Consider the following 72,089-nt stretch of genomic DNA (forward strand, 5'->3'; position numbering starts at 1 on the left):
CATTTTCACTTAAATTGGTGGGAATCAGCTTCCAGCAGAAAAAAACTGCAAACAACCCAGTGAATCAATAAACTATGGTACATTCATGCATTGAGTTACTATAGAGCAATAAACAGAAAGGATTACTGATATACTCAACAACATGAATGGACTTCACGTACAAAACCAAAAACAGTAGTACATACTATTTGGTCCCAGTTATATGAAGTTCAAGAACAGTTAGAACTAACCAATGGTGATGGAAGTAGTGTAAGTTTACTTCTGGTAGAGGGAGTGGTTTGGGGACAATGGAAAACTTCCAAATCTTGATCTGGGTGGTGGTGGTCACACGGGTGTGTGTGTAAAATGCATCCACCTATGACAAATTTGAGCACTTAGCACACATCACTACAAGTACCCTGTGCCTCCACATGAAATAAATTTTAATGGGAAGAATCAATTGGCCAAAGAAAAGGTGGCCTTTTTAGATGGGTTGTCATCCACCCATACCCAACAGTTGGGTCATTCCATGATCTGCTTGGCAAATTGGATTTGATGCTTCTTGCTCTAGACAACACCAGTGATGCCTTGAATAGCAGTATCTGCCTCACCTAGGAGCATGTTAGAAATACAGAACCTACCCCAGACCTCCTGAATCAGAATCTGTTTTAGCAAGCCCGCCTGGCATTCTACAGTTCATGGGGTCGCAAAGAATCAGACATGACTGAGTGACTAACACACACACACACACACACACATTCACGCACACCAGGTGATTATAATACATTCTCCAGCTTGAGAAGCACTTCTGTAGGGTACCATATACGTTAAACACACAAGAAAAGCAGGTTGGCCTATATTAAACTATTCATTCCCTATTATCCCTTCACTCAAAATATTTTAAGAAACTCAGAAACAGAAAGATCAATTGTCTTCCTTAAAGAACCTCTTTCAAGCTCAAGTGAGAAAATCCCCAGAAGTGGATATGCACCAAACACCCCCTCTTCCTGTGTCAGACATCACACACCTTTGGTTTTAGCACTGTTAGAACAGGATCAGAGACACTCAAGATAATGTAAAAACGACTCTGTATCTTTCTGATTATGGAAACAACACACATCATAACATTCAGTCTTATCACAACTCTGAAGAAAAAAATGGGGATCTATGTTCAAGGAGGTAGCGTGGCTCTGAGGGTCATCAAAGTGTCTAGAAATTCACAAAGACCATTCATCCCTATTCTCATAAGACTTACTTAAAAAGCACCATGTGTGGATCTTCATTTGCTGAGATAGTTAAGTTTTTAACAACCTGCTGTTTGAAGCCTACTATGATGTAGGTTTCCCAGGTGGGTCAGTAGCAAAGAGTCCACCTGCAATGCAGGAGACGCGAGTTCAATCCCTGGGTCAGGAAGATGGCAACCCACTCCAGTATTCTTGCCTGGACATCCCATGGACAGAGGAATTTGGTGGGCAACAGTCCGCGTGGTCGCAAAATGTTGGACACGACTTGGCAACTAAATAACAGCAACAACAAACCATGATGAAGCCAAAGTGGACATTCTTTGCCAACAGCAAAGACATTTCCAAATCAGTTGGCGGGATCAAAGAGGTGCTTATTATAGATCTATCATTTTATCAACACTAACTGGAAACACAAAACAGTTATGTGATGTGACAGTCAAATTTTTTCTTGGTATCTGGAGAATAACTTAAGGAATAATTTTCATCACTTTAAATGGCTTGTTTTTTACCTTGTATTATTTATTTATTTGGCTGCATCATGTGGCATGGGGGTTCCCTGACCAGAGTCTAACCTGGGCCTCCAGCAGTGGAAGCACAGAGTCGTAACCACTGGGCAACCAGGGAAGTCCCTAAATGATTCTTTTTTATCAGACCCAGATGTAATTTCAAAAAGAAAGATCTATGTTTGTGTCCATCAGAGTATTTACGAACATTCCAGCATTTAAAGGAAAAGAGAGGAGGAAGGAAGAAGAGAGAAAGACAGAATGACAGAGAGAGGGAGAAAGAGACAATGAGAGATCTGAGAATAATAAAGCATCATAATAAAACAACGAAATATAGCATCACCATCATATATTAAGGTAGTGATTCTCTAAATTGTTCCATTCAATACTTCACAGTAAGTGAATAACCAGGGAGATGGTGAAAAGAAATTTCAAACTCTCTTTGGTTACCAGCTTAACCTACAATCTGTCAAAAATCTGGCTAGGGAATAAATGTGATGCTCATATGACCAGGGCTTCATGGACAGGCAACCAGTGCAGTCACACAGGACTCCATGCTCCAAAGGGGGCCTCATGTTTGAGTTTAATGTTCTTACTGACTTAAAATGGTTAATAATCTTATCTTTGAGTTTGTGTAAAGGATTAGGGGATCATGAAACATGTGCTGCAGCCTAGGAGCCTAGAATGATAACACTGTACCTCCTCCAACTCATCCACCCCCTGCTACCTCCCCAAGTCCCTTGAGTGAGTCCTTGGCTGCTGGCTCATCCAGCCCCAATGACAGCATCACCATCAGCCCCCTTCACAGTCCTGGGCACAGAGGAGTCAGGATAGATCACAGGGCAGTGTCCAGGCACCCATGAGGATTCCCTGCCCAAGGAAACATGATTAAATAGAAAGAAAAGATTCTATGACAAGTTCAGAGAAAAATCTTGATAGAAAGCCTTATTCCTGCTTTTCTGAACAGGGGGCCCACATCGTCACTTGGCATGGCCTTCATAAATCATGAAGCTGGCCTTACATGTGACTGTGAGTGGGCAAGAAGCAAATGAATGAAGGAGAATGAGGTGTAAGAGAATAAACGAGTATGCACAGGAGGAACAGAGAGGTATTTGGGTTCTGAGATTAAAACAATTGAATTCCATATTGTTACACATGAGCCAGATAGCTTCTTTTCAGAAAATGCTTTATTTCTCTCTGATTAAGAAGCAGTCTGAAAAAATAAAAAAAGAAGCAGTCTATATCATAAAATACTCAGATATATTCAGATACTGAAGATGTGAATGGAAATCTACATTCAAAGAAGTCAGATAGCCCAGAGTGTTAAAAGGTATCTAGAAAATCACTTTTATCCCAGTTCTATCAAGTGCTATCTCCTTAGAGTTGTGAATCCAAATCTCCTGTTTCTCCAGGCACATCCAGCCTTCTAAGGTTGTCCTTAGACTTTAAGAACACAGTTTTAGGGATATCCAAATATAGTGAAGGTTTATAAACAGGGAGATCATTATCTTTTGACCTCAGCACTAGCTACCTCCAATTTTACCCAGGAATATCTTTTGTTTGTAGCACGTGAGGCTGCCAGGGGATGACGTTGTCTAAAACCATTTTCAATGTTTTCTTTTTAACAGTTAATATATTTCCAGGATGCAAGTCCATTTCTTTCTAAAAGGTTCCTAGGACACTCATTGAAAAGTCAAAAGCAATGAACTTAAAATAGCAAGGGATTGCTATTTTGCTGGAGAAGAATGACACCCTTTGTATCGAAGTGGGGAATTACAGCCTGTGGTCACTCTCTGCACAGTGTCTCTTTGTCAAGTAACACATGCCAAAAAAAAAAAAAAATACAGATGGGAAAATATTGTGCACTGTCAGATCTTGGAAACAGCCAAAGGATTTTTCCTCACCAATGTCTTGTCGATGACTTTCACATTCTGGCACCCTGAAAAAATAATGCATACATTTAATATGAAATGAATGCAATAATAATCAGGCAGGTAATCGTTTTCCCAAGGAATGTAAAACTTGACAAATGTAAGGTTTATGATTCAAGGTAAGCTTGCCAAATCTTATGTGGCATGAGACCATTTTTATTACCTAAACAGTCCTTAACACAAAATGACTGGCACATATTTTTATTAACACAAAGAGTATATTCTTTTCTGCCACATTTAATACAGAGTCAGTGGCTAAAAGTTCTCTTTTAGGATATGTCTGTAGCAAATTAAAAGGCAGAGTGAGGATTCAAAGAATGGCATTCTTCTCAGGGATGCTGTGTCTACCCAGCCTTAGCTCAGAAGTACATAAACCACTGAGCTCTGGAATTCTATCTGTGGGGATGGTCTGGGTGATACAGATCACAGAAAAGGAAGCCCTTGCTACCTTCAAAAGTAGGGGAGGGGATGATTGACTCAAGATGATTCATTGCATCTAGAGGTCCATTCTGAGTCAAATTTGAAACAGTCACTAGGAATAATGATTATTTATTTGTTCATTCATTCAGCAAATATTTATTATTTACATGCTGTGTTCTAATCCAGGCACTAGAGATACTGCAGTGAAGACAACAAAGATCCCTGCCTCGTGTTTCTTAACATTCCAGAGAGGAAACAGACAATGCACCATGTGTGCCATTTAAGAAAAATAATGTGATAGATAATCTACAGAAGGTGTTAGGTGCCAAGGAAAATAATGAAATTAGAAGGTGTTAGCTGCTATGGAAAAAAATGAAACAGTAACAGAGAAAAGAACTGGAAGTTGGGTGAGTGGAAGACAAATTGCCATTTTAAATATGGTGGTCAACATGGGATCCTATGAGACAGTAAGATGTAAAAGTGTGGCTTGAAAGACACAGGGGAGTTTGCCACATAGATTTTTGGGGAAAGAGCATCCAGCAAGCAGGAAGAGCAAGGCTAAAGCCTTTAGGCTGAAACGTGCCTGTTGTCATCAGGGATCAGCAAGAAGGCAAATAAGGCCTGGGTGGGCATATTTGTCACTCAAATATGGCCTGAGTAACAATGGGAGGAGCTGAAGTCAGAGAGGTGACAGAGGTCAAACCACATAGAACCTCATAGACCATCATGAGGACTTTGGTATTTATTCTGAATAAGTTGGGAGCAATTGAAATGTGCCGATAGAAGAGTGATAGGATCTAAGTTAATGTCTAAAAGGATAGTTCTAATGCTGTGATCAGAATAAACTGGAACAGAGAAGGAAGACAGGATAGACAGGACTCAAAATACCCAAGGAAAGAGACAATGACAGGAAGCATACACAAGGAAGCCATTACAATATCCAAGAAGAAGGGAGATAATGTAGGTTCCAATCAGGTTTCTTTTACAGAAAGCACCTCTGTGGATGGATGTGAGGCTATGAGAGAGAAAAGGAGTCAAGAGTGACAAGATCTGAGCAAGCGAGATAAAGGTATTAACATGAACTGAGACTGAAAAACCTGCAGGTAGAGCAGAGTTAATGTAGAAATTGAGCAGCTTAGTTTTGGACAGGTAGATTTTGAGATGCCACGTAGACATCTGGGTGGAGCTGGTGGCTAGCCCATTAGATTTATTGTTCATGTGTTAAGAGAGGAGAAAGAATATGATGTAGCATTACCCTTAAGGTACTAATAAGACTTGCCAAAGCATCCCGGAAAAGGCTGTCCAAGCAGAGGCTAAGAGACCACTACAGGCAGACATGCTGTGGAGTTCCTCCCTTTGAGAGCTCTCTGCACTATAGCCAACTTTATATTAATTTAATTACACTCCAAATGGTTCCATCCTCTTCCCCCTCAAATTCACTTTTTTCCCACCAAGGAACCTGGCCTAAAGACACCCAGAAGAAATGAAATAGTAAATGATAACACCAAGTCTTACCACTCAGAGCCATGGCCAACCAGAATTCCTCCTTCAGTATCTCAAGGACATCCTGAACACCTTTCTCTCCCTAAGCAAGAAGACATAGATCTTTTGAGTAAGTCTGTATGACTGGTTTCCTGAATTTATTTCACAGTTGAGTGACTCTGTTTTATATTATTTATTGTTTTGTCCTCCAATTACCTGGGAAGCCAAGCCCCAAATGATTGGTCTCCCCACAAACACAGCCTTGGCTCCCAGGGCCAGAGCTTTCAGAACGTCAGTTCCCTTCCGCACACCGCCATCCAGGAAGACCTCCACCTTCCCTTCCACAGCCTCCACTATTTCTGGCAGAGCATCAATCTGTGGAGAGAAGAGGTCGGTGAAGTGATACTGCGCATGTTGAATTGTTCCCCAACTCAACTTCCACAGGCCACCAAGCATCCAACTAGCACTGAGAGTAGGAAAGGCTAGGCTTAGAATCAACAGTAAAATCATTCTCTCCTAAAATAAAAGAAGTGCAAATGCTAGCAACCAAAGACCAGCTAAATTTGGAACTGAGTGGCTTATTTTTCTGTTGAAGTCCAAGATTATTTTTTTTATTCCTGATGTGTGTACATGTATGCTAAGTCGCTTCAGTCCTGTCTGACTCTGTGCGATCCTATGGACTGTAGCCTGCCAGGCTCCTCTATCCCTAGGATTCGCCAGGCAAGAATACAGGAGTGGGTTGCCATGCCCTTCTCCTGGGGATCTTCCCAACTCAGGGATCAAACCCGTGTCTCTTAAGTCTCCTCCAATGGTAGTCAGGAGACGTATAGTAGGTAGGTAGCATTACTACCACCTGGGAAGTCCTTATTCCTGATATACGGATTCCAATATCATGATCCAAATATGTATATATATGTATACATACAGAACTAAAAATACATAATCAGCTTAAAAGACACAGAGCTACTCTTTATTAAATACATAATTACAAATGAAGTATCTTCCTCATATAAATTATTCTGAACATTAATTTACTCATTGAAAATCAGTTGTTAAAATTCATACCCAGATTGTGGTAGAAGCAATGGTATCTAAAAATGCAAACACTGTCAGTCACAAAACAATTTAGTCTCTGATTTTCCCACCCAAAATATGAGAAAATACATAATATAGCAAATATATATAACAATACAGCAAACATCCAGTTATACATTAGAGAACTCTTCCTGAAAATATTTGTTCTTGCTTTTAAGGAAGAGGACTACATGTACTTTGAAAATCCTCATCTTGATTAGCAGTTGATGATGGGCTTATTATATCAGCTCTAGAGAATATAAGAGCCTCATTGAGGTCCATCTGCTAGACTGTATTATTGTTCGTAATTCTTTACACCACTCTGAACCCACTCTTTTTCCAAGGTCACTTGGCAGTGTTTCCCAATTTAAAACACACACACACACACACACACACACACACACAGTGCACTTATCAATCCTTGACAGTGGCCTTGGCCTTGCAACCTACTTTGCCCAATGACATGTGAACAGAGGTGGAACAGTGCCATTTCAGGGCATGGGCCTTGAAAGACCTCATACATTTCAACTGTCTCTTGCAGCTGTGCCATTTGCCATGCGAGGAAACTCCCCCCCCCCCACCCCACCCCCCCACAGAGCTGAGACCTCCGGAGAAGAAGGAGAGTTGTCCCATCCAAGCCCAGCTGGACCTGAAACTTGGAGAACAGCCACCCAGCCAGTACCAAATCTAGGTCAGCAGACCCCCAGTTGACAAAAAGTTTCATGGAAATAATGGTTTAAATCACTGAGTTTGGAATCTTTTGTTTTTAAGCATCATGTGGTAATAGCTCATAAAGTTGATTAATAGCCAATACAGTTATAGATAGTAACTGACACAAATAGCTACTTTGGTGTAAATCTTTGCATCTGAGCGTGGAAACAATTCTCATAGCGACCTACTATAGTGACCATAGTAGGTCAAAATCTGCAGAAATTATCCACACTTATCCCCAAGTACTTAAATATAAAATGAAATCCATACATTCAAGTGCAGTTTTTCTAGAAATAATTGTGCTGAAATCACTCAAAACTTTCCTGCTTCTCCCCCAAAATTTGAGAGGCTCAATGTAAAAAGAGTTTTATGTAAAAGACTGAAGACCAAACCCAACTACAGATTTGGAGGAAGTGAAGGCAACAGTTGGAGCACAGCCCCCTAAATGTTTGGCAAGTAACGTGATTTTCCTCTTTTCCTTTCGGCTTTTCTGCCTGGCCAAACATGCTTTGGATCCATTTACATATGTCCCTCTACCTATACATAGTCCTCCTTTTAAAGTCAGGCAAGTTACATCAACATATAAATGCTACAATTTCCAAGTGATGATGCAAGCTATAATTAAGTGTATTTCCCCATTTGAAACCAAAACCAAAGAAAAATATTAGCTAGTTTCAGTTCAATACATGTTTTCAAAGTCACGCAAATCAAGTCTTTTAGGATATTTCCAATGCCCAATCTGGCCTAAAAAATAAATTAATAAGGATACTTAAAGTGTGAATCCTGGGTTATAAAATGAAGCCTAGATTGGTGTTTTCCTGTCCGTGGACAAGGAAGTTCTATCCATCACAGAGCATTTCTATCCTCCCTTTCTTCTTCCTGGAGCTGCAGTTTTACTGGGTATATGTTATGCAGAATAATTCTGACCAGAGCAGACAAAATAAGTAAATATAGGGAACAAGTCCACTATTTTATGACTTTTCTGTTTCTTTTCAGCTTGCTTCACATCTAAAAGACCATTCATTTCAGCTTTTCTTTTCTTAGTGGTTCCTTAGACAACTAATTGCCGGCTTAGCTCCAGCAAAGTTAATCTACAGGAAAATATGGTAAGATTCCAATGTACTACTGTTCACTCATCCATCCATTCACTGATTTATCAAACAGTTTGTTGATGACTTGGTAGATTCCAGGCACCATGCCAGGCAGTTTATGGAATCCAAAAAGAATCCCGCAGGGACATGACTCTGGAAGAGCCCCCCTCTTTCCTGTTCCTGCTCAAGGTCCTCCCTGTCCACAAAACTTCCACTCACAGGGTGCTCCCATCTTTCTACCTTCTTAAAGCATCCAGTCCTACACTCGTGATTTCTGGCATTTTAGGCATTAAAACACTTCAAAGGTTCCAAACCAGATCAGTTGAGCACAAACAAACAGATAAAGCCAGAGGTGCTTTAGCTAACAATGAAGAAGACAGATTCCAGGCCACTGCCCGCAAGTCCTCCTCCGACTCCCTACCCACCATGCTTCAGGCAGCCCTGGCTGGAAGTGGTGGTGTGAGTTCTAATAAGCAGTGTGAGTTCTACTAAGCACGTTTAGAAAACCCCTGGTCCATATATGTCTGGCTGATGGTTTGCCATTGCAGAAATGGCTGCGGCCATCTCCCACCCTATCTTCATTTCCTTGCAGTGCAACATTTCTGCTCCTCCCATCATGAGGGAGAAATGAAGTCAGAAAAGTCTATTTCCTCACCCCTTGAATCTGAAGTGGCCGTATGACTAGCTTCCACCAACAGAAGAAGAAAGAAGTGACAGTCTGCCTGTTCTAAGCAAAGAGCTCAAGAGGCTTAGATATTTCCACTTGCTCTCCTTGTGAGACCCAGCCCATCTAACATTCTAGATGTGAGAGACAATGCAGAGCCATCCCTGCTGAGGTCATCCTACACCAGTCTGCCCTTGTAGACTCAGCAGCTGACCACAGACATGTATAAGTGAGCCCAGCCAGGAACACAAAACCTCTCTGAGGATCTCAGGTCAAATGGACAGTTCACAAAGTTATGACATGAATCAATGGCTATTGAATTTTAGCCAGTAGATTTCAGAGTGGTTTGTTACACAGCAAAAGCTAACTTTTGATAAATCAAATGGTTCTCAAATGAAGAATATAATGAATCCTTTTCAGAAGGAAAAAATGAAATTTCTGATGTCATAGAATATACCCAAGGACTCAATTTTAGAAACACTGATTTAACAACCCAAAGTTTATTTTATGAAAATGTTTCGAAGTTGAAAATTTTCACTGGAAAAGAATGTCATATTTTTAAGTTTAAGGGCTTTCCTGGTGGCTCAGTTGGTAAAGAATCCACCTGCATGTGGGAGACCTGGGTTTGATCCCTGGGTTGGGAAGATCCTCTGGAGGAGGACATGGCACCCCACTCCATTAATCTTGCCTGGAGAATCCCCATGGACAGAGGAGCCTTTGTGGGCTACAGTCCATGGGGTCACAAAGAGTCAGACACGACTGAGTGACCAAGTACAAGTTTGGATCCAGTTAGCTTCAAAAAAAAATTTTTTTTTTTTTTTTCATAAAAAAGGAAAAAACAAAAAAAAGTTCCTAGGGTTCAAACACTCCGCATAATCTGTCTTTAGACCCCAGTTTGAAATGATCTAGTATTGTGGATTTTGGAAATATACTGATTCTGCCATATCATTCTCTAATTACCTCAGGACTAGTCGTTGGCACATTATTACCTTCAGAGTAAGGATCTTAATGTGAACTTATTTTTTTAAGGCAGATGTTAAATTATTTATAAAAGCATACACTACTGAATTATCAAAGTTCTTAGAAGGAAATATGTTATTCTTTTCTTTTATTGGAGTATAGTTGTTTTACAATGTTGTGTTAGTTTCTGCTATATAGCAAAGTGAATCAGCTATGTGTTTCCATATATCCCCTCTTTTTTGGATTTCCTTGCCATCTAGGTGACAACAGAGCATTGAGTAGAGTTCCCTGTGCTATACAGTCAGCTCTAATTAGTTATCTATTTTACATATAGTAGTGTATATATGTCAATCCCAAACAAACATTGACACCAAGGTGGGAGGGAGGGTGGGATATATCCCACCTCCCACCTTGGTATCAATATGTTTGTTCTCTATGTCTGTGTCTCTACTTCTGCTTTGCAAATAATGTGAACTTATTTTTAAACTCTTTGCTGGAACAGGCCATGGTTCTCAACAGCACTGTATTACTATGGACTGCAGTCAAACTCCTGATCCGGGACTCTTAGTGATAAGTATTTCTCCATACAAGGAAAGTCTGTGATTTATAGAAATGCAGAAATCATACAATCCAGACATTTAATTTTTGCAACTAACACAACATTATGCAGAGACTGGAAAGCTGAAAAGCTTGCTCACCCAGCTCTCACCCCTCTAGAGGCAAGAAAAGGACTTGAACCCAAGACTCTGGGCTCATTTCAATGCTCTTCCAGTAAAATCTCACTGCCTCTTTGGCTCTGAGTTATGATGTCACAGAGTGTGCAGGAGAGTAAGTCCTTCTGTGTATCTACTGAGAAGTTTTATATCACAGCCTCCTCCAAGTCTTTTGCCAAATGCCTGAAAACCAACACACTGAGAGAAAAACACCTTCACTATGAGCTTAATCCTGCTTCTCATTTCTCTCATCATCATGCACCTTAAATTTGCTCTAAAGTAGGAGGCAAACTCAAGCAAGTATCTCCTCTCAGGCACACATCATTCAAAGGGGAGGGTCATTGTTTATCTTAAAACAGTCTCTGAGACCACAACTCAAAAAGCCCTTTTAGATAAGTTTCCATATCCCCTCGGCCAAAAGGAAATAAACCACACCATTCAGATATTTTTCCCTTAAAATCTAGTTAGATTTGATTTCACTAGATTTAGATTTTATTTTTAGAAAACAAACTTAATTTGGCCTGCCCACTAAGTCCACATCTTCATACACAAGAGAGGCATAAATCAGCAGAAAAGCCTTGAACTGTGACCAACTTCTCCTGCCTGCCCAGAGGAGCTCTTCACTCTCCACTACAGGCAATGTTTAATATCACCTAAAAAGATGGGTCTTTATAAGTAATGCTGAATTGGAAAGAGCTAACAACTTCCAGTTTTATGATTTTAATTACTGATTCTATGCAAAGTCTTGATTTGTTCCTACCATTAACCCATTAGTCAAGAAAAACTCTTGAGTGGCAAATGCATGTGCCCAGTAGCCCCCAACCTCATTCAATCTGTCCTAAGACCTGCACAACATCCATGGATTTAGCTAAATCAACCTGATATCTTAATGAAACAGTAGTCCACTATGACTTGACTAAATTATTTGAATAAATTCAGATGTTTGCCCCAACTAAAACCGTCCCATAATAACTATGACTAAATGGTTCTGACAAAAAGGGGAAATGGATATGGTGGTCCAGCTCAGGAATGATGAACTAAAGAGTCTATCCACATTATTTCATAGATATATATTTATTTAAGTTTTGTTATATGTTGTTAGCTTACTTTGCCTATGATAAATGAGATTATGGAATACTAAAGTTTAAAGGCACAAAAGAAACAATCTAATCAATTTTTTTTAACTTTAAAAATGAAAAAGCTGAGATTTGGAGGGGTTATCCCTCTGCCTCATAGCAGGTCAGACCCTTCTCTCTTTCCTTGGCTCTCATAATTATCCAGGCCACCTTATTGGTCTTCCTGCTCCCTGTCATGCCACAGTCCAATTTGTGGTACTTGTGTTGCTGCTAAATCAAGGCTTTTCTATTGCATATCTAATGACTCATGATATTTAATATTCAAAGACCCCCTCCCTGACCTGTCCTAGCTGGCATATTTCTCAGGCTCCCAACACCCACCAGATACTGCAAACAAAATGGATTCCTTGGTATTCCCCAAGAATATCTCAGTCTTTCCCATTCCACTTTTACACTCACACTAGTGAAAAAAAAGCAGGAGTCCATATGGGAACAAAGCAGAAGTGAAAGGCAGCTGAAATCCCACTGCCTCATCTAAAGAAATCCTGGACACATTCTCACAATGGACAGCATATAAGGGACCCCCACACCACCCCACCTACAGCTTCTGGCCTTCATTCTCGATCAGGGATCCATGAAGTACACCCCTGGATATATGTCTGTCTCCATGACTTTTGATCCATTTCTGGGCTCTGCAATACTTTATCTAAAGTCAGTCCATGTCTGGGCCCTTCACTCCTGGCCTTGGGAGCCGATTGCTCACTTTTACTGTTTTAACTCTATCCCACACCATTCCAGCCAGTTAGTTTACTTCTGTATCTGGATTCTGACTCTGATTTGTCCGGCACAGGGTATATAGTGCATATAAATTCACATTGGATTTTCTCAGTAGCTGTCAAAAATACTAGTGCTTCAGTTTCCCTGGTCCCACAAGATTCTAATGGATGGATTCAGGATGCAGACTGGGAATTAGGATTCTTTAAAGTTCCCAAGAGATTCCAATGTGCAGCCAAGGTAGTTCAAGCTCCAACAGGAAACCTCTCCCAGGCCACAGGATTTCTGCCTCCTTTCCCCACCTGCCCTCACTCTGCAGCTCTTCAATCCCCACCTCCAAGAAACTCGTGGGATAATCTTTTCTTTCCTACCCCAATTTACAATATTCCTCTCAGTATATCTAAGAATATAGGAATAATCCCTGCCTACAAATGGCTACTTACTTAACACAGACGACTTTACAAATAGACTTTACAAACAAATAGTTTACAAACAACTAGAATAATAATCTAATTTAGATAGATACCCATGTGCTTGTGCACATGCTGAGTCACTAAGTCGTGTTGGAGTCTTTGCAACCCCATGGACTGAAGCCCACCAGCCTCCTCTGTCCATGGGATTTTCCAGGCAAGAACACTGGGGTGGGTTGTCATTTCCTTCTCCAGGGCATCTTCCCAACCCAAAGATTGGACCCACTTCTCCTGCATTGGCAGACAGATTCTTTACCACTGAGCCACCTGGGAAGCCCAATTTAGGTAGCTCTGTGTGTGTGTGTGTGTGTGTGTGTGTGCTAAGTTGTGTCTGACTTTTTGCAACCCCATGGACTTTAGCCTGCCAGGCTCTTCATGGGATTTTCCAGGCAAGAATACTGGAGTGGGTTGCCATTTCCTAGTTAGGGGATCTTCCAGACCCAGGGAGCAAACCACTAAACTTAAAATATGAGATCTTACATATATTCCTACATATTCTGAGTATTCATACAAAAATATATACACAAAGAGGGGTAGTCACAGAGATGGTCAAAACTGAGGTAGAAATGGGAATTCCAATGGAGGCATTTGCCAAAACTCACAGTGGCTGGCACCCCGTCAAGCTGTCGAGCCCCATGATTTGACACCAAGATCCCATCCAAACCGTGTTTAACTGCCGTCTTGGCATCATCACCTAAAAAGAGTAATACAACCGCGGTATGGAAAAGGCAACTTGATAAAAGGCTTGAATTTTGAAGCCAAAGCATCCCCATCAAAGGGGCCCCGACCTGATACATATGTATCTTGCTCAGAAATTTTAGCACAGACATACACCCAAGGGTTAAATCTAGAATTATATTGATGATTTCTTTGGCCAAAAAAGGTTAACATTTGAAACAGCTTAATGATGAAATAAAACTATCAATAGATGGAAAATTGACATGCAGTTAAAATGTATTTATCCTCATAAGGAAATACCCTTGCTAAGTGTTTTTTATTATTAATAACAAGATTAAATTATTTAGCATTCAACATAATTACTCCTCCAAAATTTGAATAACATAAAAGAACATATAAGTAGCAAGCAGTTTATGTGATGAACAAGTCTATTTCAAAAATATTCTTTAATACAAAGCTTTAGCTTCAGTAATTATTTTAAGTAATAGCATTCTATAATTAAACTTATTTTGTCCATTGAAGCATATAAAAATGTAACAGTCAAACGATATGCTACATCTTTAACCTTTCTTCAAAATATATCGATTTTTGAAAATGTGGTTTTAAATTTGACTAACATACTCTGAAATCAATTTCAAATCTTTTAAAAATATTTTACATCTTTAAACTATTATTTTCAGGATTCTCCCAATAAAAGCTATTTGCTAACAGAATCATGAAAAGAACACTGCTTCTCAAGTTTAACACTCAAAAATAGCCCAAGGTTGTAGTGAAATCAGATTGTGGAAACTTAAGCTGATAGATACAGAACATTGCATATATTTATAAATTCAGCCATGGAAATCAAGGGAAGACCTGACTAAGGATAATAAAAAAGAGATTTACAGGAGAATTTGTAATTTGGGTTATTTGAAAATTTGATTCTTTAAACCACCATTTTTCAAACTGTGTTTAATGGAATTTTAAAATATTCCCACTTTTCAAAATAAAGCTAGAAATATTTTTGTTCTAAAATTATAGGCATATGAAAATGTTAAACCCATGTGGCATAGACAATGTCTATATCCTTAAAAATTCATAGGTTGAAGTTTTAACCCTTAATGGGATCGAATTTGGAGATGAATACTTTGAGAAGTAATAAGGGTTAGATGAGGTCCCAGGTAGTGCTAGTAATAAAGATCATGAGGGTAAGGCCCTCATCATGGCATTAGTGCCCTTACAAGATTACACCAGAGAGCCTGCCCCTCTCCCTCTCCACGCTCACAAGGGAGAGGTCATGTGGGCACACAGCATCACGGTGACCTCTGCAACTCAAGGGAAGAGCCTTCACAAAAACCAACCCTGCTGGCAACCTTATCTCAGACTTCTAGCCTCCAGAAGAATGAGAAAATAAATTTCTGCTTCAAAACACTCCCTATCTCAGGCTATTACATTTTGTTATAGCAACTTGAGCCGACTAAGACATTGTGTCATCATGATATTATTATTACTAGCAGAGAATAGTATATATAAGGAATATATACTACACAGTGTGCATGCTAAGTCGCTTCAGTTGTGTCTGATTCTTTGTGACCCCATGAACTGTGCCCTGTCAGGTTCCTCTGTCCATTGGCTTCTCCAGGCAAGATACTGGAGTGTGTTGCCACGCCCTTCTCCAGGGGATGGTTCCAACCCAGGGATCGAACCCACATCTATTCCATCTAACATGCATTGGCAGGCTAATTATTTACCACTAGCACCACATGAGAAGTCCATATACTATATATACTATACTATATACATGTTAGGCTTCACAGATGGTGCTAGTGATAAAGAACTCTCCTGCAATACTGGAGACGTAAGAGATGTGGGTCCTATATAAGAAATGTATAGTGTGTGTGTGATGCCCTTCAGTTCAGTTCAGTTGAGTTGCTCAGTCATGTCTGATTCTTTGCAACCCCATGGACTGCAGCATGCCAGGCCTCCCTGGACATCCCCAACTCCCAGGGCTTGCTCAAACTCAGGTCTATCAAGTCAGTGATGCTGCCCAGCCATCTCATCCTCTGTTATCCCCTTCTCTTCCTGCCTTTATCTTTCACAGTATCAGGGTCTTTTCCAATGAGTCAGTTCTTCGCATCAGGTGGCCAAAGTATTAGAGCTTCAGCTTCAGCATCAGTTCTTCCAATGAGTATTCAGGGTTGATTTCCTTTAGGATTGACTGGTTTGATCTCCTTGCTGTCCAAAAGACTCTCAAGAGTCTTCTCCAACACCACAACTCTAAAGCATCAGTTCTTCGGTACTCAGCTTTATTTATGGTCCAACTCTCACCTCCATACTTGACTACAGAAGAAAACATAGCTTTGACTAGATGGACTTTTTCAGCAAAGGAATGTCTCTGCATATTAAGTAATGTCTCTGATTTTTAATACACTGTGTAGGTTGGTCATAGCTTTTCTTCCAAGGAGCAAGCGCCTTAATTTCATAGCCACAGTCACCATCTGCGGTGATTTTGGAGTCCAAAAAGATAAACTCTTTCATTGTTTCCATTGTTCCCCCATCTATTTGCCATGAAGTGATGGGACCAGAAGCCATGGTATTAGTTTTTTGAATGTTGAATTTTAAGCCAACTTTTTCACTTTCCTCTTTCACCTTCATCAAGAGGCTCTTTGGTTCCTCTTCACTTACTGTGATAATGGTGGTGTCATCTGCATATCTGAGGTTACTGATATTTCTTGCAACTTGTGCTTCATCCATCCTGGCATTTTGCACAATGTACTATGCATAGAAGTTAAGTAATCAGGGTGACAATATACAACCTTGATGTACTCTTTTCCCAATTTGAAACCAGTCCATTGTTCCAATTCTGATTCTAACTGTTGCTTCTTGACCTGCATACAGATTTCTCAAGAGGCAGGTAAGGTGATCTGGTATTCCCATCTTTTTAAGAATTTTCCAGTTTTTTGTGATCCACACAGTCAAAGTATTTGGTGTAGTCAATAAAGCAGAATAAGATGTTTTCCTGGAATGCTCTTGCTTTTTCGATGATCCAATGGATGTTGGCAATTTGATTTCTGGTCCCTCTGTCTTTTCTAAATCCAGCTTGAACATCTGGAAGTTCTCAGTTCAAATACTGTTGAAGATTGGCTTGGAGAATTTTGAGCATTACTTTGCTAGCATGTGAGATGAGTGCAGTTGTGTGGTAGTTTGAGCATTCTTTGGCATTGCCTTTCTTTGGGACTGGAATGAAAAGTGACCTTTTCCAGTCCTGTGACCACTGCTGAGTTTTCCAAATTTGCTGACATATTGAGTGCAGCATTTTCACAGCATCATCTTCTAGGATTTGAAATAACTCAACTGGAATTCCATCACTTCCACTAGCTTTGTTCGTAGTGATGCTTCCTAAGGCCTACTTGGCTTCGGACTCCAGGATGTCTGGCTCTAGGTAAGTGATAACACCATCATGGTTATCTGGGTCATGGAGATCTTCTTTGTATAGTTCTTCTGTGTATTCTTGCCACCTCTTGTTAATATCTTCTGCTTCTGTTAGGTCCATATCATTTCTGTCCTTTATTGCGCCCATCTCCACATGAAATGTTCCCTTGATCTCTCTAATTTTCCTGAAGCCCTTATCATTTGGATACTAGACATGGAACAACAGACTGGTTCCAAATAGGAAAGGAGTACATCAAGGCTGTATATTGTCACCCTGCTAATTTAACTTATATGCAGAGTACATCAAGAGAAACACTGGGCTGGAGGAAGCACAAGCTGGAATCAAGATTGCTGGGAGAAATGTGAATAACCTCACATATGCAGATGACACCACCCTTATGGCAGAGAGTGAAGAAGAACTAAAGAGCCTCTTGATGAAAGTAAAAGAGGAGAGTGAAAAAGTTGGCTTAAAGCTCAATATTCAGAAAACTAAGATCATGGCATCTGGTCCCATCACTTCATGGCAAATAGATGGGGAAACAGGGGAAACAGTGGCTGACTTTATTTTTTGGGGCTCCAAAATCACTGCAGATGGTGATTGCAGCCATGAAATTAAAAGACTCTTACTCCTTGGAAGGAAGGTTATGACCAACCTAGACAGCTTATTAAAAATCAGAGACATTACATTGCCAACAAAGGTCCGTCTAGTCAAGGCTATGGTTTCTCCAGTGGTCATGTCTGGATGTGAGTGTTGGACTGTGAAGAAAGCTGAGTGCCGAAGAATTGATGTTTTTGAACTGTGGTGTTGGAGAAGACTCTTGAGAGTCCCTTGGACTCCAAGGAGAGCCAACCAGTCCATCCTAAAGGAGATCAGTCCTGGGTGTTCAATGGAAGGACTGATGCTGAAGCTGAAACTCCAATACTTTGGCCACCTTATACATAGAGTTGACTCACTGGAAAAGACCCTGATGCTGGAAGGGATTGGGGGCAGGAGGAGAAGGGGACGACAGAAGATGAGATGGCTGGATGGCATCACCGACTCGATGGATATGAGTTTGAGTAAACTCTGGGAGTTGGTGATGGACAGGGAGGCCTGGCGTGCTGTGATTCATGGAGTCACAAACAGTCGGACACGACGGAGCGACTGAACTGAACTGAACCATCGTCTTTTATGTTTTGAAATTTCTGAAGTGCCTCGTGATGCTAAAGGCTGAGTCTCCCCTGGGCTGGAGCACAAACCCCTGGGAGACCCCGTGGCTCCCCCAGCTCCTCACCACCCTGCACCCCTCCAAGGCACCACCAGGAGGCAGAGACCAGTCCCCTGGAGACCCCGGGACCCCAGCAGACCTTACCCATCTTCAGCGGAGTCTCCCCTGGGCTAGTGGGTGAGTGTCACAAACAGAACTCCAGTGATTCCTCTGGCTTTCAGCTTCCACTTTTCATCCCTCATCTCTGTCACACTTACACTCTAGACACTAGAACCCCTCAAGCACCCTATGATATGACTTGCTCCTGCCTTCAGGGTTCTCACAAAGACTATCTACAGGGGCAGTTTTCTTTTCATTTTCCTGCTGTCAATATGCTCAATATGTCAATATGCTTTACATTTTGTTTCTTTCACAAATGTCTTGAAGTTTCTCTGCTGTTTGTGCCTTCCTTTCCTTTGCTGTCATAAGTGTTATGCATACTTGGATTTCTGTACTTTAATTTCAGTAGGGTCTTAAATTTGATAAAAGGGTACATATGTGCTCAATCTATCATTTTGAACTAGAAGCCCAATATGCTATCACACTATCATTTAAAACATGTTTAGGAAATGGTTCTCTAAAGACACAGACTTGTATGCTATCCAGGAGAACTTTCTATAATGATGGAAATGTTCTACATCTGTGTGGTTCCATACAGTAATACAAATAGCCATAGAGAAATAGAAGTGTGGCAGTGTAAATGAGAAACTGAATTTTACTTTTGTTTAATTTTAATTGACTTGAATAGCCACACTTGGCTAATGACTGCCATATTGGCTAACTGAGTGTTAATGTTTGCATGCGTTTACCCACTCTAATAAAGAGATGTACCATGGTATTTTTTTATGTCTAGATGTATCAATACCTATAAGTAACCTTAACAAACAATGTAAAATGTAATTGGAATTGCTCTGGTTATCTAATTGCATGTGTGATATGAAACATAAAACTCAAAAATTAAAATATTTGAAATATATTTTATGAACCTCATGATCGAAGATATATGCAATCCTCTGATTTATAATGCGAATACTTGCCACCAGGTAGCTATAACCTGTGTCTTAAGATATTGAATACTGTCAATATACTGATCCTACACAGTATGAAAAAGAGATTAACCCCTTACGTTTGGTAGTAAGACCACCTAGATTTGAATCCCATATCTGCTACATGCTTGCCATGTAAGTGGCAAATTACTTAACTTGTTTGGTGCATCAGTATATTAAACTACAAAATGGGGATAAAGATTCAAATATGATTGGTTTGTGGATTAAATAAGTTGAATGAGCTCTTAGAAAGTACCTGACACATATTGAGCACTCAGATAAATATGATTATTATTATTTTCAGCTGATGGTACAGGGAATATTAACTAAGAATGTGAATAGGTAGAGGAAGATTTATTTGCTGGATACTTCTGGCAAGTCTGTTTGAGTTTTGTTTATAACAATAAATTTTCATCCTAGTGAGGATTATGATTATTATGAGCTTTTCATTTTGAAGGAAGTGCTATTTAAGTCTTAATTTGTTGTTTTCTATCATCTCAAATGGTTTTCTGTGTTCTACCAGGCAATGCTGGGAATGTAGGGAGAAATCACTGAATGGTTTGCTCAGAAGATGGAATCATGAGTATGTAGAGAAAAAATGAAAGTAATCATTTATGACCATTTATGTATCCTTCTCCTTAGTTGTTTATGTAATCTTGTTCACATTTTATTTTAACCCAGAGAGAAAAACAATGTTTTCTTAACAAGAGAGTCGAAGTGATCATAGTAAATCTTCATGAATCTTGGATATTTTCATTAATACCAGTTTACTGGTATGACATTCCACAATTGTTAATTTGCCAGGTAATACACTAACTGATTCACAAACACAATGGTCAATAGTGAATAGCACTGTTTGCTATCTTATTAATACATTATTTCCATACTTAATCTTAAATACCAAAGTAATTACTCAAGATTTAGAGTAGTATTATCTTCTATCTATTGTCAAGGCCTTGGACAACAGACATATAGCAGGACTCTACGCTATTTCAGCAGGAGCTTAGTAACTCAATCCTAGCTTCATGGCAGCAGTTTTGAACACAATTCAGGAACACTGAGTGAATATCCTTTGAGAATGTCTTTAAAAACTATAGATAGGATAATAATGAGTTAAAGAAGTCTCTGAGAAGCCAAAAACCACTAGAGAAGTGAGATAGCCTAGTTTTAAATTTTTTAATTAGAAAAAAATTCTAAAAACCTCATGCCTTTGTTTATAATGCCATTTGTTAGCGTGAGTTCTGAGGAAAACCTAACCCTGTCTCAAGTACATATTTGGAGTTTGTGTTGAAGTTTCCAAAGACAGTTTAACCACAGCAAGAGATTGCATCTTGCTGTCTTACTTGGTTTCATTAGAATGCAATCCTTAAAACGGTGGTAAGGGGGGATGTTTCATTGAGATCTTCATGTGATTTCATGTCCCTATAAACATAATCTGTACCTTTCTGGTAAAAAGAAAATGAAAAAAGATAGATGACTCTTAGTCAATCCATGTAACTTCTGGATGAAGATCTGTGAAATAATGAGACCTGGATTTCCCAGAATTGGACTTACCACTCCCGCCTCCCCTCCGCCCAGACTGAATCTATGCACCACTTAATGTAGTTGTTGTCATAGTGATGATTCTTGTTTGTTAAATAAATGAAGTAAATAGTTACAGAGAAGCTACACAATGTAAACTGCACATGTACAAATAAGTTATTTCCTTTCAAATGCCAAATGCCCAGTCTCTTCTTCTCTTGCTTTTGAGCTCTCTCTAATTATAGATATTCATGCAGTTTTCCCTAAGTATTTTACTCAATAAACATTCAGGCTGTCTACTGAGTGAAAAGCCCAGTCTCTTCTTCTCTTGCTTTTGAGCTCTCTCTAATTATACATATTCATGCAGTTTTGCCTAAGTATTTTACTCAATAAACATTCAGGCTGTCTACTGAGTGAAAAACACATAACATAAGAAAGAAAAAGAGAAGTAATGGTGGTGGTAGTGGTCCTTGGTGTAATGGCCACAGAATGATGTTCTTGAAGTCAATACATTTTTCAACATAACATGTGATAGTAAAGTCTCATTCAATAGATTCATATCATATCCTAGAGGACAAAGTTGTAGAAAATTAGGTATATTGGGAATCCAAAATTGAAAAGTTGGTTAAAAATTAAATTGGTGATTTTACAGCAACTGCTGTGAGCCTTCTGTAATAAGCGTGATTAAATACTTGAAACAGCATTTTTTAAATAATTTTTAATTATTTTTAAATAATTTTCTAAATGGATTACACCCTTTTGGTTTCCTCAATGACACTACTGTGAAGTGAAAGTGAAAGTAGCTCAATCATGTCCAGCTCTTTGCGACCCCATGGACAATACAGCCCATGGAATTCTCCAGGCCAGAATACTGGAGTAGGTAGCTGTTCCCTTCTCCAGGGGATCTTTCCAACCCAGGGATCGAACTGAGGTCTCCTACATTGCAGGTTGACTCTTTACCAGCTGAGCCACAAGGGAAGTTCAAGAATTCTTTGAAGTGGGTAGCCTATCCCTTTTCCAGTGGATCTTCCCGACCCAGGAATCAAACCGGGGTCTCCTGCATTGCAGGTGGATTCTTTACCAGCTGAGCTACCAGGGATTAGCCACAATTCTTACCCAGGTTACAGCAGTTTCCTAAATTGCTTCCCTGACACAGTTAGGCCACCTCCATTGAGTCAGCCCATTATACAAAGCTTACTTTTTCTACATTGCTAATCTGATGAGGTTGTTTCCCTCATCAAGATTTTTAGTGGTTCTCAACCATCTTAAAGTCTACATACTCTAGTATGGCTTATATAGTTTAACATTGTTACTTGTGACTGCTGTATTTCATCATGACCGAAGTCTGAAAAAGAGTCTTTTGACCTGATGTCAAGACAAAAGTCAAGGATCATCTTCCATTCTGGAATGAAACCTTCCGTAAATCACTTTTATAACTGTCCAAATACTATTTAAGCCACACCCTTACAGTGCATAGATTTCAATCTCAGCACCTACAACATCTTATCTCATCCAAATTCTTGTTTTTATGTCTGTCCCTTCCAAGAATGAGATGTCCTTTGGCCAAGGATCTCAAATTATTGTCTTTTATTTTAGCACACAGTAAGCATAGTAAATGTTTATGAAATGAGTGAGTGAATAAGTGAATGAATGAGAAAATAAATGGACAGATCCTTTGGGTTAATATTTCAGTACCTACAGTGGAATATAGCTACAGAAAGTAGCACTAACAATCATGGACTACAGTATGAATGCAAACAGGGTCAGAGAAACTGTTGTTTAAAGGTGTCTGTAATATCAGTATATACTCAAAAAAGTATAATCCACAGAAATTTTGAACTGACAATAGTCTATAGAAAAGAATATAACAGTATCTTTTAAAAGCACAGATTAAGACAGATCAGGATTTAAACGTATCTTCACTACTTAAAAGCTTCATTGTGAAAAGTGAAAGTTGCTCAGTTGTGTCCAACTCTTCGCAACCCCATGGACTAGTCCGTGGAATTCTCCAGGACAGGATACTGGAGCGGGTAGCCGTTCCCTTCTGTAGAGGATCTTCTTAACCCAGGAATCGAACCCAGGACTCCCACACTGCAGGTGAACTTTCACCATGTGAGCTACCAAGAAAGCCCAAGAATACTGGAGTGGGTAGCCAAGCTTCATTAGGCCCATTCTTTTACTCACGTTAGCTTATTTTTGTGTCCATACTATTGAATAAAGTCAGGGGCATCCCCAGAGCTTTATAAATAAGGGCCATGGTACTCGTACATATTCAAGTAAAACCAATGAAAAAGTTTTGAATCTAAGCCATAGTTAACCCTGAGATAGGTTAATAGAATCTCTCATCACAGAGCCACTTACTTAAACATTTCCATTTGAAATTATATGTTTGGGGCAGTTATCTACATAACAGTATTAAATGTTTTCAAAGGCAAGAAAATATTTTTGTGGGTGAACACATTTACATTCCAAATTATTATATTCATTGGTACCTCCCTGTGGGATTTGCATACATGTGGATACTGGAGAATTTGTCAAGTTTCTTAACAACCATGGCTTGATATTTGAAGATTTTAATGTTCTAGTCCACCATTCTTTAAAGAGAGGTGATATGGGATACCACACTCAAAAAATCAGTTCTAGTATGGTTTATATAGTTTAACATTGTTATTTGTGACTGCTGTATTTCATCATGACCGAAGTCTGAAAAAGAGTCTTTTGACCTGATGTCAAGACAAAAGTCAAGGATCATTGGTACTGGGAGGGAACAGGAGAAAAATACAAAGGGCTCTTAAACGTATCTGGCTGTCATAATATCTTCCTTGGGACTTCTTATTGATCTGAGAGCAGTTGTTGGCAGTTTTTAGCCAAAGCAACAAACTCAAGACCTTCTACCTAGGTTTTGCCAAGCTCTGTGATTCAATGGCATCCAAAATAAGGCAATCACACTACTTTATAAAAAGTAACTTTTTACTTCATAAGAGCCCTGTTCTCCTTCAGAAGGAAGACACATTTAGTCATTAATGTCAAATGCGAGAACTGAAAGATGGATTTATATTTCCATATTAATTATTTGGAAATAATTGATTGTTTTCCCTTAAAATATCATGATCATATCCATAAAGAATCATAAAATCAGAGTGAACTCAAGTAGAGAAATAAACAAACCTCTCAAAATGCCTTTTGCAACAATGGGCAGAGATGTCAGTCTTCTCAGCCATTTAATATCCTCCCAGCTGATGGATGGGTCTATTGCTTTAGCCACATATGCAGCAAGTCCACTTTTATCTCCAAAATTTTCCTTCGAAGAAAATGCTAAATCACTGGTTTCAAAATTTTTCATTCTGAAATAAAGAGATACATAAAATGAGAAACTTCCCAAATTAGAAGTATCTTTACAATGACTCATTCAATGAAAAAAAAGAAGGGTACTCTTTTCAAATCAATTGACTGTTCACTCTCCAGGTTGATCACATTTACGTTTTCATGTTTTGATGAGGAGTCCAGGCTAAATTTGACAACTTAGTAGACTTAATTGGTCACTTAAAGTTTATTTTACATCTTATAGTGTAAGATTTTTATATAAATTTATATAACTTTTTCTATAAATAAGTGAGATTAAAGGATAAAACTTTGGCCAAGTTCAAATATCTCTACCTTTTTAAGCCAGTCTGTGATATAAACAATCAATTTGATGCTATTTTCAAATGCAATGCATACTAATCATAAGACGAACATTTACATGGTGCATCACAATTGACAATGGGCATTCATGTACCCACAATATTTTAAACTTTTGGAAAATAAAATTCACACTCTATAATTCCTATTTTATACAGAAAATAAAACCAGATTGTAGAACAAGATGCCCCCATGTATTAACTAAGGCAGGATTTGGGTTTCAAACTGATCTCTACTCTTTTTTTTTTTAAGAATTCTTTTTCTGTGTAGATCATTTTAAAGTCTTTCTGTTTCATTCTTTGGTTTCTTGGCTTTGAGGCATGTGGGTTCTTAGCTCCCCAACTAAGGATCGAACCTGTAACCCCTGCATTGGAAGTGACATCTTAACCACTGGACCACCAGGAAAGTCTCAGTGTCTCTGACTCCTGATTACATTCTCTTCACTCAGATCTCAACGGCACTCTGTCAATTACATCAGGCTTCAGAAATCTTTCAAAGTCCTTTTGGAAAATTCTAGAGGAGATTGGAAATGCAGTATTAACACCTTCTGTCTGTGGTCACTGTAAACTCTTTTCCTTGTCTTGCTGCTACCACGGTGGTAGTGGTGGTGCTGGTGCTGGTGGGCATAGGGAGAAATGGAAAGTGGTTCCCAGAAGATGAGCTGTCAGCTCTTGCTTTTTTCCTCCTCTATTTACTTGCTTTTTCTGTCTTCTGACTCAGAACCCCCAGTCTTCTAGACAATCCTGATCAGAATATGAGTTTTCCAGTCATCAAGACCTTCCTTACTTTGCCTGAGGTGTGATGGTTAGTTTTGTCAGCTTGACTGGGCTAAGGGATGCTTAGATAGCTGGTAAAACATTACTTCTGGGTATGTCCCTAAGGATGTTTCTAGGTGAGATTAGCGTTTATATCAGTAGATTGAGAAGAGACTGGGCAGGCATCTTCTAATCTGTGGGGGTCCCAAATAGGACAAAAAGGTGGAAGAAGAATAAGTTCATTGTCTCTGTTTGAGCAGGGACATCCATTGTCTCCTACCATTCACAATGGAGCTATTGGTTGTCAAACCTTCAGGTTTTGACCAGGACTTACACTATGGGCTCTGAGTTTGGGGCCCCTTCAGACTCAGACTGGGACTTATACCATTAGCTCCCCCCATTCTTAGGGCTTCAGGTTTGGGTTGAAACTACTCTGGCTTTCCTGGACCTACTCCTACAACCTGGGCCTCCAGCTTGTAGATAATAGATTGTGGGATTTCTCAGCCTCCTTAATTGTGTGATCAAATCCCTTGTAGTAAGTATCTCTATAGATATAGATACAGATATTTAGATATGGACATGCTATTTGTTCTGTTTCTCTGGAGAACTTGATTAATACATATGACTTTTTCTTGCTCCTGGGGCCTGAGTCACCCTCAACACAGCAGACTCAACTTGTCAAGAATGTTGGTGTACACATACCCCAGCTCCTTCACCCCTGGGCAGATTAACCCTAAGATAGATTCTACAAGATCTCCCAGAGTTCCCCAGCAGGATTAAGCTTCAGTTGCCCATAGCTGTGACTGTCTTTGTAACATGCCAATTGTTGACCACCTCCCCTCCCTTATACCTCTTCCCCACTCCTCTACCAATATTCCTACCATCTTCTAAAGGAAATATTTTTATTTAAATCAGTGGTTCACACTCTTCTCCTAAAGAAACACAAACTAAGACACAACCCCACTGAGTCGCTCCCTTCTCCTATGTCTAATTTCGTTAACTCATCTTATAACAGTATTTCTCTAACTCATCTAGAAGACACTGCAGCTGGCTTACTCTACACCTGAGGTCTTTTCTCTTAGTCTAATATCCCGATATCTCGACTAGATTTTGGAAGTTCTCCAAGCTAGGGACAAAGTCTTCTCTGTCTGTACCTCTGACCATTGATAGGATAGATGGCCTTCTGAATACACACTGGCACCACCCGTGTGACTTAACTGCCTGGAATCAGCTTAGCAGGCCCAAATAGAACTGCCAACTTCATTTCTCTAAAAGGCTGATTTTGAATGATGACAGTGACCTAGACTCACCTTGCTCTTCTGCACATTATGAATTACTCTGCTAGCCAGTCTCTTCTTTGTGTAAAAGTGAAAGCTATATATGGATCTCTGGCTTAGTCATCAGTCTTTATTCCTTTCCAATGGCTCTGACATTGAACATAGCAAGTATCTTGGAGCCAAGGCTATAACAATTTTTATACAGAGGTTTCAAATTTTTACAAAACTAGGGCTTCCCTGGTAGCTCAGTGGTAAAGAATCTGCCTGCCAGTGTAGAAAACACAGGAGACTTGGGTTCAATCCCTGAGTCAAGAAGATCCCCTGGAGGAGGAAATGGCAACCTACTCTAGTATTCTTGCCTGGAAAATTCCATGGACAGAGAAGCCCTGGTGCGCTATAGTCCATGGGATCGCAAAGAGTCAAACATGACTGAGCAACTGAACACTGAGGTTTAATGCCTTTAACGTGCTTACAAATAGCTGGTTGTGTAGCTTAGGCAGCATCTATTATCATAAGGCCATGGACATTCACATCCCATGTAACTGTCTTCAACCACTAGCAAATTTTTCTCAATAAGGATTGACTATGACTCGGGTAGCCACTAAAGGCCACAGAAAATCACAAATCCATGAAAGTCATATATGTATCCATTATTTGCTGAGTTTGGTTTAGATTATAGCTGAAATACTCTAAGCTTCTTTTTTAATCAAACCACTTAATGTTGTACATTTTATCACAGATTTTGGCCTTCTGTGGTCATCCTAACTTGAATTAAGCTAACCTAGTCAACAAACATACCCTTATTATTGGAGGCCTATTCCATTACTTAAAAATGATATTAAATAATATTAAATGTCAAACTTTTAAATAATATTGTTAATAAGAAAAAGATCCTGTCTGTCCACGCCATAGCAAAACCAGAGGGGAAAAAAGAATAATATCTGTACGTGTATATTCTCTGCATAGCACCCCACCCCCATCCCAAACAAGCTACACTGTTTCAGCAGGGGTGGGGTGAAAGGGTGAAAGGGATAGGAAAAAACAGAAACATGGATAAAATTATATAAATAACTGTTGTTATTCTTGGATGGCTAAATGCAGATCAACACTTGAATGAATGTTGCCTTACAGAAATTTCAGGGTACAATGAAGCCTTGTTGTTACTCTTAAACGTTGTTCAAAGCCAGAAGCCAAGAAAAAGTTTTCAGATATCTTGACAGAGACCCACGATGGAGTGTTTTAACCATGGCTCCAAAGGAAACCTCCATGAATGCTATTTTTATTAGAATTATGACATATACACAAAAAACACTTAAAGCAGCTTCTGATAGCCAAAGTATTTCATTTCTTAAGGAAGGGAAAGGGCAACATCAAAATAATAACAAGATTACTTGGGACTTAATTCTCTGAATCCCAATCTGTTTAACAACCCACAGGCAAGGGATAGGATTTCTTTTTTGTAAAAGATTCATTGTGCCTTGAAAGGCTCCTAAATATACTTTTTAATCTAATATAAAAATGATTTTAGTTTTTAGTAAGTTAGCATCATAAAAATGTAACAACTACCAAGGAAAGTTAACATTATTAAATAACCAATAGTAATGTCAGTAATGATGACTATTATTGAGATATCATATGACATTAAAGATAATGTCATATGTCTCCACTGTGGGAAACACATTACAAAATAACAACCAGTAGAACACATAATATCAGTATAACATGAGAGACATTCAAACTACATAATAGATATTGGTACATGGAACAGCGATCTTTAATATTGTGATTAGGAAAACATTTCTATTCATTGCATAGCCCCACTAACTTTTTCTTCCATGTGGCTGGGCATTTGGAAGAAAGGTTCAGGGCAAGGATTTTAAGTACGAGTTCAAACCCTTATTCAAGTTCTTATGAGTATTGTTTTATTGGGTAAATCTGTTATGATTTAGTACATTTTTATTCAACATTACTGAGCACCTACTATGTGCCAGTGTTTTAGTAAAATGATCAAAAATACTGGCTATCTAGGTTGACATTCAGAAAATAAACAAGAAACATAATCAATAGGTAATTTATGGAGCCTGTTAGAACATGCTGCTGCTGCTGCTAAGTCTCTTCAGTCGTGTCCGACTCTGTTCAACCCCATAGACAGCAGCCCACCAGGCTCCTCCGTCCCTGGGATTCTCCAGGCAAGAACACTAGAGTGGGTTGCCATTGCCTTCTCCACTGTTAGAACATAAGTACTATACAAAATAAAGGAAAAAACAGAGCAGAATAAGAGGGATGTGAGCTGGTAGAGGTTTTACTTGAGAGTTTAAATATGGTAATTGGATGTGGCCCCAATGAGAAGCTATCTTGTAAAGGAAACTGGCAGAGCTGTGTCATTGTATCTGTTTCCTATTGCTGCTATAACAAGCACAACCCTAGAGGCTTTAAAGTGACACAAATTTATTGTATTATAGTTCTAGAAGTTCAAACTGCCTCATTGGACTAAACTCAAGGGGTCAGTAGGGCTATTTCCCTTCCAGAGTCTTAGGCAAGAATCTCTTTCCTTGACTTTTCCAGCTTCTAGAAACCATCTATATTTCCCTGTTTCCAGATGCTATCACTCCAACTTCTGCTTCTCTCATCACATCTCTTTCTCTGACTCTGACCATCCTGCATGCCTCTTATAAGGAGCCCTTTCATTACATTAAGCCTCCTGTCATAATCTAGGATAATCATCTCATCTCAAGGTCCTTAACTTAATCACACCTTCAAAGTTCATTTTGCCATGTAAAAAGTAACATATTCTTGGGTTCCAAGGTTCAGAACATAGGCATCTTTGAAAGGTTATTATCCTGCTTAATATTATGTGACTTAACATTGTAACTGTTTTCCTAACCAAATAATTTAGAGGCTATCTGCCATGGAACAACAGACTGGTTCCAAATAGGAAAAAGAGTACGTCAAGACTGTATATTGTCACCCTGCTTATTTAACTTATATGCAGAGTACATCATGAGAAACGCTGGGCTGGATGAAGCACAAGCCGGAATCAAGATTGCCGGGAGAAATATCAATAATCTCAGAATGCAGATGACACCACCCTTATGACAGAGAGTAAAGAGGAACTAAAAAGCCTCTTGATGAAAGTGAAAGAGGAGAGTGAAAAAGTTGGCTTAAAGCTCAATATTCAGAAAACTAAGATCATGGCATCTGGTCCCATCACTTCATGGCAAATAGATGGGGAAAAGCGGAAACAGTGGCTGACTTTATTTTTTGGGGGCTCCAAAATCACTGCAGATGGTGACTGCAGCCATGAAATTAAAAGATGCTTACTCCTTGGAAGGAAAGTTATGACCAACCTAGACAGCATATTAAAAAGCAGAGACATTACTTTGCCAACAAAGGTTATGTCTAGTCAAGGCTATGGTTTTTCCAGCGGTCATGTATGGATGTGAGAGTTGGACTGTGAAGAAAGCTGAGCGCCGAAGAATTGATGCTTTTGAACTGTGGTGTTGGAGAAGACTCTTGAGAGTCCCTTGGACTCCAAGGAGATCCAACCAGTCCATCCTAAAGGAGATCAGTCCTGGGTGTTCACTGGAAGGACTGATGCTGAAGCTGAAACTCCAAGACTTTGGCCACCTCATGCAAAGAGTTGATTCACTGGAAAAGACCCTGATGCTGAGAAGGACTAGGGGCAGGAGGAGAAGGGGATGACAGAGGATGAGATGGTTGGATGGCATCACTGACTCGATGGACATGTGTTTGAGTAAACTCCGGGAGTTGGTGATGGACAGGGAGGCCTGGCATGCTGTGATTCATGGGGTCGCAAAAAGTCAGACATGACTGAGCGACTGAACTGAACTGAACTGAACTGATCTGCCATGTGCAAAGTCCTCCTTCACAAATCGTTTTTTCTCTTTTAGACCCACAACCCAAGATTCCCAACCCAAGATCCCCACACTTATTGTATCTCTATTCTGGTCTCTACCATTCATCTTTATTTTGGTTTCCCAATATAAAGACATGTAGCTTCATCCCTGATGTCAAAATGTAAGGGAAGTGAAGTTAGTTTGCATTGATTTGGGGAAAGAATGTTACAGGCAGAGGGAAGAGTCAGTTCTGAGGCTCTAAGACACAGGTGTGACTGGCACCCTGAAAAAACAGGAGGAAGCAGGAGATGCTGGGAAGAGTGAATGAAGATGAGAATGCTGGCAATGAGGTCAGAGAAGGGGATGCCTCATCCACCACTTTTATCCCCAGAAATCTGGGAAGACAGCGCGGTCTCATCTCTTTTGCGTGCTGTTCTCTGGCTATTGTGATGAATACTTCATTTCAGGGCCTAAGGAAGCACGTCCCAGGGCAAATCATCAAAGAGGTAGGTGTCATGATTTACCTTGACCTTAGTCAATGATTGGAAATTTCTTTTAACTGCCTTAGCCCTGCCCCAAAGAGCCAAATTTTAACCCAGGGTAAACAAGCCACCCCCCGCGTGGTGTGGAGATGGACTCGGGTCCCTGACTCAGCGCCCCAGGAGCCAATCGGGTAAACTGACTTCAATCCTCGCCTCTTCCGGGAGCGATGAGAATTCGTCTTACTCCCCCTCAGTCTCAGGGACCTCCGCGCTGCTCATCATGCACACATCCGTGTGTTTTGCATATGGACCAGGCAGAGATTACCAAACTCCTGAACTCTGGCTGGTCCCAGAAGCCGAGAGTCAGGACCCGCCCCCCTCTCTCCAGGCAGAGGAAGCCACGAGGGCTGGAAGGAGCCGCTGCTTTACAGACTCATTCTCCTCTGGATTTCCTGCCTCGCGCGCCTGCCAAACCTCATTCTGAACAGCCCGGCTTCACCTTCTCTGAGTCAGGTCAATTGCGGAAAGAAACCTGATTTCATATCAGGCTGTAACAGATGAGCTTTGGGGCAGCACGTGCCCTCCAGCGGAAGCCAGGGCCTCCCATTGGGCGCTCTGCCTTCACCGCTGAATGTGGACCCCAGGGCGCTGCACACCCCCTCCCCGAAGCCCGCAGGGACAAACAGCGTCAGTGTGCGCTCTGACGGCCAGGGCACCGGCAAAGGGTGTTTCCTGTGTTCCCCGTAGCCTAGATGTGTGGCTCATTATTTGATCATCTTCAGAAGGAAGATGTGACAAGCTGGGGAGCCGTGGCCACTCCTCTGCATATGGACAGCTGAAAAGGGCCTTTGTCTCCTGGTCCCTCACGTCATCTGGGCAGGAGCCCGAGAGGAAAGAGGGGGGCGGGAAAGAACAGCAGCCTTCCCGCTCCTGGCTGAGTGGCCCTGGCACCCAAGGAGTGAGAGATATGGGCCAGAATTAACACGGGTGTCATCCCCCATCTAAGTAGATACCACGTGAAACCTGTTTTGTTATTCAGAGCTAGAAACTGCTTCCTAAGCTTAAAGAACAAACCCACTGTATTATTTATTGTTGTCGCTAGAAGTAGCAGTAGAACAGAAGAAGGAAAATAGCAAATTCCTATTCAAATGGTCAAAGGGAAACAATGAGGAACATTTCCTGTCAGAAGCCTAAATACTGGGAAACGACATTTTAGAAAGTCTAAAATCTAAGGTAATCAAAAGAGAGAAATAACGTGAATTCATATCAAGAATTAATATAGATGAATAAGATTTCATATTAAGGATATTTAAAACCATCTACTTTGATGAATTTGGCAAGAAGTAGAAATATGTCAAGAATTTTTGTTTTTGTTCTCTTAGAAAGACAGGGTGTTTGGGTAATTCCATGTCTGGAATGTGTGGAGCAGGGTGATTGATGGCTGTCGGGGGAACACTTCCTCATTCTGCCATTGGGCCATTGAGGATATTATATACAGAAATAAATCCTAAACCTACCTGGAACTATCACAGAGATAACATCACACAGCTCATTTATATATGGTTTAACAGCAAGATTTTATGCACAATAGCTTATACTTAAATAGGTATACACACAGAAGAGCTATATGACAGTTATGTGACACAGAAGACTATGAACTTACATGATGGTTGGAAGACATTCCATTCTCTAATTCACTTGGAATCCTGGCTCTCAACAGTCTTCTTGTCCTTATGTGGAATGCTGATTTGATTTTGAATCTTTTAGATTTTGGATCTTTTAGAAGGATTAACTTTATATGCAGTCAGAATAAGCAATAGTCCAGTGAAGTGAGGTCTAGGATTCTAAAGAAGTCATCCCTCATTTCTTGTACTCTGGTGGACGCTTTGAAATCCCATCATCAAAATGTCCTCCTTTAAAACTAAGATTTTTCTTCTGCTCAAATAGTTTTAGCCCTAAAGTCTATTGATCAAACACTGGTATGAAAAACATAAGGGCAGGAACCTTGGTAGTAACCAAGGGAAGGTAAAATCAAAGGGGAGGGGAGATTTGTAGCTCTGTCTTGTTCAGTAAACTCCACTGAGTTTCTAGTTTTGACTCAAGATGATTCTAATCTTTTACAGGGAAAAGGGCTATAAATCCCTGTTGATGGATCAGCTGAATAGCCTGATAAAACCATCACAGTTCAGTCTTAGATTCCTAGATATGAACATTGTTTTTGCTGAGATCATTGAGTGAGTGAATGGATGAAATAATGAATTAACCAGTAAATAAACTAGTGAATCTTGAACCATGGGTGAACCACAACAAAAGAGATATATTATTGAAAGAAGTAGGAGATGAGGCAGCAAATATGTGACTTTTTTTGTCTCCATTCTTTTAGCTTTCTTCAATCTCCCCTGCCAGAGTTGTTCCAAATACAATTAAAAATAAAATTAAAAGGGTGCTTTTTTATTTCAACAGGCAAAGAAATATGGTATTAGGATCACAATAGCAAGCTGTTGCTTAAGTTAAATTAAGTATCTTCTATCTATATGGCAATTCATCCTACTCAAAGCCCTTAATACACTCTGAGATGTAGATTTTTTTATTTTTACAAGTATATGGCAAATCCTGTCTCTGTTGTTATAGCTCAAGTATGCGACACTCACATTAGGTGTGTGATTTGCTGAGGATTATATGGATATTTGACAATGACACCATCTCTAGAACCCAGACCTTATCATTCCTAGATACAATCTCATACAGCCATACTTTGGAACCAACATTTTGTGATTCCCCCGAGCACCCAAGTGGAAACTGGAGAAAGTCTTTGGAACTGGATCATGACAAGAGCAAACAGAAATAGAAAATAAGTTCAGGGGCCCAGTGATCAAAAAGCCATGGTTACCTGAGTTGGGGTGGCATCTTGAACCTGTTACGCACGTCATCAAAGCGGTTGCCCAGGTAAGGGGTGTCCACGGTCACAAATATGGCCTTGTAGCCCATTCGCTCAGCCCTCCGCACAAGCTGCTTGGTGACCTCACGGTCCTTGTAGATGTACAGCTGCAGCCAGCGAATTGCCTCGGGACCAGCTTCTGCCACTTCTTCAATTGAGGAGGTGGCCCAGGAACTCAGCATCATGCCTGTTCCCAGTGACCTGCAGGCTGAGGAAGGAAAGAGAAGATCAAGACCAGCTTGGCATTTTCCCTACTCCAGTCTTCAAGTTGTGGTTCATGGGATAAAGGCAGCTACAAAGGCAATTTAGAAATAAAAAGTTGCGAAGTTAGAAACATGCTTTTCTTTCCACGCTTGTGAACAGATATGAAGGCAAAATTGACCCAAATGGTCAAAGATGTGCTATATGTAAGGATGAAAAAATTAGAAGCAACTTGAATCTCCAGCCTTAAGGAAATAGATAAATGGTAGTTCATAAATAAAATGAAATATACACACCCATGAAAAGTAAGTTTTGTAGTAGTTAATTTTATGTGTCAGCTTGGCTAGGCAATGGTTCCCAGATATTTGCTCAAACGTGTCCAAATGTTGCTGTGAAGATTTTTTTTTGTTAAGAGGTTAGCATTTAAATCAGTAGACTTTACATAAAGCAGATTACTCTCCATAATGTGAATGGGCCTCATCCATTCAGTTGAAGGCCTTGAGAAAAAGACTGACCTTTCTGGAGGAAGAAGGAATTCTGTCAGCAGACTGCCTTCACATTCAAATACCAACTCAGTTTTCCTGGGGTCTCGAGTGTGCCAGCTCTAGATTTTGGACTTACCAGTTTATACATTTGTATGAGCCGATTCCTTAAATCTCTCTCTCTCTCCGTTTCTCTATTTCTTTGTTTCTCTCTTGTTTCTCTCTCACAGTCCCTCTCTCACTCCTCCCTCCTTCTCTTTCATTTACAAGGAATGACATTTGCAGACTCAGAAAGTTTATCAAGGCATATTAAGAAACCAGAGAATTCCCTGGTGGTTCAGGACTCTACCCTCCCACTGCCGAAGCCTGGTTTCAGTTCCTGATCAGGGACCTAAGTTCCATACAGCATGACCTCCCCTTACTCTCCCCCACCCGAAAAAATAGGAGAGGAAAGAAAAAAATCTCCAAAATAACATGTGTACCATGATTTGTACAAATGTGATTATTGGTGTATGAACCTAAACAAACTAACTGTTAATGATAGGTGAGGGTGGGAGAGTTTTTCTTCCTTTATAACTTTTTTAATTTTATCTTCTAAAATCTGTTAAAAATGCATTTGCCATTTACATTGTCATTTAAAATTTTATACAATTCATATGTTAGACACCTCAAACAGACATCAGTCACCTCACAACCTTTTAAACAAGATATCAAATAATGAGCAAATAAGTGAAAAATTAGAATCATCTAACCTATTGTCTTAGGGAACTTGAAAGAACATGAGTGACAGGCTTTTTTCCAAAAATAGGTAGTAAATTGGGGTCAGCTTTAGTGGAGGACAAACTGATACAATGTCTGTATGCCAAATGCCAAAAGATAAGTAGTAAATCTATAAAATTGACTATTTGACCCTGGTTCATTTGACTTACCTTCGAGCTGCCATCCATCAAATGTGAGTGAAAATCATTCAAGTGACACAGGGAGATGATAAGAATCAAGTGACATGCTGTTTACAATGCTGCTCTGAGAGGTTAAAATGCTTTCATGCTTTTCAAACTTTAGCAGGCAGACAAATCCCCTGGAGTGTTTGTGAAAACACAAATTGTGAAAAACACCCCAGAGTTTCTGATTCAGTCAGGCAGAGACAGGGCCTAAGAACTTGCCTTTCTAACCGGCTCCCAGGTAGTTCCAATGCTACCAGTCCCTGGACCACTCTTTGACATTCAAAGAGCATCATCATGTAAGCTGGAAGGGTACATCTTTACTCTCAGACTAAGGTGATATTTGAAATAGTTAGCAACCAGTAGAACAAAGATTATGACCAATTACAAGAGATGCACGTGCAGTAAGTGGCAGGCATTAACCACTGGTTTCCAAATTTCCATGCCTTCCCAAGTATATAGATATTCTGTTCACTTTGTTGTCATGGCCCTAAGGATTGGGGGAGTACATTTGTTCAGTCTTATGGGCATCTGGGAATTCTAGAAAAATCATTGCCTTGGGGGAGTGGTCAGACATGCTGGGTTCTCTGTGTGACCTTACTTAGGCCACATCCTCTTTACTCTAAGTTAACCTTAGTAAAGTGGATTTTGTTTTTGATAAATGTTACTTTTCCAATGTCTTCAAAGATGATTTTCATCCCTGTTCTTCAGGTCACAGGTCAGATAAAGAAGACTTAAACTATCTATCGATGGATCATTAATCTGTTTCCTCCAAGTGTTCCTTTGAGAATTTCTCTCTTAAGGACTCATAATTAGAAAAATATTGTCCAACAAACCACATTTTAAGCAAGCAATTATAAATAATGATATGTATAAATATCTTCTTTTCATTAAGAGTTGTAAATGTGGAAAATAGATCCAGGTGGTCCACTATTGTTTGGAACAAACACCAGGGATTGCTCGGATCAGAATCCCCTAACCGTCAATTTCCCATAAAGAAACATGTCCTGAAAAGGATGTGGCCTAAGTGAGGTCACACAGAGAACCCAGCATGTCTGACCACTCCCCCAAGGCAATGATTTTTCTGGAATCCCCAGATGCCCAGAAGACTCCCTTGTTATCAATATAAACAAATGTACTCCCGCAAACCTTAGGGCCTTGACAACCAAGTGAACAGGTTTTCTGTATACTTGGGAAGGCATGGAAATTTGAAAACCAGTGGTTAATGCCTGTCATTTACTGCATGTGCATCTCTTGTAATTGGTCACAATCTTTGTTCTACTGGTTGCTAACTATTTCAAATATCACCTTAGTCTGAGAGTAAAGATGCACCCTTCCAGCTCATATTGTTCTAAGGGAGACAAAAAGTACAAGGCTTTTAATTTTATAAATGACTGAACATAGATTTTGTTGAAAAATTCTAATTTGAGTTATCCTAGTCTAGTGGCAAGAACACAAAAGTTTTTGAAGTCCATTTTCCTTCCCTATTTATTTTCCACAATGAAACTCTCACCTGCTCTCACAGGGAGCAAGTGTCAAATTTCATTTTACAAAGGGCAGGGGTCATCTTTCATGGGCCCCCATTCCTAACATGTAGTGCAGAATGAAGACTCCAAAGCATGTTGCCTTTTCCCAATTCCTGGCAAAATGGTGATGTTACTAAAAGGCAAGACCTGTCTCTTGCCCATGAGAAGGTCCCCAGCATCGACCCAAGTCTGAACATCTTGTCTTTCATGATAGTCAACATGTCCTAGAGAAAGCATACCCAGGAAGCTACAGCATTAAGTAACCATTGATCCCATATGACTCTATTTCCTATTTATACCCACTCTTGTTTTATCATCCCTGAGACAGATCTTCAAGGATAGACATATAAACTCTTAATGTTCTAGGTATATTCAGACTTTGTCTATATTTGATATCTCTTTCTCTTCTTTATTTAGAGGAAAGAGTCATCAAGTCACCACTATTAAAAAATACATACCTCCCCCCAACACACACACTACTAAAGAGACGCTAGTAAGGTTTTAGATATTGAAACATCAAAAATAAAACCCTATAAATGACCTAAATAATAATGTCAATCTCTCCTATCTCTCAAGCAGTGGTAAAGAATCCACCTGCCAATGCAGGAGATGCAAGTGATGTGGGTTTGATCCGTGGCCCAGGAAGATCCCCTAGAGTAGGAAATGGCAACCCATTTCAGTATTCTTGCCTAGAAAAGTCCATGGATAGAGGAGTCTGGCAGGCTACAGTCCAAGGTGTCTCAAAGATTCAGACACGACTGAGCGACTGAGTGCGCGCACGCACGTACACACACACACACATACACACATACACACGAGTCAGAGGCCTGGGCTGCACTCTCAGACTTGCCATCTATGAGGCACATTTCAACTGTAAAGATTCTTCAACCACAGCTGCTGCCCCACCCACTTCATCACATCATAGTTTTGACAGATGGTCCATTGAGATGATACTTATGAATGTTTTCTGGTAAACTCTAAAGCTAAGCAATTGTAAAGTGTAGAGTGAGAGAATGCCTAACATTATTTGGGAAAAGAAGTTCTAGATAACTTTTTAAATTTTTAGAATTTTGTCAAGCACTTGGAGTTCTCATTATTAATAATTCTCTCAACATACAGCTTTCCTCTGCAATGTTGTTTTTTTTTTTTTTTTTCATTTTGTTTTTTGGCAGCACCTTCCAGCATGCGGGATCTTAGGTCCCCACAAGGGGTCAAACCAGTGCCCTCCACACTGGGAGTGCAAAGTCTTAACCACTGGACCACGAGAGAAGGCCCTCTCTACAAGGGTACTGATACTCAAGACATTCATTCTTCCTTACAAATAGAGTGTCAGAGTCTCACTTCCTGAAACAAGAGAGCACTTAAGGAAGAGAGGAACCTTCTCCAGACCAAGAAACTCCAGGCTATGGCTGATACAGGGATATCAAAGGAGGAAATTCCTACATTCCCAGGGTGTGATCTTTTTGTAAAGTCAGTGGCAAGACAAAAGCAAATGATTTGGGCGTTACAACAAAAATATGCCATTCTCCACTCCCCATGGCTGCCCTTCATCTGTCTACAGATTTCCATGAAGAGAACGGTGGAGAAGATATTAGTGGCTATAACATTCACTAAGCCCAGCCATCAAGCAGTAATTTCTGAAAGCAAACGTTTCAGATTTTCCCTACACTCTTTAGTTTCTCTCCTCTTTTACAACTGTAAGCATGATAATATGGAAATCATGAGATCAATACTATCAGCTCTAACCCCTCCCCCAACATCAAAGTGGGCTGTGGGCTAGTGGAAAATGTTGGTGCATTGTGTTTAATAGAACAAAAATTATCCTTAGACCTATCCAAATAGTTCTTTATTAGAATTAAATCACCTGCCCTAGGGTGGGGAAATGCTACATGGGTTACAATAATCTGTCATAAGACCAAGTTAATTCTGCCTCCCCAAATTCAACATAATTAACTCAGTGTCCTACACTACGAAATCTGTAAACAACTACTGAGGTTTATATCAGTTCACATTATATATGAATGCAGCTCCCTCTGGGGTTGAAACAAAGGCTAAACCCAATGTTCAGTGATTTGGCTGGGCTAGAACAGGTAAATAGCTTTGCAAAACAGCACAAGTTGGCCAAATCCTCCCCATGGCTGAGAAATGCAATTGTATTTCTAGGTTTGGCCAGGGTTTCACTTTACGTCAAGCCTTAAAGAAAACATTTATTTCTAATCCAAGTAATCTGAATGTGGAGGCAAGCAGATAGGAGGGCTATTGTGACCTTAAATCTCAGGGGATGCTAAATCTGCTTGTTTCAGTTCTTTAAATAAAGACTACTTTGTACACATCTCCCATGCATCTAGAGTCTGCTTCTCAGTTCCTGCTCATTGCAGGCAATCATCACGGAATCAGAGGCTCTCAGAAGATCTTGGAGGGCCTTCAGATGGAAACAATATTTGAGCTACACCCAACACTACTTCATCTTTGGGGATTTAAGCTATGCCTTTGGCTGGAAACCACCAGGAACTTTCATTCAAGTCTCTGTTCAGTGCTTCTCAAGCTTCAACATGCACAGAAACTACATGCGGATGTTGATAAAATTCAGATTTTGCAAGTGCTCTGGGATATAACCTAAGATTCTGTGTTTCCAACAAGCTTTCCAAGTAATGCTGACGTTTGTTTTGTGGACTATAAGAATAATGAAATGTATATCTTGCTTCACTAGGACTCATGCAAGTTAATTGGATATATCTAATGGCCTGAATAAAGATAGGACCTTATAGGAAACAAGAAGGAGAAAGTGACCAGGAGTTGCAGGGTGGGTAGGGGCTGGCTTGTGTCTTGTCAATTGCCAGCCATATCCTGCTGAATGTGTTTTTCTTCTCCATTGTTATTCCTCTGTAGAGGGACACAGGTAACTTTGCAACATTTTCTTATTCATTCATCTCTTAGTAAGATTTAAAGTCAAGGAACTACAGTGCACTACAGCAACAATCCCTTGGGCTTCCCTGGTAAAGAATCTACCTGCCAATGCAGGAGACATGGGTTCGATCCCTGGGTCGGGAAGATCCCCTGGAGGAAGAAAAGGCCACTCGCTCCTGTATTCTTACCTCGGAAATTCCATGAACAGAAGAGCCTGGCAGACTACAGACCATGGGGTCACAAAAAAGTTGGACATGACTTAGTGACTAAACAACAACAGCCCCTCAGCACACTTAACCATTATCAGATATATTTTATAACCTTGCTTATCCAGAATTTGCCAGCTTCCTAGATTTCAGATTCAAAGAAAAAGCAAGCAACAAAATACAAATAAAGTGACAGAAGATGAGGAGGAAGAGAGGTTTCTCAAAGATAAGACAGAATTCACCAATTATAAAATAGTTCTCAATGTTTAATGTCAGGGCAGACAATTGTTCAGTCACTAAGTCTTGTCCAACTCTTGAGACCCCCATGGACTGCAGCATGCTAAACTTCCCTATCCTCCACGATCTCCCAGAGTTGGCTCAAATTCATATCCACTGAGTTGGTGAATTACACATATAAATAAGATGCCAAACCATCAAGTGAAACTAAAGTTTATCATTCTAGGCTTGACAAGGAAGAGATTTATAATACATTTGAGAATGATGTTTATTCACTACCACAAAAACGACAGTGTAAACTATTAGTTATCAATGGGAATTGATGTCTGTTATTTGGGACATTAACTCATGTGGAATAAACCAGAGCAGAACAATTAAGCAATGTGCTACTTTGGGTACAAATTATTTCTTTGAAAATAACTCTCCTTTATGGGAAAAGTGAGTTAAGCTTCCAAAATTATGTGTTTAAGGAAAAGGGGTAATATTATGAAAGGGCAAAAAGGGGCTTTTTTAGGTGCATTTGATTAAAACGCTCCTGCAAAACTTAGTCACCAAAACAGCTGTGCTGAAAATTTTGTTGAGAAAACCCATTTGTCCTCTGCACAGGAAGTCATTATGCAATGGGGAAAATATGCGATGATCATGTACCAAGCAGTTGTGTGGTTCTAAACTCAGGGTCTGACACACTGCAGTGTTTGCATAAACACGCACCATACTAGCCATTGAGGGGGGTCAGAGTTTTTTTGCCCAAGAAGCTATTATTACACAGATTTGTTAAAGACACAATTAAAATTATTGTCTCAACATCAAAAGCTATCATTTAGATTACTCAGAAAAAGAATGTTCTAAAGTCAGTCATCTAAGGGAAGAAAAAAACTTCTACTATAATTATGTGTGAAATACTTAGAAGTGGTCAAAAATATTCATTTACAATTTAGAAAATTTAACCAATTTAAAGCCTGCCCCAAAAGGCCAAGAAGCCAGTGTTTTCATGACGGTCCATGGTCTGAATTTGGAACAATATAACACTGAGGGGTCGTAAGAACTCTTTTTCATTGTATGGAAATATTTTGGGAACAATTCTTCCCAATGACATCTTAGCCCACCCTTCTTTGTTCCTACTTCATCTCTGGGGCAGCACTCTGCAATAGGCAAAAACATTAGCTTTACTGTAATAATTCCCAGGTTATAATTCTCTCATTCTTATTGAGTCTCCAGGCCTTGTCATAGCTGGCAGCTGGCATGAAGACCACACCACAGTGAGATGCCTTTTAATGATGGTTTCAAGGAGTATCAGATTTACACATGGTGACTTCAATCAACCTCCCTCAATTTAACACCCTGAGTGTTGGAATCTATAGGTGAGCCTTTGACTTCTAGCTGTCACACTTTGATATCTTCCAGAGCACTAATAGTTTGAGAAGAAGCAATCTCATGCTCTCAAGAAAGCTGCTCAGTTCTGGTGCAAAATATTAAAAATTATTTCATTTGATGTTGGTTTTTAAGACAGTTGAAGTCTAATCTTTTAATAGCTGTTTTAGATGAATGAAGTTTCTCTCACTGCAAAGCAATTTCAACACTGAACCTATCACTTTTTGAATAATTTTATATATGAATTATATATTTATATATGTGCAGATATATAAGATACCCATAATCATTACTATGTATGTATGTAAAGCTTCCCAGGTGACGCTAGTGGTAAAGAACCTGCCTGCCAATGCAGGAGACTATAAGAGACATAGGAGACACATGTTCTGTCCCTGAGTTGGGACGATCCCCTGGAGTAGGAAATGGCACTCCACTCCAATATCTTTGCCTGGAGAATCCCATGGACTAAAGAGACTAGCAGGCTACAGTCCATGGGGTCATACAGAATTAGACATGACAGAAATGACTTAGCAATACAAAATGTATATGTGTGTGTATATGTAATGTGTATGAGTTTATGTACCGAAAGAGCACGTTTACTGACTTTTGATCATTTTAAATAATGAAAATATCCAAAATATGCAGTAGTCATTAAATAGGTTGAAAATAAGGGCAAGAAAAAATATGAATTGATGTTTTATACAATGATGCAAAGAGGTATTCCCTTACAAATTTTTAACTGATGTAATTTGGACGAAGTTTTAGTGAACTATCCATTCTCCTTTATTCCTCCTTACTTTTGTTTCTGCTCAGTAAAAGTGGATACAATAATGGCTGAAGACAAATCACTGGATCAGACTCTAGAGTGAAACAGATCTAGGTTCAATACCCATCTTAACCACTGATCAATACTGGTCAAGGGTGTCCTTCACTACTGTCAAATGAGGAGAATTATAAATGATGATGATTGCATAGGTCTATTGTGAGGATTAATGATAGGGATGTGACGTTCAAGTGCCTGGTATATAAAAGGCACTCACTTCAGAAATAGTGAAAGTTTCATATAAAGTAAATCTGGTGCTTTTCCTGGATTTAGTTAAAATTAAAACTTATGCTGATATTTTCCTCATATATATATATATATACTTGGTCACCTAGTACAACACATAAATATATAAATCAATAAAGCTTTCAAAAATACATCGTTTGGGCCTGGAGCAAAGGAAATGACAATTTTTCTTGCTGAATGGTCTTTCACTCAGTGTTAAGGTTGATCACTTAATCTCAGAAAATCCAGAAAATTCAACAGCTAAATCTCTCACCTACACCCTAATTCAGCTCTTTGGGGCCTTTGTGTCACTCTGCAATCTGTTTCACCTGCACCTTAATAGGTGGTCAAGTCACAACTGAGTCCCAAAACTTCACTTTGGAATGTTCTGCCCTTTTAGGCTCAAAAAGAAAGTGTTTAGATTTAATGGTTTTATGGCCCATCAAATCCTGTGTGGTAGCCTCTAATTGCATCCAGGGGTAAGAATTCCTTTTTAAAATCTTTTTTTTTTTTTTTTGACAGTTTAATAAGAATTTACTAATATGCTGAGCATTCCTGGAACGCATTAGGTAGGTTTTAATTTTTCTCTATTTGAGGTCCCAGCACTCCCTCATGTGGTATTTGTTCACATAACAAGTCAGATGCAAAAGCATAAGTAAATATTTAATCTCTTTTTTTCTTTCATTATTATTTCCCATGATTAAACAGAGCAAAAGAGCTAATGTACCTCCATGGGAAATGAAATAAAATTTTACTACATCCACTGTGCATAAAACCAGAGAGATTTTCACAGTGCTATAGTAAACATTTTATTAATTGGTTCTCCAAGAAATCAGATATACTCTACTTATTCTGCAAGATGGAAATTTAACCTAATGAGACCACTTCCTTTATGTGCTACTAGCATTTGTATTTATTATTTCTATTTGTTTCAATATATTAATATTTTGGAGAAATGATTTTGTATTCATTCCTGAGGCTTATGTGAAGAATAAAACTTAAAACTTAAAACCCAATCGAATAGAGTTTGAAACAGATGTGCCATTATAAGTAGGGGCATTTATATGACTACATAAATATTGCTTAGTTGTTCAGTCATGTCTGACTTTTTGCAACCCTTTGGGCTGTAGGCCATCAGGCTTTTTCAGGCAAGAATACTGGAGTGGGTTGCTATTTCCTCCTCCAGGGGATCTTCTCCACCCAGGAATGGAACCCACATCTCCTGTTTCTCCTGTTTTGCAGGCAGATTCTTTATCTGCTGAGCCACTGGGGAAGCTCCTTAAATGTTATAATAATTATCAGTTATTAAAATGTTGACATCCACTGCAATAACCTCTTATTCATAACACTCTGCATGGCAAACTGCTTTCCACTGAATGTTTCCTGGTTACTCCTTCCATCTTGCATGTGTGCATGCTAAGTCACTTCAGTCGTGTCTGACTCTGCAACCCTATGGACTGTAGCCATCCAGGGACTATAGCCTGCCAGGCTCCTCTGTCCATGGGATTCTCTAGGCAAGAATACTGGAGCCCTCCTCCAGGGGATCTTCCCAACCCAGGGATCGACCCCTCGTCTCTTATGCCTCCTGCCTTGGCAGGCTGGTTCTTTACCACTAGCACCACCTGGGAAGCCCCCCTTCCATCTTAAAAGAATTTTAATTTTTGTTTGTTTAAAATTTAAGCACCTTTATTCATGCTCCTGAATTTTGCACAAGGTTCCTATTTCCTAATAAGTTTCATATCCTGTGGCTTATTCCATACTCTCAAAACTAAAGGGATAATACTGTAAAAACATAGAACATTTGTAGTTAATATTCCAAGACTATATAACATACAGCTTGCTATAGGGGTCTTGCTGCAATTAGACTGATATGACATTTGGTAATATCAGTAACTGGCCAGAGTATTACAGACAACTGTATTGTGTATTATGATTAATAATCTTGAACCAGGCATTTAATCTCTCCAAGCCTCAGTTTCCACATCCATGGGAGTTGGATAAAGGATTTTGGGTTCACACATTTTAAGACAGCACTAGGGGATAGATGAGTTAAAAATTCAAATTACCTGGCACATATTAATTGCTAAATAAATGTTGGCTATCATAATTTTCCACAAGAGTTTGAAGTATCACTCTTTAAATTTATATAAGTGTTTTTTAAAACACCTATTTGTTTTCAGCAAGATCCAGAGATAAATACTTATCAGATCAGTCTCTTCCAAACCAAGAAGGCAGCTTTAAGAAATAAAAATCCAGTGTAGGCAGACACTCACTCCACAGTCTCTATCCTCCAGAGCTGGCATCGAGTTGAAAGTAAGTGGGCTGGGAGGAGGTTTCAGAAATGTAAGGAAGGGCAGGTCTCTACTTTGGTCTCTCTTTTTGTATTTGATAACATTTTTAAAATGGAACAAAACAATTTATTTCTATGCTGAAAAAAGTGTAAAGATCATCTATTCCTGTTGGGAGTTCTCCACTTTTGAATACTTTTTCTTTGTTTCTGTCTTAGCAACGGAACCCTTTCTTTGAAGGGCTACTCTTTTGAATTCTAATAAGTAACAAAAGTAGCTGTGTGCTCAGGGACACCCTTAACTTCCCTGAGATACTTGGAAACAACTCCAGATCCTTGGGACACCAGAAATAAACCACTGCTCTTGCATAAGTAGCTCACTTTATCAGTGTAGAAGCATAATCATAGAGAGTGAAAATGACCCGCCTCAAGGAGCGAAACTAGTTAGTGGTGAATTTCCACATAAATCAGATGCCCCAGCCTGGCAGCCCAGGGGACAGTTGTAGCCCACAAAAGTATTTGCTTTGGCCCACACATTGTTGCCCCAAACAGTGTTTTAAAGAATTTTGATTTATTTGCCAACATTTAAAAACCAGGAGATTGCACATAAAAATCAAGGTTTCTGGCTTCTCTTAAAAAATGTTTTTTGAAGATTTGGCAAACCCACATCCTCATTCCCATAGGGCATCAGTTAGCTGGAGGCAAGATGGGGCTACCCTCCTTCCATGGAATATGCAGTCTAGGCATGGTACCCTCTCTATCACTGAGCTTGCATTGTTGTTTTCTCAGCTTAATCTCTCCTTGCACATTTACATTACCAACCTGGCCCTAAAAGCCATTTATGAGGTTTCTGCATAAAACTTAAGAAAAAGAAATTAAGCAAAGTAAAAAGAGCATTCTTTACTTCTACTAAGATATAAATGGAGTGTACTTTTCTGATGTGTGGAATGTATGGAAGAGAAATATTTTAGGGACTTGGAATCTCAGGGGCAAATAAAAGTTGAGCCCCACTTCAGGAAGCTTTTCCCAACCTTTATCTCATATGATTCTCACATGAACCTCTAGAGGTAAGACTCTTATTTGAGTAGGGTTGCCAGCTATAGCAAATAAACATAAGATACCCTGGTACAAATGAATTTTTATCTGAAATGCAACTACAACTAGCTCTCTGTATTTTATTTGCCAACCCTCTACTCGTTCCCATTTTGAAAAGACAGTAAGTGTAGCTCCGTTGGTCACTCTATAATCACAGACTCATGTAAAATCAGAGAACTCTGTTCTTGGCTTTAGTTGGTCCTGGGGACATGTCCCACAGTGGTAAGGAGAAAGACCAAAGGGGCCCTGAAGCAGGGCTCCATGAAGAAGTCTGCAGAACCAAGTAGGACAGTGAGACCCTGGCACCATGACAAGTTTCAGAACTTTCTAGCTGCTCATTTTAATTATTCAGGCCAGACCATTCCCTGGGGATTTGAATATCCTTCACTTACTCTTACCGACCAAGCTAGGGGGAGCCCTTTCTCCAGAAACGGCTGCTAACTAGCACCTATTCTCCAAGTATTGTTAGTCACACAGTCGTGCCCGACTCTTTGCGACCCCATGGACTGCAGCCCACCAAGCTCCTCTGTCCATGAGATTTTCCAGGCAAGGATACTGGAGTGGGTTGCCATTTCCTTCTCCACCTATTCTCCAAACTTGGCTTCAGTTTCTCCTGCCAGCTAGGGACCAAGACCCTGGAAGCAAGAAAGCTACATTAAGGGCCAGATAATTAGGAGAGTGAGAAAAAAAAAGTCCTTCATAACAACATCTATAGATTTTATAATCTCCCCAAGGATCAAGCTAGCTTGAGAGTATTTCCATATTTGGAAACAATAGAGTAAATCAAATATTAGCTGCATAATTCCATGTTGATTTTCTCAGTTTTGAGAGAAAGAAACCATCTCTACCAAATACAAGCATCCCTCCACTTTTAAAGTGTCTGTGGTTGTATTAATATTCAGTTAGCCACTGTCTTGGTTTGCATTCTTCCCGAAGCTGACAATGAGACAGTACTATGAGCCTGAGACTTTTATTTGGGAATGATCACAAGCTGAGCTGAAGGAATGGGAAAGTGAAAGAGGAAGGGGAGGAAGCCAAGGAGGGGTGTGATATTGGACAGGTGACTTCTGGAGGCAACTGGGACCCAGTCTTACTGGGGAAACCCTGGGTGGTAGGAAGAGAAAATGCTTCGGTGATCCTGATCAAAGAGAGCTGGAGTATTTTTCCACCAGCCTGAAGGATGCCCTTCCACTCACCAACTCCTGAACACCACCCCCATCAACTCCTGTTGCCAGAGAAAATATTAGGCAAAAAGTTGCATGTTCTGCTAGAAATGGGAAGTAACAAGGGAATATATATGATGGGCACCAACAGCATCTATTCCAGACACACATTCTTTCCTTCTGTATAATCTCTCCATCCCACAACCAACACATGGCAACCAAGGAGCCCTTTTTGTAAGAGCTGATCACCACCAGTTTGGAAGATTAATAGCCATATTACATAGACCATCAATCCATAGACAGTGACAGGAACATAGAAGAAAACCTTAAGAATGTTGAAATCCTTGAGGGATGATTCTACTACAAATGTGGAATATAAACTGTCATGTCAGTAGCCTGACAAGAACCTGTTCAGGACCTCAGCTTCCTGAAGCCAGTGTGTATAACCTTTCATTGCGAATTCCTCTGTGTTCTCGGTGTCACTACATCATCTTTGCTCTGCCTGTTCTGCCTTATCCTAATGTCTATCAAGTGTTTCACTCTCCTGCATTCTCCTGGGGTAGGCATAGGCTTCTTTACCTGCACCTTAAATGGCAAATTAATTCCCTTTTACCTTTAGGGCTTCCCTGGTGGCTCAGCTGGTGAAGAGTCCACCTGCAATGTAGGAGACCTGGGTTTCAATCCCTGGATTGGGAAGATCCCCTGGAGAAGGGAACAGCTACCCACTCCAGTATTCTGGCCTGGAGAACTCCATGGACAATATAGTCTATGGGGTCACAAAGAATTGGACACAACTGAGCGACTTTCACTTCACTATCAGAGAATTGTGATTTACAGATAAATGGGCTTCCCCTCATGACACTTATGGGATTTTCTGGAAATTAAAAGCAACACAAAGTGCCTAAGAGCCCAAACTGTGGAGCCAGACTGCCTAGGTCTGAATCTTATCTGTATCATTTATAAATTCACACAATTGTGTGACCCTCGGCATCTGCTGTGTGCTTCAGTTTCTCATGTATAAAATGGGCCTAATAATAGTACCTACCTCTTTGGGTGTTTAGAGGATGTGATGCTTTAATACTTGTGATGTGTTTAGAAAAGTGCCTGGAGCATGGTAATAAGTGCTTGATAAATAAATCTAAAGGGGTAAGACTCCAATAGGCCTTTAATAATGCCTCAGAGTTAGTGCTGGCAGGAAATAGTGTTAGATAAAACAGTCATGCCTAAGCTGTCAAAGTAGTTTCTAAGTAAGCTTTCTTTTCATTTTTCTTCCCATCTTACTCCCAGCAAAAAGAAGGAGTAGTGACCTTGGAATCATCAGAAGTGAGTTGGAGCATAAGTCCTATTAATCACTAACTATGAAAACCTGCTCTGTATGGAACCAGCTCTTCACCTATCGGAAACAGTGACACCTGTCAAATAACAAATATTTTTATGTAAAAATAATTTGCAGCTTCAGGGTGTTTTATCAATTCAGTAAGTTTTGCTTATTGCCTTCTTCACTTCCTTCCACTCTCATCCATTCTCTCCATGGTTCCTTCTCCAGTTTTCTCTCTTATTTTAAATTTAGTTTTTATTGCACTCTTCTAATTCAAAGAAAATTCTATACATATGGACCAAAAATAATAAGGTTATAGAGTCACATCTGATTCTATAGTCAGCATATCCATAACCCACAAATAAAAATTTGTAAAATGTGGTCTACGTCCTCAAAAATAAATATATTCTCAGACCTTACTATTGTTTATAACTTCTTTTTAAAAATTCTTATATTGTAAAATATTTCTATGCCAGTCAACTCTTCCCTTCATATAATTTTTAAATGTTTACCCCATTTTTTATGCATCTTATTTTTTTTGCAAACAATCTCTAATTCTGGGACATTTGAGTGATTTTCCTAACTTTTTTCTTATTAAAAATAACAGGAATGGGACTTCCCTTGTGGTCCAGTGGCCAAGATTCCACACTTCCAATGCAGGGGCGGCTGGTTTTCACCCTTGCTAAGGGAATTAGATCCCACATTGCAATTGCATTGCAAATCTGCATTGCATCAAAAGATCCCTCATGCCTCAACTAAGACCTGACACAGCCAAATAGGCAAATACTTACAAAATAATAACAGGCATAAAAATTCTTGAAAAAGTGTCATTCCTCAAAATCATAATTATTTCCTTGGAATTCCTAAAGGAAATTTATAGCATCACATGGAATTGGTATTTTTAAAGCTTTGATACACAGTGCCAAATTATTTTCTAGAAAGATTATTCCACTTTATACTCCTCCTGCCAGTATTTAAAAATGCACATTTTCAACATGCATATAATCTCATCCCACTGTCTAATTTTAAAATAATATAATTTGATATTCAGAAAACAAAACATTATAATTTACATTTGTTTGATAATTATGGGTATGATAAAAAATTGTATGTATTTAATATGTTTATTGGCCATTTTTATGTCTCCATTTGTGAATGTCTTATTTGAATTTTTTCATTTACCTCTTTTCCTCCACTTGGGGGTTGTATGTTATTTTATTATTCAAACATAAAGGTCTTTACATAGGAAGGACATTAACCTTTTGCAGTCTCATATTTTTTCAATTCTTTTTGGTTAACCATTTGTTTTAATCTTTTATAGAAATTTGAGAGTGTGGAAATTTCCATTTTTATGTGTGTGTTGACTTGTTTGCTTTTGTTTTACTGTTTGTGGTCTATAACATGCTTGGGAAGTTCTCTATTATCCAAACTTCAAGTAGACCAATACCATTTCTCCTTTTTTCCCCTTCTTTCTCTCCATATTTCAGGATTACTGTAGGCAAATGGTTGGGGCTCCAAGGGTCATTTGTCTGTGTGGTCCTAAAATTAAAGACCTAAATCTTCCCAGCACAATCTCACTGTGTCAGGATGATATTCAAAGCAGTAGTCTGCAGAAGACATTTCAAGAAGGAAAATGAATTCACAAGATCCTTAATTCTTAGAATTAAAGTGCTTTAAAAATAGTATTTAGTTCCTGCTCTTTAGTCCTGAATTTCATGCCTTCTTTGGTTTAGTCACTAAGCCATGTCCAACCCTTGAGACTCCATGGACTGTAGCCGGCCAGGCTCCTCTTCCCATGGGATTCTCCAGGCAAGAATATTCGTGTAGGTTCCCATTTCCTTCTCCTGCCTGCCTTCCTTAGCATGAAAAAAAAAAAATCAGATAAAATTTGTTACCAACTTTTATACATGCTTCTGAAGCAGAATGTGGGGAGATTTATCACTGCACGTACCCTTTCAAATATCCATAGTTGCTAGCAGACTGGGAAGCTGACAAATTACCCCTAATTAGGAATTTCTGCATTTCATATTTGAATTTCTCAATATTCCCTCCTGAGGCAGTTGAAAACACTCTATTTTGGGGAATGTAACTCATCCATGAACAAGCATTTCTATGCCAGTCAATGAGCTTAACTATTGTGAGTATAAAAACATCCAGGGAAGTGTTTGCTTGATGCATACTGAGAAGACAGTCACTAAATGTTAGTTTGTTTCTGTCCCTTTGAATAAGAACCTTCTTCCTACCTCGCACCGTTGCAAGCTCCCCATCCACGTGAGCCATGCACTGCATGGCAGTGGCCCCAACGCAGATTGGCATGCTGACTTTTTGCCCTAAAACAGAAGTCGACAGGTCTATTTCAGCAACGTTCCGGAGCATCCTTGGATATAGCTTCCACCTGGAATTTGGGGGAGTGTGGAGAAAAGGTTTTAGAATTTCAAAAGCGTTTGAGTTAGAAAAAGAAGATATTCTTGTATTTTTCCCAGCAAGCAAATTACTTCACAAAGCTCAAGGAAATTAGGCAATTTTAATGCTTGTTAAGATGGAAAGTTATCAATAAGATTAATAATAAACTTCTCAAATTATTGTTCTTAGTAAAGTACAATTAACAAGCCATAGACGTCGCCCATTTGAGTCTACAGCCTTTTGCTCTTTGAGAAACGCATTTGCATATCCAGACAATCAAGATCTAGAAGAGTTCAACCATCCTGAAAAATTGCCCCATTTCCTTTTGCAGTGAAACTCTCCCTCCACCAATCCCCTAACATCCTCTGATCATTTTTTGTTGTTGTTCCTATAGTTTTACTTTGCAAGAATATCATAAAAATGGAATCATATATAGTTAGTCCTGAAATTATATATAATTGATCCTTGAACGAGGTAGGGGTAGTGGGGTGGGTCAGTCCTTTGTACAGTGGAAAATCTGTGTATAACTTTACAGTTGGATCCTCCAGATCTCTGGTTTCACATCAACAGATTCAAGCAACTGCAGATCATGTACTACCTTTTCAGTGGGAAAAAAAAAAAAAAAATCCATGTATATGTGCACCTGTTAAGTACAAATCCATATTCAAAGGTCAACTCTAGTATATGGCATTTTGAGTCAGGCTTGGTATGTGGCTCAGCTGGTTAAGAATCCGCCTGCAATATGGGAGACCTGCGTTCAGTTCCTAGGTTGGGAAGATCCCCTGGAGAAGGGAACGGCTACCCATTCCAGTATTCTGGCCTGGAGAATTCCATGGACTGTATATAGTCCATGGGGTGTCAAAGAGTCAGACATGACTGAGTGACTTTCACTTTCACTTTTCTTTAACTTAGCCTAATACTTTTGAGATTCATCCATATTGCTGCAGACATCAATAATTGTCCTTTTCAGTTGATGATGAGTATTCCATTGTAAAAATGTAGCACAGTTTATCCATTCTCAAGTTAAGAGATATTTGGAATCTTTCAACTTGGAGTGATAGTAAATAATGACACCATAAGCATTCACTGAAAGGTTTCTGTGGGAACATAGCTTTCATTTCACTTCGTCCAGGACATTTGAAGACAGTATAGAATGGCATGGGAGTTAGATTAGAGTTTAAGAAGATATCCTACATCTACTTCAACTGTTCTTTTTTCTTACAGACAGTAACTTCAGGCAATTGTAAAATTATGATGTGGTTTCTTCAAAATCCTTGATCTGAATTCTGTATCCATTGAAGTATGATGATAAGGGAAGGTAGGTTTTTTTTAGTTTAATTGAACATTTTCCCAAAAAAATGTTACTTGGCAGAGACTGGAATTTTTGACTTGAAGAATTTTTGACCCCTGATCATTATCTTAAATTACTTTTTCTGCAATTCTTTTGTGTAGCATTGTAAGTCACTAACAAACCAAGAAACAAACTAGTAAAATTTACAGGAAAACTAGTTTTTTCTCTCTGACAAATTTATATCTCCTATTTGTTCAGGATTATTTTCTCCTCATTAGTAATTGATTAAAACTGAAGAAAATATAGTCCCAATTACTCATGAGCACTAAGGCAATAAACCTGGAGTACACATGCACATATACCTAACTAGCACTCACCTTTCAGGGTTTAGATTTAATTCTGCTTCCAGATAGATCAAGATTTTTCATTAATACAGTGAAGTGTGATTTAGTAACAGAGTCACCAAAATAAATGGAACCTCCCAAGACTTAATTGAAGCCTACTTCCTCCAGCGGAAGAAGAAATTCTGCCTTAATGTTACTTTGAGGAATAGCTAAGGGTCTGTAATATAATCCTTCCTCACATAATAAAGTAAAAACATTCAACCCCTGCAAAACATAATAAAGAAGTTTAGTGGTGATTTCTCTGCAGTTCCTTTGAACAACATAATTGTCTTGATTTTCTGTCACACCACATGCTCTGCTGCTGGAAGCCTTTTCTTCTCAACTAACTCTCACAGCATGATTCTTTGATCTCCATTCTGAATGGGGAGATGCAGAAGCCTTGAAGAGAATTTTTACTACCAGTCATCTCTAAGTGTATTATTAGAATGAGAGAAAAAGATTTAATAGCAGCCGTTGGCATGCTGGCCTTGGAAGGCATTAATATTTACTTAGAGCTGAGAAAACAATGGAAGCTTTTATGACGAGCACACATACAGCTGCAGGGCATCAGCTGTGTGTGTGTTTATGTGTCAAAAGGAACATTTTCAGATTTCCAGTTCCCCTTGAATCAGGCAAGGCTCAACCCTTTCCTCTACAGGCAGCAATTTTATGCTTGTCCACGAGGTGGCGAAGTCACTTTAATAACCGTGTTCTTGCTTCCCACACACATAATTTCCTGCCCTGAGAATGACATTACAGAAGCATCAACCAACGGCACAAAATGCAATTCCTAGACCAAATTAGATGAGATCAACGGCGTGGAAAATGTATGCTCTCTAAAAAGTCCTTCACATTTTGAAATGTTCCAAAGAGCAATCACAACTCACCTTGTCAGGTAATTCCAATAGTTCTGCATGCCCCAACCGATCTCAACCCCAATTTAAGTTATTTTTTCGCTATCTTACATAAAACTAGCTGACTACAACCTTGGACTCTGCTTTTATGGGATTTCCACTTTGGAAAAAAAAATATGAAGATTGACAAAACAACTGAACCAGCTGAATAATAAACATTTTTCAAAGGTTTCTTAAATGAAGGGGTGCAAAAGTGGAAATCATTTTAACATCCAACAAGGGCCTCAATTTTATGTTATCATAAATCAGGTCCCCAAGAGGAAGTACATTGATGAAGGAAGAAACCCACTCATCGCCCAGCTTTGAAGTTCTGTGCTGTTATTGGATCCCACCAACTCAACACAGTGAATTAATGATTTACAAGTACTGTAAGATGATCGTGTCTTCCCAAATGGCTCAGTGGAAAAGAATTTGCCTGCCAATGCAGGAGACTCGGATTCAATCCCTGGGTCAGAAAGATCCCCTGGAGGAGGAAATGGCAACCCACTCCGGTATTCTTCCTTGGAAAATTCCATGGACAGAGGCACCTAGTGGGCTAAAGTCCATGGTGTCACGAAAGAGTCCAACACGACTTAGCAACTAAGCAATAAAAATGGTGATCATATTGCATCTTAATTTCTCCACATGAATTACTTATTCTAAGCATTAAAAATGCATAACATATATATACGTACATAAATTGTGTCTATGTATATATAAAATATGCTACAAGTTTTAAAATCTTATTTGTTACCATTCATTTCTCAATATTGAGAGACCTTTAAAACATTTAACTGGAATATTGATACTTCTGAGGCACCTGGTAAAAGAAGAAGGAATTTAAGTCAGAAGAAAACACAGCCTGGTAAACATTATATTTAAACAGTCAAGCTATTTTCGGAGTGCCTCCATGTGTAAATAAGTTTCAGAAGGCCCGTGAATCTCCTGAAATGTGTGTGTGTGTGTGCGTGCGTGCATGCGTGTGTGCGCACATGTGTGTGTAGTTTGTCACATGTCTGGATTAAAAACCACAGCTTTGAGGTCCAAAGTGGGGAGACTGGGAGATTTCCAAGGGAGAGGGAGGGAGATGAAGAGAAGAAGAAGAGGGAGAAGAAATGATGAGGAGGGAGAAGGATGAGAAGGTGACGGAGCTGATATGAGATCTCTTGCCAGGTGACTTTTCAAAAAATGAGACAATTAACTGCTTTTCATAATGGAAGAGAAAAATCAGCTTGCTTACCTGTGGTGCCAAGTAGCTGAATGATTCTGTGATATTTAAACCTATGAGAACACTAACAATGCCCGTGGGGAATGTATATTGCTTCTCAAATATTTAAGAGAGGGAATGATGTCACTTTTACCATCTCTTATTTGAAAAAATCCATGCAATTTTCAGTCACTAAGCGCATTAGGGACAATGAGCTTCCTTTACTAATATCACATGACTTATAAACACCCAAATTGGAGAATCATATTCCACCAGATAATTTCACAAGAAGCCACAAAATGTGTGCAGACCATGGTTGAGAAAGATAATGTGTTTCTCACTTTATAGCCCTGATTAATGTGTAAGAGAATCTAAGAACTATCCTTTTGAAAATTAACTCCAATCAGGTCAGGCCACACGAACTCTAACAAGTTGACATCTTTCATTGTTCCTGTCATAACTGCAATAGGAAACTCTGTTCTTTGGGTAGTTCTATTTGACTTTATTTGTCCTTTTTTATGCGGGAAGCAGACACAATGTTATTACAGCCTCAAGTCTTACCCAAAAATATCTCCAAGCAACTGCTTAGTCACCTAACTGGTCTGTGTCCCCAGAACCCCAAAACGTGGTTGTCAGAGCTGGGTGCAGAGATAAAAGATGTCATTATGCATTCACACCATTTGCTATACCCCTGGGATAGGGAGGTTATAAATTTCACAACTGTCTTTAAAATACTCCGTCATCATGTGTCACAGTGGGTTATCTGAGGTTTGCTTGATTTGTCATCCTCATTTGAATTAGAATGAGAGCTTTCAGATTGATTGCCTTTATCCCATCAAGCCAAAGCCACCAGCTGGCAGAACATCTATTTCACCTCCACATGATCAGCTTTATGATACAGGGTAAGAACTGAAAGGTCATCCAGCAAGTTACACAACAAAAAAGGATTGGAGATGCCAGACAGACAGTGTGTGTTGTAATAAAAACTCCTTGGGTGGTTGATAATAATCCTCTATCCTCCAGAAGAAGAAAAAAAAGAAGAGTATATTAGTACATTTTTCCCTCCTTTAAAGCTAAACAAAAGAGAATGATCAAGGTTCATGGAAAAGGTGGCATTTAAAACTCCTTCTCATTGTCTGTGTCCTGTCCCTAAGTTATTCACTCAATACTTAGTCTGAGTAGGCTGGGAATACCCACAGCTGGGAATACCTGTGTAATTCACAGAAGCTGTGAGGTGCTTTTCCAGGCCACACAGAAGTCATCACAGTCTTCTGTGTCTCACAAGGTTTCTAGAATTTCTAGGGTTGAAGAGGTGTCTAGTTCGCTACACCCCTTTGCTCCATCTTGAAGATGTCCATTGGGCCAATTGTTTTGGGTCCATTTTGCACCAGTTCAACCACCAGAATTATGGAGGCCAAAGGTCAATGTGCATCCCTTGAAATGTAAGCTCCACTGGACAAGAACTTTCTTCACCTGGCTCATTCTATCCTCAATATGTAATATCAAATCAAACCCACTGAGATACTCAATGTGTGAGGTAATTAACCAACCAGCATGTGGGGAAGGGTGTTAAAGGGTGAAGAAGGCTGTGCAAAAATGGACAAGTTGGTCCCTTGAACATTGTGCCCTGAGGAATGCTGATGGACACCAACTCCATTATCCTCCCAAGGCCGTGAGATTTCCTTGGTTAAAATTACCTATTTGGGTTTAGGTGTTGCTTTCAGGAAATTACTAATAGGCAAACCACATCACTTGTGAACAGAGTTGAGATGAGCCCAAGTAGGGGCAACTTCTGGGAGCAGAAAACATTGAAGGACCTGAAATATCCCATAGCAGTTGGATAAAATCATCAGAAGTTTAAGCAACTCTACTCTTTGCCATCTTTTCCCTTGCCGTGACTCCCTCAGTTCAGTTCAGTTCAGTCGCTCAGTCGTGTCCGACTCTTTGCAACCCCATGAATCGCATCCCACCAGGCCTCGCTGTCCATCACCAACTCCCGGAGTTTACTCAAACTCGTGTCCATCGAGTCGGTGATGCCATCCAGCCATCTCATCCTCTCTCATCCCCTTCTCCTCCTGCCCCCAATCCCTCCCAGCATCAGGGTCTTTTCCAATGAGTCAACTCTTTGCACGAGGTATCCGTGGCTCCCTAGCATTTATTAAATCTCATTTGTGTCCCAGGAAAGATCTGAGACAAAGCCAAGGCTTGAAGGAATTTGGAAAAGCCTCCCCTGCCTTCCACCACACTCTCAGGCTCCTATGCTGATTTGTAGGTGATCTGGTGCTGTTTGCTGGGAACCACCATGGTTAGAATGATTTCATTTCCCCTAATAAACACATAGAAAAATGAGCTTGAGTGATTTTGCTCTAGGCTAAAGCAGAAATCAGGAATAAGGCAGATTCTTTCACTTGGATACTTCTTGCCTTTTTTGTTTATCACCACCCATGAGTGCCCACAACATTTACTGGCTTCATTAAAGGTACATGAGCCTCATAGACTGTAGTGTTTTGAGGGCTCCCCTCCCCTGCTCCAGCAAACAAACTATTTCCTAACTGCATAAGCTGTGACATCCACCATTTGGGCTTTGAAATATGAAAGTCAGCAGAAGACTAATTTGGGAAGAGAGATGAAGCCCTTTGGAGGAGAGATGAAACCACAAAGTGAAAGATTAACGCCATATAGACAAACTTGAATCTAAAGTGAAAATTTACAAAACAGTAATCAAAATGAATGATAATGGAAAACCAGCATGATGGGAACATTTGAGGCAACCATCTGATCTTGTTTGCCTAGATAAGACAGTTGTCTCATGTTTAATACTAACAGCTTCCTACACCATAAATTAGACTGTCGGAGAAAAAGAGAATTGGAGGCATCAGAACTTATCACCATTTTTATACACAGTTAAATGAATTATCCACATAATTCCAAGTGAGGAAATTTAGGGTTAGCTTTTTTTCAAGATCCCCAGGCTTGGGATATTTTCATGCAAGTTTAAAGCCCAGTGTTTCTCACAGCCCCATGAATTTCCCCTCTCTACTAAACAATATCTAGACAAGTAAGTCCATACCATCATTATTAAAACTGAAAGATTGTGCTTTGATAGAATACCTTTGTATAATTTTAAAACATGATTTTAAGAAGATTCTTACCTGGAAAATGCTGCAATATTATCAGCCAGGGTTTCCTGATCATTTGCCCCAGATTTATAATAGTCATATATAGACTTTTGAAGTACAGATTTAGCATGTTGTTCATAATCATTGATGCAAACAAGCCGAGAGAACATTTTCCTGGGCTGTTGCAAACCCCGGGATGTTTTTTCCCCCTGTGTTGTTTCAACATTCTGACAATTCTGTTATTAGTCATTTATTAACAGACTTTTTCCAAAGTTCAGATTTAGTTCTCTGTTGCTTACATTAAATAAGTGAGCAAACACATGCTTAGACTTTGAAATTTTATTTGCAGCTGTCTGCCAAAGAACAGGTAGTACATCTAAGCCTCAAGAAATTGGGTTGAGGGGGCAGCAAGAGGTAATTAGGTGTCTGTTACATTAAAAAGGCAGGAGAATGAATAAAAATTAAAATCCTAGAGCAGTACTTGCCTAAGGCCGCTCTTGGCTCAATTCTGCCGAAGGCTGTTTCTTCCCGACTGCATGTGTCTTTGCTATTTAACTGGTACCCAGAATTTGCTTCACACTCATTTTCATTCCATATTTGGATCATGCACATACACAAAAAAGAGCTTAATGAAACGAATGGGGCATATGTTACCAGAATGGGGACTCCTTCCAGGGCCTGAGAGTGGGCTCTTGTGTAACACTCTGAAATGGATTGTCTAATGAGACACACGTGTTTAGACAAAGCAAAAGTCTTTATTGGTAAGAGGTGCCTGGGCAGAGAGCAGCGGGATAAGGGAACAGGAGAACTGCTCTTCTATGTGGGTCACAGTCTCAGGTTTAATGGTGATGGAGTTAGCTTTCCAGATAGCCTCTGGCTTTTGCTTGTACCCATATTTGGTCTGACCCATATTGGTCTGACCCATATTTGGTCTGCACCCATATTTGGTCTGACCCATATTTGGTCTTTTGCTTGTACCCATATTTGGTCTGACCCATATTGGTCTGTACCCATATTTGGTCTGACCCATATTTGGTCTGTACCCATATTTGGTCTGATCCTTCCAGGCTTTCCCAGGTGGCTCAGTGGTAAAGAATCTGCCTGCAATGCACGAGACTTGAGGAGACACAGGTTTGATCCCTGGGTTGGGTAGATCCCCTGGAGAAGGAAATGACAACCCATTCCAAAATTCTTGCCTGGAGAACTCTTTGGACAGAAGAAGCTGGCAGGCTACAGCTTTACAGGCTACAGACTACTCTTTGCAGTCACAAAGCATCAGACACAACTAAGCAACTAAACAACAACAAGGGCACCTCCTTGTGTATTTGCAAATCTGGATTCCAGCACAAGGTTTCTGGGAGTTTGGCAGGACATATTATGGGCATCTCCTCCTCCTTTTTGTTCCTTTGTAGATTCTCCAGGTTAGTTTTCTGCAACAGCACCATTTACCTTATCAGGACCTCCTGCTGAGACAACTCATGCAAATCATTATCATTGTGCTTGGTCAAGGCGGTCAACTGTTCCTAGCACATCCAGTAAATGTAGGGTGTCTACTCAACAAGAAACCTGATTGATTATAAACTTTTGGCTTTAACAAGAAACATTAAGGCCAAACTTACAGCTGATTCTTAGAGTCTTATCTTCCTCTGGAGAGGGTGCAGGGAAGTGCCAGTCCAAAAAACCTTGCGATTTCTATCTAAAATTCCATTCAGTCATGGAAAAAACACCTGGGGAAGATTTGCATTACTAAGGCATGACTCAGAAAGCAATGGCTTTGACAGGAGTCAGATCTGTTTTTCAATTTGGGAGGCCCCACTTAAAGTTGCTCACCTGTGCCCAGCAGGGGACTTTCAACTGCCAATACCTATAGGAGAATATTCTCTTGAACTTGGAATCTGCTGCTCCATCCACATGTCATGCTCAAGTACTGTGGAATCAATGCCCCCTGGAGGGCTTAAATTGCGACCCCATGGACTGTAGCAAAGGAGTTGGTACATGAACACCAAATCCCTCAGTCCTCTGGCATTTAACTCATAGATGTGTGTTCTATGAGTTGAATGCTCATAGTTCTGTGAGGTGCACGCTTCAGTTACCCCCATGTCTTAGTTGGTTGCTAACTCACCCTGTGTTACCTTCCAATTTCCCTAACCCCTTAATTTAATCAAAGAGCCTTATGCTGTTAGCATTAGCATTGAATTATACATAGATTTATCCCAAAAGTTCACAAATGCTTACTTTTGGCTTCAGTTCGGTATTTATTATATTATATAACACATAATTAAATATAATTCCTTAGGTAGGAATTAATTTAATTTTTAAATAACTAACCAATTGTCTCACCATCATTTATTGACTAGCACATCTCTCCATTCACCTAATAATATTCTTTAAGACAGAATTCATACTATGTGTATAACCACTAGCACCTAAAATTATCCTTTTGATTAGCAAAAAACTAGCTTTATTCCACAATATTGCTACTGCTACACATGAAGATACCCCAAGGCTAATGATGAAAGAAGATGTATAATAAGGACTGGAAATTATGCTGTCTATAAGCAGTGTGCTGAAGGATAAACCAGCAAGCTCCAGAATGCTATTCTTAAAACACAGTTGTACTTGGAAACAGTGAGCCAGAGGAGACTGGCTAATAATGAGATGTCAGCTCTCTGATTTTAGAGATTAATAATCAGAACTGAAATGCCCTTAAACAGCATGACAGTGAAAGTTAGCACAGTCGTGTCCGACTCTGTGATACCATGAACTGCAGCCTGTCACGCTCCTCTGTCCATGGAATTCTCCAGGCAAGAGTACTGGAGTGGACTGCCATTTCCTTCTCCAGGGGATCTTCCCAACCCAGGCATTGAACCCAGGTCTCCTGAATTTAACAGGCAGATTCTTTAACAACTGAGCCACTAGGGAAGCCCCTTAAACAGTGTACTTTTATTTAAATTATAGTCTTATACTAGGAGGAAAAGCTGTGGATGTTTAAAACAAGACAGTTTCTTCAAGCAGATAATTTCAACCAAACAAGAATGATAGCTCTGTCTAAAATACGATGCTGAAAGAAAATTGCTGCACTTGACACTGTTTATAATAGCCAGGACATGGAAGCAACCTAGATGCCCATCAGCAGATGAATGGACAAGAAAGCTGTGGTACATATATACAATGGAATATTACTCAGCCGTTAAAAAGAATACATTTGAATCAGTTCTAATGAAGTGGATGAAACTGGAGCCCATTATAGAGAGTGAAGTAAGCCAGAAAGAAAAACACCAATACAGTATACTAACACATATATATGGAATTTAGAAAGATGGTAACAATAACCCTATATGCAAGACAGAAAAAGAGACACAGGAGTAGAGAACAGACTTTTGGACTCTGTGGGAGAAGGCGAGGGTGGGGTAACCTGAGAGAATAGCTTCGAAACATGTATATTATGAATTGCGAAACAGATCACCAGTCCAGGTTTGATGCATGAGACAAGTGCTCAGGGCTGGTGCACTGGGATGACCCAGAGAGAAGGGATGGGGAGGGAGGTAGAAAGGGAGTTCAGGATGGGGAACACATGTAAATTCATGGCTGATTCATATCAATGTATGGTAAAAACCACTACAATATTGCAAAGTAATTAGCCTCCAGCTAATATAAATAAATGAAAAAGAAAAAAAAAAGAAAATTGCTGCACTTGGATGCATATCCTGGAAAAGAGTTTTATTTTGCACCTGTCTTAGCAGGTGAGAGATGCATATAGTCTTCCTACATGTGTTTGACTATTTATCTTATGAATGCTATAGATGAATATTAATAGCACATTCCTTATAAATGAGTCCCAACAACTAAAGGCTAAAAGTCACATATCTATGTACATATCAAATGAAAAACTCCTGTGAGCATGTTTGAAAACTAGAAAATTCTTGGTGCTGATGGCTTTTGGAAATTGCTAAAATAAGAGAACAGTTTTGTGAGAAATATGTGTGGACACCATGCAAATTTATTTAAAGCAAATGAACTTAAGAAAGGAGTAGATTGAATGAATCTCCATCTCTCCTCTCTATTTTTGTGGATAGTGGTAATAGTGATAGATTTTTTAAAAAGAATAGTGGCTCATTTTTTTAAGAACTGTAAAATGCTTTTTTATATTTTATTACCTCAACTCAAAAATGATACTCAACTCAATATTGCTGTAAATATTCGTTGTGACAAGTAAAGGTAGTTGCCCATTCACAAAGGATAGCGTAGGAAGGAAAAAAAAAAATGCTTAACTTCTATCTTATCACAAATGAGGGAATAGTTTGGTAGGAATGGCATTTCTTTCATCTGTTTAGGGACCAGTTGTAGTGAATAGTTCAATGTGAGTTTTCAGGCCAACACCTGTTTTAGTTGTGAGGTGATTGATTCTTGGTTTTTAAAAACTTTAATGGAAATCATGCATTTATCCAACTTTAGGCTTTGCAAGCTACAATAATATAGTCTCTGGTTTACACTGTAAATACATCTGCTTAACATATCATATTGATATGTAATATAATCATATATTCTTATGCATAATATATTATCTTGATCTATATTATTATGTAAGACTGTTGATCAAAAATTATAAATATTTTAGGCTAAGGCAAAATTGGAAAACAGTAGTATTTATAAAAGATGGTTTTTTTTGTGGTGGTCCCTTTAAAATATTGGTTCCAAGTGTAATAAGGAGAGATGGAAATAATAAATGAAACCCCTTATTTTGTTTATCACCCAAACATTATTACTGACTATATTCTCCACTCTACATTTCATCCCTGTGACTCGTTTATTTTGTAAATAGAAGTTTGTACCTCTTGATTTCTTTCACCTGTTTCCCTCATCTGCTTCACCCCTCTCCCTTCTGGCAACCAATATTTGTTCTTGGTCTCTATGACCCTTTTTTGTTTTATGTTTGTTCCTTGTTTTGCATTTCAGTTTTCACATGGCCCAAGTTAAAGCATAGTTCTTTTTAGATCCATCCATGTAGTTGCAAATGGCAACATTTCACTATTTTTATGGCTGAGTAACTGTGTGCATATATCCCATCTTCTTTACCATTAGTCTATCCATTGGTAGTTAGATTGAGCCCATATCTTGCCTGTTGTAAATAATGCTGCAGTGAACATAGATGTGCATGTATCTTTTCAAATTTGCCTCTTCATTCTCTTCAGCTAAGTATCCAGCAGTGGCATTAGTTTCATTTTTAATTTTTTGAGAAACTTCCATTTACTCTGCTAAGTTGCTTAAGTCATGTCCGACTCTTTGCAACCCTATGGACTGTAGCCCGCTAGACTCCTCTGTCCATGGGATTCTCCTGGCAAGAATACAGGAGTGGGTTGTTGTGCCCTCCTCCAGGGGATCTTCCTGACCTAGGAATCAAACCTACATCTCTGAAATCTCCTGCATTGGCAGGAAGGCCCTTTACCGCTAGTGCCAGCTTGGGAAGCCCAAGAAACTTCCATACTGTTTTCCAATTTACGTTCTCATCAGCAGTTCATGAGCACTCCCTTTTCTCCACATTCTCACAAACAATTGTTATTTATTGCCTTTTTGACAAAAACCATCCTGACAAGTGTGAAGAGATATCTCATTTTGGTTTTGACTTGCATTTCCCTAATGATTAGTGATGTAGAGTATCTTTACATGTGCCTGTTAGCCATCTGTATGCCAGCTTTGAGAAAAAAAGTTTTTTTTAGATCTTCTGCCCCTTTTTTAGCAGAGTTGTTTGGGGAGATTTGTGTGTGTGTGTTTAAATGTAAGAGTTACTTGTGTATTTTGGAAATCAAGCTCCTTATCAGATATGTCATTTGCATATACTTTCTCCCATTCAATGAGTGACCTTTTTATTTAGTTGATACTTTTCCTTGCTGTACAAAAGCTTTTTAGTTTGATGTATTTTCATTTGTTTATTTTTGCTTTTGTTCTCCTTGCTTGAGGAGACATAACCAAGAAAACATTGCTAAGACTTATGTCGGAGAGTATACTGACTGTATTTTCTTCTAGAAAGTGTATGGTTTCAAGCCTTACATTTAAGTCTTAAATCTATTTTAAGGATTTTTTTTAAATATGAGAAAGTAGTCCAGTTTGATTCTTTTGCATGCAGATATCCTGATTTCCCCAACACCACTTACTGAAGAGGCTGCTTTTCTCCATTGTGTATTCTTGCCTCTTCTGTTGTAGATTAATTAACCAAATAAATGTGAATTCATTTCTGAGCTCTCTGTTCTCTTCCATGGATCTATGTGTCTATTTTTGTGCCAGTACCATACTGTTTTGATGACTCTAGCTTTGTGTGTCCTTAGTTGCTCAGTCATGTCTGACTCTTTGCAACCCCATGGACTGTACTGCACCAGGTACCTCTGTCCATGGGGATTCTCCAGGCAAGAATACTAGAGTGGATAGCCATGCCCTCCTCCAGGGGATCTTCCCAACCCAGGGACTGAATCCAGGTCTCCCACATTGCAGGTGGATTCTTTACCATCTGAGGCTTCAAGGAAGCCCAAGAATACTGGAATGGGTAGCCTTTCCCTTTTCCAGGGGATCTTCCCAACCCAGGAATCAAACCAGGGTCTCCTGGGTTGAAGCCAGATTCTTTACCAGCTGAGCTACCAGGGAAGCCCATCATACTGTTTTAATGTCTCTCACTTTGAAGTATGGTTTGAATCAGGAAGCATAATACCCCCAGATATGCTCTTATTTCTCGAAATTGTTTTGGCTATTTGCAGTCTTTCGTACTTCCATACACAAAGTTAGAATTATTTGTTCTAGCTCTGAGAAAAATTCTTTGGTATTTTGATAGGAATTGCACTGAATCTGTACATTACCTTTGCTAGTATAATCATTCTTAATAATATAAATTCTTCCAATCCATGAAAACAGCATATAACTTCATCTGTTTGTGTCATCTTCATTTTCTTTCACCAGAGTGTCATAGTTTTCTGAGTACAGGTCTTTTACCATCTTAGTTACATTTATTCCTAGGTATTTTAGTCTTTATTTTGATATGATTGTAAATGAGATTGTCTTCTTAATTTTTTCTACTGATAGTTTGTTTCTAGTTTATAGCAACAGATTTCTCTATATAAATTTTGTATTGTGCAACTTTACTAAATTCACTGATGAGTTTTAGTAGCTTTTTGATGATATTTTTAGGATTTTCTATGTATAGTATTGTGTCATCTGCAAACAGTGACAGTTTTACTTCCTTCCCAACTTGGATTTCTTTTACTTCTTTTTCTTGTCTGATTGCTGTGGTTAGGACTTCCAATATCAGGCTGAATAAAAGTGGTGAGTGTGGGCATCCCTGTTTTGTTCCTCATCTTAAAGGAAATACTTCCAGCTCTCATAGTTGAGTATGGTGTTAGCAGTGGGCTTGTCACGTATGGGCTTTATTATGTTGAGATATGTTCCTTCTATGGGCTTCCCTGGTGGCTCAGTGGTAAAGAATTCACCTGCCAATGCAGGAGATGTGGGCCTAATCCCTGGGTCTGTAAGATCCCCTGGAGAAGGAAATGGCAACCCACTCCAGCATTCTTGCCTAGAAAATCCCATGGACGGAGGAGCCTGGCAAGCTACAGTTCACGGGGTCTCAAAAGAGTCAATCACGACTTAGCGACTAAACAACATGTTCACTCTATATCCATTTTGCTGAGAGTTTTTGTCATAACTGGATGTCAAATTTTGTCAAAAGTTTTTCCACATCTATTGAGATGATTTTTGTTATTTGACTTGTTAATGTAGTGTATCATGTTGATTGATTTTCAGACACTGAATCATTCTCGCATCCCTAAGATAAATCCATGGTGTATGATCCTTTTAATGTATTGTTGAATTTGGCTTGCTAATATTTTGTTAAGGTTTTTTGCATGTACATTTATTAGTGGTATTTGCCTGTAATTTTCTTTTTTGTGTGATATCTTTGACTTAGGTATCAGGGTGATGTTGGCCTCAGAATTTTATTTCTAGGAATTTAGCCATTTCTTCAGGTTTCCATTTTATTGGTGTATAATTTTTTGTAGCAATCTCATGATTTTTTTTGTCTCTGTTGTTTGTAACTTTTCATTTTTCATTTCTGATTTTATTTTCTTGGTTCATCTGTCTTTTTTTTTCCTTAATGATTCTGGCAAAAGATGGCAAGACAGAAAGCGACAAGGATTCTGAGTTCTGAGCCTGGCTTCTGAGGCTTGCAAAGCAACCTTACCAAGTCCAAATGACCTGCCCCACCCCACCCCCAACTTCTTTCATATAATTCAGCATAACCCTTTATTCTATCAATATTTAAGGGTTTTTTTAATATTTGGGATATGTTTCACTGGCATCCAAACATAGCTCCTTATTGACCCAGAACTCAGTTCATTGGAATGCCAGGAAAGGATTTAATAAGGTAATAAGATATTATATATACACATATTCACACATTTGCTACATATGCACATATATTATTTTGTATTTATACAGATCTATGAAATTATGGTTTAATTAACTGATAATTAAATGTAATTTAATACAAAGTCTCATGAAGAGAGATTATTAGAATTCATTGATATTCGTCTCACTGAGTACAATTCCAGAAGCATTCACTAAAATATTTGTTCTGGCTGTTTTGTTTTTTCTCTACAAATTTTTTGGGATGAAGATATGGGTGTGTATGTTGTGTATGTTCTGTAATTCTGATACTGATGATTGAAAAAAATCCCATAAGAAAATTCTGTTTTGGGTCTTACCAACTGAAATTTTCCAATCTATTCAAATTCTATCAATGAGGGCAGGACAGAAATTATTGATATGAGAATATTCGTAGTGCCTAACTATAGTTTCTGATGCCACAGGAGTAGAATGATTGATTCCTCTCCAGTTTCCTTATAAACAACTATTTTAAACCTAGATGCCCCCAAACTGGAGAACTTCATAGTTTCTTAGATTGGAAACAGAGAAAATATGTAATCAACCACTGAACCAGTCACTCTGCTTACTGAGATCTCAACAGAAGAAACCTTCTGCTTTGTACAATAAAATAGATAAAGAACATACATTCTGATTCTGAACCCCAGCACCCAGGTGGACATTACCCATCACTGTTGAGGCATAGTAGTACTGATGCAATTTTTGACCTGAGAGCTCTTGTCTCTTAATGAACCCTTCCAGCAATTGTCAGACTCAAAGAAAGTCTCTTTCAACCTATTAAAGGAGACTTTTACTATCCCAGCTCTCTCCCCAATAGTAAACAACAACAGAATGTTCTCCAGGTTCTATGAGTGCTACATACTCAGTCGCTCATAGAACCTGGAGAACATTCTGTTGTTGTTTACTACTCTTTGCGACATAGACTACAGACTTCCAGGCTCCTGTCCATGGAATTCTCCAGGCAAGAATACTGGAGTGGGTTGCCATTTCCTCCTCCAGGGGATTTTCCTGACCCAGAGATTGAACCCCTGTCTCCTGTGTCTCCTGCATTGGCAGGAAGATTATTTACCACTGCACCACCTGCATTACCTCCTACGAATAACCTCTTTATAATCAGGAAAACAAAACATGCTTTCAGCTACTGTGCAGCACCTGAGTGAATTCTACCAGTCAGCTCATTACAGAAAGTAAAAGCAGATGATTTTTTAGGTGTTCAATTGTTTACATCTCTGTCAAGCCTCAGTGATGGGCAGCTCCTTGAGTGAAAAGACAAATCACAATAGATTTTTAATGGCTGGCCTTCTCTCTAAGTTAGAATGAGATAATGTTGTAATGAAACCTTATAGTCCTTTTCTTTTCTAAGTCGTGCTTTACCCACTTTGAACTAACTCCTAAAAGTTGAATGCATGTGTGTTTAAGAAGCCAATTGTTTGGCTTGTCTGACAGTGGGGAAGGCAATGGCACCGCACTCCAGTACTCTTGCCTGGAAAATCCCATGGATGGAGGAGCCTGGTAGGCTACGGTCCAGGGGTCTCGAAGAGTCAGACACGACTGAGCAACTTCATTTTCAGTTTTCACTTTCATGCACTGGAGAAGGATATGGTAACCCACTCCAGTGTTCTTGCCTGGAGAATCCAAGGGACAGAAGAGCCTGGTGCGCTGCCATCTATGGGGTTGCACAAAGTCAGACACAACTGAAGTGACTTGGTAGCAGCAGCAGCTTATCTGACAGAGAGAAAAATAGCAAAAAAAAAAACAACAGGAATTGTTGAAATAAACATGATGAATTTGCATCAGAATGACAATTGGAGAAATCCATCTTAACTTTCACATCAATTGGCTTTCAAAAATTGTCCCCTTTGAGTTCTCAGATCACTTCTGAAAATAATAATAAAGTAGCCTCTGATATTTTTCCACAAGTCCTCAGCACATCCTCTCTACCTTTGTCTTCTCTTAGTACCCACATTCATCTCTTTATTTCAGTTACAGAATATTGGGATTCTGGCCAGCTTCATAATTCTCAGGTTTTTTAACTTAATAGGGTTTTTCAGAAATCATGTGGATATGGGTCATACAAATTAGTCTGCCGCTTCAACTTTCAGTACCAGGAAAGTGTCTGTTAAAGAGATTTCAGTATTGATAGACATCAACATTTTCCCCGAAGGAGATGGCATCATTTTCAATGTTCAGGAAACAATTTTTCAAAGGATAGCCAGATTCAAAAAGCACAGGAAATGTAAAATGATGCACTTAAAATTATGGTGATGTGGGCATTGTGGCCAGTATTTCTTAGCAGAAATAGAATGTGTTTCCTGTTTGTTTATTTGTTTTTTAATTTTCAGGTCTGGAGTCACTACCTACCACTCCAAAAATCAGTGTCTGTTAATATTAAGTAATTCCTGCCGACAAAGGATATGTAAGCTCTCAGAGTGTTTGGATACATACAAAAAGAACAGTACCTGGAACTCAAGTTCAACTAAAAAGACACAAAATCTATTTAGTAATCTGCCTTTTACATTTCCCATGATTGGCACACTCACAGAAATGCAGCAGATTCTAAAGTCAATTCCCAAAGTGGATTCAATGGATCACTAATAGATATCCCTTGATAGAAATATATGTGGAAAAAATATGTGCTTCAATGAAAAATTATGAATGTCTAGATGACAATTTTCCAGATTATCAGATCATAGTCTCTCACTGTCCTTGAACTATTTTTCAACTATATAGGTTGTAAACAACTGAAGGAAATGTAAAATTATTCTTGACTATAGATAAGCAAATTCAGTCCTGTCCATAGAAAAATCAATAAACTTCCCTTTCCATCTTGTAAAAACACCAGTATTACTTCCATTACTTCCATTTGCGCCTTCATCTCATGTTCCTTACTGTGTCCTCACATGAAAGAAAGAAAGAATGGAACTTATTCTGGTATCTCTTCATCTTATACAGACAACCTATCTACAGCACCGTCTATCAGATTGGTGCTCCACCTTTATGACTTCATCTAATCTTATCATCTTAAAGGCTTTATCTCCAAATATATTAAGGGTTATGGCTTCAATGTAAGAGTTTTCAGTTCAGTTCAGTTCAGTCGCTCAGTCGTGTCCAACTCTTTGCGACCCCATGAGTCGCAGCACGCCAGGCCTCCCTGTCCATCACCAACTCCCGGAGTTTACTCAAACCCACATCCATCGAGTCAGTGATGCCATCCAGCCATTTCATCCTCTGTTGTCCCCTTCTCCTCCTGCCTCCAATCCTTCCCAGCATCAGGGTCTTTTCCAATGAGTCAACTCTTCACATGAGGTGGCCAAAATATTGGAGTTTCAGCTTCAGCATCAGTCCTTCCAATGAACACCCAGGACAGATCTCCTTTAGGATGGACTGAATGGATTTCCTTGCAGTCCAAGGGACTCTCAAGAGTCTTCTCCAATACCATAGTTCAAAAGCATCAATTTTTCAGCGCTCAGCTTTCTTCACAGTCCAACTCTCACATCCATACATGACCACTGGAAAAACCATAGCCTTGACCAGATGAACCTTTAGGGGGACACAATTAATCAGTCCATTTTTGTTGTTTAATCACTGTGTTTGACTCTTTGTGACACCATGGACTGCGGCATGCCAGGCTTCCCTGTCCTTCAGTATCTCCCAGAGTTTGTTCAAACTCATGTCCATTGAGTCAGTGATGCTATCTAACCATCTCATCCTCTGCCACCCTCTACTTCTAACAGCTCAGTTCAGTTCAGTTCAATTCAGTCACTCAGTCATGTCCTATTCTTTGTGACCCCATGGACTGCAGCACACCAGACTTCCCTGTCCATCATCAACCCCCAGAGCTTGCTCAAACTCATGTCCATCCTACCAGGAGCTTAATCTAGAAATTTCATCTTTCATATATCATTCACCCAGGTGCTCAGGCCAAAACCTAGGAAACTACTAATTATTCTCTTTCTCTTTGACCTCCACATCCAACCCACTAGCAATTCCTGTTGACTTATAAGTTATATCCCAATTCTCATCACTAGTCAACATCTGTATTTCAATTACTGTGGTCAAAGTCGCGATCCTCACTCACTTGAACTGGTGATCACAAGATTAACTTTAAAACTTAAGTCAGATCATGTCTCTCCTTTGTTTTCAACCGTTCAATGACATGTCATCACACTTTTAATAAAATCTTTACTTCTTACCAGGCGGCCTTTCAAGATGCTACATAATAAGTCCTTCCCATCACATACACTCTATGCTTTGTCGACAACAATTCTCCCTTTATTTTTGCTTGAAGGTATCAAACTTATTCTGGTTTCAGAGACTTTATAATTGTTCTTTCTTCTCCAAGAAACTCTTATCTTCTAGATTTTTCTATAGCTTGGTCCTTATTCAAAAAAAAAAAACAGTTCAAATGGCACTTTGTCAGAGAGGGCTCCTTTGACAGCCCTACTGCATCCTCTTTTCCTAACCCTGCTTCTTATCCTACTTTATTTTCTTCATGTCACTCATGAAAATCTGAAATTAAATCTTTCACCATTTTTTAAAAAGTATTGGTGTAATGTAAACTCCTTCAAGTAACAGGTTCATCTCTCTTTTTCATGCTGAATCTCCAATGTCCAGAGCTGAGTGTGTCTAATAGTAGCAGTTCCCAACCTTTTTGGCACAAAGGACCAGTTTCTTGGAAGACAGTTTTTCCATGGACTAGGAACAAGGCAACAGCTTTGGGATGACTCAAGCACATTATATTTATTGTGCACTTTGTTTATAATCTGATGCTGCTGCTGATCTGACAAGAGGTACTGCTCCACAGCCCAGAGGTTTGGGATCCTTTCCTTATGAGATGCTGTGTTAGGGTCAATAACTTCCTCCCTCCTCCAATAAAATGTGGAATAAAGGTGTCCACATTTTATTCTCTGGAACCTGTGAATATATTACTTCAAACAGCAAAGGGACTTTAAAAATGTGGTTAAATTAAGGATCTTAAAAAGGAGGAGATAATTTTGGATTATCTGGGCGAGTCCTATGTGTAATCACAAAGGATTTTATGAGAAGTTAATAGAGGAGAAGGTGGTGTGGTGAAGACAAAAGTAGAGATCAGAGTTATGTGTTCAGTTCAATCACTCAGTCTTGTCCAACTCTTTGCCACCCCATGAACTATATAGTGCATGGAATTCTCCAGGCCAGAATACTGGAAAGGGCAGCCTTTCTCTTCTCCAAGGGATCTTCCCAACCTAGGGATCAAAGCCAGATCTCCTGCATCGAAGGCAGATTCTTTACCAGCTGACCCACAAGGGAAGCCCAAAAGTACTTAAGTGGGTAGCCTCTCTCTTTTCCAGCAGATTTTCCCAACCCAGGAATCAAACAGGGGTTTCCTGAATTGCAGGTGGATTCTTTACCAACTGAGCTGTCAGGGAAACTCTTTCCATCATCAACTCCCAGAGCTTGCTCAAAATCAAGTCCACTGAGTTGGTGATGCCATTAAGCTATCTCACCCTCTGTTGTCCCCTTCTCCTGCCTTCAATCTTTCCCATCACAGGGTATTTTCTGACGAGTCCATTCTTCTCATCAGGTGGCCAAAGTAGTGGAGCTTCAGCTTCAGTATCAGTCA

The 72,089-nt window shown here is 39.4% G+C and overlaps 1 protein-coding gene across 1 annotated transcript; it reads right to left on the reverse strand.

Moving 5' to 3' along the window:
- Positions 1-3,525: 3,525 nt before the first annotated feature.
- HAO1 (hydroxyacid oxidase 1) lies at positions 3,526-58,233 on the reverse strand. The gene is made up of 8 exons (XM_061125773.1): positions 58,097-58,233; positions 51,011-51,162; positions 33,938-34,193; positions 24,164-24,339; positions 13,695-13,786; positions 5,776-5,934; positions 5,593-5,662; positions 3,526-3,665 (listed from the first exon to the last, which is right to left on the reverse strand). Exons 1-8 carry the CDS (start codon positions 58,231-58,233, stop codon positions 3,595-3,597), a joined length of 1,113 nt encoding a protein of 370 aa, XP_060981756.1. The 3' UTR covers positions 3,526-3,594.
- Between the last annotated feature and the right edge of the window lie 13,856 nt (positions 58,234-72,089).

Source organism: Dama dama, chromosome 23 (genome assembly GCF_033118175.1).
Source record: "Dama dama isolate Ldn47 chromosome 23, ASM3311817v1, whole genome shotgun sequence".
NCBI classification, from domain to species: Eukaryota; Metazoa; Chordata; class Mammalia; order Artiodactyla; family Cervidae; genus Dama; species Dama dama.

What these genes read in the sequence shown, in the direction of transcription:
- HAO1 (XM_061125773.1), bottom strand. Translation starts at nt 58,233, where the DNA reads ATGTTCTCTCGGCTTGTTTGCATCAATGATTATGAACAACATGCTAAA. An exon ending in TTGACGGGGTGCCAGCCACT is followed by an intron (nt 5,935 to 13,694) that starts GTGAGTTTTGGC and finishes TTCTCTCCACAG; the next exon opens with ATTGATGCTCTGCCAGAAAT. An exon ending in TTTGGGGCTTGGCTTCCCAG is followed by an intron (nt 5,663 to 5,775) that starts GTAATTGGAGGA and finishes CTTCTTGCTTAG; the next exon opens with GGAGAGAAAGGTGTTCAGGA.